The 72,089-nt window shown below is 40.2% G+C and overlaps 3 protein-coding genes across 4 annotated transcripts in view; all 3 read left to right on the top strand.

Annotated features, from left to right (window-relative positions):
- The window catches only part of LOC135482191 (uncharacterized), a 13,845-nt gene extending 7,464 nt beyond the window's left edge, over positions 1-6,381 (top strand). Inside the window, exons 6-7 of the mRNA XM_064762061.1 lie at positions 1-63; positions 1,072-6,381. The exon at positions 1-63 is cut by the window's left edge and continues 156 nt beyond it. Coding sequence (XP_064618131.1) covers positions 1-63; positions 1,072-1,262 — 254 coding nt within the window. The 3' untranslated portion in view covers positions 1,263-6,381. The remainder of the gene's footprint in view (positions 64-1,071) is intronic.
- Positions 6,382-17,088: 10,707 nt separating this feature from the next.
- On the top strand, positions 17,089-35,511 carry LOC135482198 (uncharacterized). Its single transcript, XM_064762070.1, has 6 exons — positions 17,089-17,242; positions 28,798-28,919; positions 30,465-30,521; positions 32,531-32,670; positions 33,208-33,370; positions 34,459-35,511. The coding sequence occupies exons 1-6, from the start codon at positions 17,179-17,181 to the stop codon at positions 34,651-34,653; spliced, it is 741 nt and encodes a 246-aa protein (XP_064618140.1). The 5' UTR covers positions 17,089-17,178; the 3' UTR covers positions 34,654-35,511.
- Positions 35,512-40,978: 5,467 nt separating this feature from the next.
- LOC135482200 (uncharacterized) lies at positions 40,979-57,575 on the top strand. Of its 2 annotated transcripts, none has more exons than XM_064762072.1 (6): positions 40,979-41,154; positions 49,112-49,212; positions 51,089-51,145; positions 53,229-53,383; positions 54,562-54,709; positions 55,861-57,575. In XM_064762072.1, the coding sequence occupies exons 1-6, from the start codon at positions 41,091-41,093 to the stop codon at positions 55,981-55,983; spliced, it is 648 nt and encodes a 215-aa protein (XP_064618142.1). In that variant the 5' UTR covers positions 40,979-41,090; the 3' UTR covers positions 55,984-57,575. The 2 variants fall into 2 exon arrangements, with proteins under 2 accessions (XP_064618142.1, XP_064618143.1); XM_064762073.1 differs by lacking the exon at positions 40,979-41,154 and adding an exon at positions 46,760-46,948.
- Positions 57,576-72,089: the final 14,514 nt, after the last annotated feature.

Below are 72,089 nucleotides of genomic sequence, written 5' to 3'. Positions count from 1 at the left end.
TGCTTGTCATCAAAAAAATTCAGGATTTAACTATGAAATCCGATCAATTTCATAAAAAACCAGGTAACTTCAGAGCGCTTAAACAAATCTACTCAGTGAAAAAAGTAATGCTGGCAAGACTTCTACACCCAAAGAAAGAGTTACCTGTAAGGTCATACACCACTGCGGCCCTATACACTCAAAAAATAATTTAGGACAACAACGAGCAGTATAGTGTGTACGTCTACACCAAAAAGTGGTCTAGGTCCTAACTGAAAAGCAGTATTTTTTTATCATCCGATAAGCCACATTCAGTGGTCAAATGAGGAAAATAAAGACAGTACAGCCAATTAAACCAAAGCAACAACAACAGTGTGGTAGTTGGCAATCGGTCACATTAAGATTAGTAAGTGATTTGGGTATGTTTGGGACATATCCTCAAGCCTACCCTGATTGGGTCTTTCGGCTGTTTTAGTTTAAACGTGGAGTATTGTTATATTTAATATCTAACAACAGTTTAGCGTTGACTTAAAGTCTACATCACTTCTCTAAACTACAGTGTGCTGAAGGAGTGCGCTTACAATACAGTTGGGTGTAGACCTTGCACTAAAGTTTTGGCTGTGAATGTGATGTTTAGACGGATAGTTTTCCTATTTTTCCTATTCTTTATGTTCTGCCCGTAAATTAAAATCTGACAATATTTTTTACGAAACTTCCGTCGTTTCAAGTTTATTTGGCATTTATTTTTTTCTTCACAAGCCGTTATAAATGAAAACCTTCTATCGCCATTTTAACTTGATATTTTCAGTTTCTTAATAATGAAATTATTTTATAGGAGTAAATCCAACTTTCATTTATTTCTGTTTGTTCACTATCTTGTTGACGATTATCAATAAATACAGGAGTACATGTAACACTGATCTGATCCCGTGGTGCTTTGTTGAACTGCCATGATGAACTAATTAAGTGAGTATCTGTAATGGTTTCAGCAAAAAATACCCTGTTTATCTGCCCTTATGGTGAGAATAGAGGAATTGTTGTCCACGGTATTTTCCCATTCCGATTATTCGTTTGTTATTTGTATGGTTTCAGAGATATATATCCTACAGCTGCTGAAAAAAGCAAACCGCCAAGACCTTTCCAAACAACTGACTGAAAGTTTGACCGAAGCTCGCATCGAAGGTCTCAACATACCCATGCCATTTTTTAAAGGTCCTTGGTCTCAAGGTGGAGTTGGAGAGTTACATCCGTATGGGGCTGGCCAGATGCCATTTTCACTGTAGACATCAACCACAAGTACAATTGACTGGATTGATAATTTATGGATGAAGTTACCAACTTCTCCCATGTTACTACTGACCAATCAGCTTCTCCGTATCAAATTTCTGCGCGGCTCATCACAGAAGCCGTGGCGTAGTTTATCCATTTCGTCTGACTTCAGACGATATAACAATTTGACAGTGACTGCTGGAAGTTTACGGATGCTTCATTACCATATTAACCATCATCAAATGCGGGGTGGTGACGTCATCAATCAAATGATCCAGGCTTGCATACAATGTATGCATGGTTCGGTTAAAGTGGTATCATTCCTCGAATAGGGAGTGTGAATTTGAGTTTACGATGATTAGCAAGATGGCCAGAGCGAAACCTTTATTCAATGTAGCCAATACATTCTCTCACCTGCCATTCCATGATGTTCCCATGAAACACCTACTTCATCATCAATTGCCTCGTCTCCCGTCCCAACTTATAATCTTGATATTATTTACCAGATGTGCTTCAGTCCAGTTGAACTGAATGACTATGATGCATCTAAAACACATATTGATGACAACAAACATGAAATTGCCTATTGGGGTAATTTAGACTCCCTGTCCAACTACTATAACCCCAAAAGTTTAACTCACACCTAGATTATGACAATCAAAATCAGTTTTCAACCTTTCATTTAAATACGCTTAGTTTAACTAACATTTTTGACGAAATTACATGCTTTATCCACAATCTCAATCTTAACTTTTAATTCCTTGGATTTGCGGAAAGTTGGCTTAGCCAATAACCGAATGCTTAGAGCCTATATTCCATGCTAGCCTACGCTTTATGTTTTGCTTCCCGGGATAAACGGAAGGGAGGCGGTGTTGCACTCGATGTTTATAGCTCTTTTGAGTCTTGATCTTTCTTTTTTCGAGGAAGATTGTGAATATGAGTCTTCATTTATTTGGGAGATCGCTGCTCCGTCAGATGTCTATGTTGTTGGAATTATTTATCGCCCTCCAGATAAGAACGTGTGTATTTTTAATGAAAAACGAAGCACAGCCCTTTGTAATGTACCTGCAAAAAATGTATCATCTTTGATATTCCATCAAAAGATTTTTTTTGAACTAATGAAGTGTCCTTACCTTTTCCCTTCCATTACAAAATCTACTCGAGTATACTCTCGCTCTGCTACCCCTATGGATATAGATAACATCTTTACAGACTTGCATGCTCAAAGCAATTTCTCCGGTACAGTTTCAACAGATATGTCTGACCACTTCCCTATATTCAATATCTTCTTGACTACTGCTTTTTCGAAAAAAACATCAACTTACTCTTTTCGAAAAGAGACTCCAGAACAAGTCAGTCTGTTTCGAGAAAATGTTCAAAATACAGAGTGGCATGACGTTCTATCATCAGATAGTGTTGATGATGCTTTATTCTGTTTTACTGGGAAATTATCCCTAACATACGACACATGCTTTCCTGTTGTGACCATAGACAGCCCATCAAAACATACTCGCAAACCTTGGGTGGCACGAAGTATTTTACAGTCTGTATTCGAGGAGAACAAACTTTATCGCAAATACTTGAAATCTACTGATATACCCACTCGCATCAAATATAGGAAGTACAGGAATAAAATGAACAACTTGATCCGTTTTTCGCAAAAGGATTACTTCGAAAAAAAATTTAACGATCAAAATCACAATATCAAAGGAACTTGGAAGGTATTGAATGATCTAATGGGGCGTGGTAAATGCAAGAACATGCCTAAATGTTTTAATATTGGGTTATCTTTTCATATATAAGTGTTATTTCCAAATAGATTTAATGACTTGTGTCGACTATTGCTTCCAGTCTTGATGCTAAGACACCCCCGAGCTCTAAACATTTTTCAGATGTTCTAGGTGAGCCTATAGAAAAAAACTTTCAATTTTCTCCTGTCTCGCCTAGTCTTGTTGAAGCCACTACACACGAGCTAAAGTAATCAGTTCCAGGCTTAGATGACATTTGCATGTCTGATCTCAAACTTGTTGCAAAAGATAGTTCAACTCCCCTTGCACATATGGCTAAATTGTCCCTTTTTTCGGGATGTATGTCGTCTTCGTTGAAACAATGGAAAAAAATAGTTATAAACATGATGAATGATTTTGTGACAGCCAATGACATCATTTTGCCCAACCAATTTGATTTTAGAACTGGGCACTCTACTACCCACGCGGCGTGCACTCTATACAACTATCTTGTAGCTGACAAAGACGCCAAACAACATTCTGTCGTGTCTTTCCTTGACCTGTCAAAAGCCTTTGAACAGCGCTCAGTGGTTCGAGAGCTATCTATCTGGACGATTCCAATCAATTCACTTTGAAGGAAATATGTCAAAAGACCGCAACGTAGGTTGTGGTGTTCCCCATGGCTCCATTCTCGGCCCTGTATTATTTTTATTGTACATTAATGATATTACAAAATCATCAGATATTCTGGATTTTAGTGTCCAGTGTCTGCACTTATGCGCATACAAGCTATATCGAGCATGTCTGTAGAGTTGCATAAAATATTCGATTGACTAGCAGCTAACCGCTTGTCCTTTAATATTAGTAAAACAAAATACATCCATATAAATCTAGCCAAAAATAAGGCACTTCCTCCACCGTTGTATTTGCATGGCGTTGAAATAGCCAGCCTGCAAAAATACAAGTTCTTGGGAGTTTATTTAAATTCAAGGCCGTCTTGGACATCACACATTCACTTTATAGTAAGAAAGTATACAGAAATATTGGCATCATCAAACATTCGAGCAAATGTGAACAAAAAAAACTGCTTTATTTTGTACTACTTTCTATTCCGTTATCTTTCCTATACAAATGTTTTATGGGGCAACGCATACACGAGTCATCTCCATCCCATAGTAATTCTTCAAAACGCATCAACCTCCTCATCACTTTCTTTCAACGACTTGACCATGCGGCTTCAGTATTTAAGAACCTCAAAATCTTCCCACTTGCACAAATACACAAATTTGTACAGCTGTTCATATGACAATCTGACATTCACAATTACCTAACCAGATCCAATTCTTTCAATCTCCATGTACCTTTTTTAACTTCAAATCTATCAACACATTTCATCAGGTCATCAACCCCAAGGAAGTGGAATAGACTTTCTCCAAACCTCAAAGTAATCAATATCACGCCTTTATTCAAATCCAGGCTAAAAGATTTTTTAAATTAACAATATTTGATCTACATCATTCATATAATCTACGAGACAGAAGGTGTTACACAAAAAATATTATTCACACTATTCTATACTTAACTTAACCTTTTCTATGTGAGTTTTTCTAAGTAACTTTGCTTTTGTCAGTACGACTAGTCTTTGATAATAACGAGCCAGGGATAGAACGTGTCCCTCGGACTTTATTCGCGCCATTTATGAGATATGTCATTATACATATATTTACGTATGGTGAATAAACATTCAATTCAATTCAATTCAATTCAATTCAATCTTAATTCTCGTGAGCCTAATATTGAGTTGTTAATGATAACGAACGATCAGGGAGAAAGCTGTTTGATATAAATTGTTTAGGTGGAACTATTAGAACACTTTTATTAAACATACTTCTGTTTTAAACTATTGATATAACAATTCAGTTATAATTAGACCGAAACCTGCAAAAACTTGCGCTACACTCTTATTACTATACAGTTGGCATCTGCTATATGCAGCGAAAACACAGCCTGGCAAAAGTACCACTGATGATGCAGAAAATGCGTTTGTATAAATGGCGAACAACATTCACTAAGAAGAGCTGTATTTGTTTAGATTTATGGGTACCGTCTATTTTTTATCCTTCATTTTGGCTACAATCCCAGTCATTATTAAGCAAGAAGTTATTTTGTATAAGCTGTATTACAGATAGGGGTCTCCGCGGCTCAGTTGGTTAGCGTGCTAGCGAAGAGTAATGACCCATGAGCCTCTCACCAATGCGGCCGCAGTGAGTTCAAGTCCAGCTCATGCTGGCTTCCTCACCGGCCGTAAGTGGGAAGATCTTCCAGCAACCAGCGGATGGTTGTGGGTTTCCCCCGGGATTGTCCGGTTTCCTCCCACCATAATGCGGGCCGCCGTCGTATAAGTGAAATGTATTTAAGTACGGCGTAAAACACCAATCAAATAAATAAATAAATCAAAATAAGACATGTATGGAAGTTTGCTAATGCTTCATGTTCACCGACAGAGTACAAACCTTCTGCTTCAGACAGTGTACGCGATGCACACCCACAGTAACTGTTGTTAACGTGACGTACAGCTCATACAGTTTCGAACGGTGCTGCCGACGGCCTGTTTGCACTGAGCCGTTGGATTGTTTGGAAACTAACTCCAGCATAGGGGGATCATAAAAATGGTATATCTGTGGGTAACAATGCGTGTAGTGGCAAGACAACATCAGGGTAAGGTGGGGCGTGATTGACGAAGTAACTTGCAAGCCCTAAAATGATGACAAAGCCCGTCTTTGGGTGCAGGTGCGTTTGAAATCTCACTCACCTTGTCATCAACAGCAATGCACCGTCAAGGCGCTCGATCACCGCACAAAGATGTGTATGGTGTTCCGCTTTTGATTTCAAAAGCTAACAGATCGTCCATACACGAAAGGACACATTTCCAACCCGACTTCATGCAATGAATAAAAATTATGCACAAATAACGGTTACAAGAAAACAATGATAGCTAATAAACTTTGGTGAGCTAGTCAACCTCGAAGATGTCAGTCACCGACAATGATCTAATTACTGAGTGCACCTTTTACAATTTCAACTTGTTAAGGACCGAATTTACATGTAATGACAAGTTCTCTGAAAACAGCAAAGTACTAGTCAGCAGTTTCAGAAACATTAACATGGGACTGTAAACGCCGGCGTAATGCTAACAAAGCAAGCGAGTGCTTTCTCTATCTGCATCTTGATTAACTGCTCAGTTTGAAAGCATGTCTCTGGAATTAATTCCCATCTGTAAACGAAAAAGTAATGCTGAAAAGCGTAGTAAAACTGAGAGGTTTTGACAGCGTTGTGTCTGTCATTCTTCTGTATTGTTGTATTCTTCTGGTTTCGTGAATTTGATAAACTGTAGAATGAGGCTTCAGTGACAATAAATTGTCGGTAATCTGTCGACCAATCAAGTCCACTTTACTGTTGAGCCAATCTCTCACCATAGTGATCTTTTTGTACTTAATTATTCTTGTCAACTGACACAAGTCACTGCACTCTGGTTACACACTAAGATTCGAATGCAGCCTCTGTAATGGGCGTTGGCCTCGTTGCTGTGATATCCGACTTCAGGGGCCGATTACACAAAAGCCATCTCTATCTTAAGTCAAAATTTAAAACCTCTTTACAATGCCTAGTTTTTGGTTCTGGAAGTAGACATTTAAAAACGTTTGTTTGAGGTAGACAAAATTTTAATTTCTAAAGCGGAAAAATAGGCTTCGTGATTTTAGAAATGGCTTGGTGGAATCAGCCTCAGCTCTCCAAGCGTGTGCTGGAGAAAGATTTTACGGCTACACTTTTTGTGGCAATTTGCAGAGACCATTATTACCAACGACTGCACACACCATTTAGTTTATCTTGCACTTTAATAACAGCCAAATTTAAGGAGCTCAGGAAAACCGCACGATATACAAACCAAATCTCAACAAAAATGACGCCTCCACAGTTGATCCAGAAAACACTGGTGCAAATCAGTGACGTCATTATGCCTTAGGGCTATTATGGTTGACACTGAAGCTAGTTGGGGGAAGGCAGCAATGCTGTGTATTGTAAAAACCACACATTAACTTAAAGGTCATCAAGCAGTGAATAGATGTAAAACCGATAGTAACATCCAAATCAAAAAGCTGATCAGTACAAGACCAATAAACAGCCCGCTGTGGTGACATCCACGGTGATAGCTGTGAAAACAACTTAATTTGTTGGAGGGAGAGCCCGAATTGGGAGTGCTGAGCTGGTTCCGCGTCCCAAGTATGTTCATCGATGACGTCATTTCCAAATATTTCCTACCATTGGCAGAAAATATGCATTAAGTAGAGGATTTAATAGGGAATACAAAATATACGTCGAAAAATGAAGTTCTCATTTTTGCAGGCATATCTTTGTATAATTTCGCCCAAACCATCCTCTTCCATCTTCTACACGATATAGCACTGGGTTTGAGAAGGAAGTCTTAGTATACCTATTCTCTAGGTATCATCTGCATGAACTGTAACACTAAGTCAGTTAGAGTGACCTCCCCCTGCACGTTCCTCATAAGGGGGACGAACAAATTCTGTACGGAAGATTTTTAATCCTCTCTACGCGCTGAGCCATAAATGCATGCTATAAATCAGTTATCTTAATACAAGTCACAGTGTTTTCTAGCTGTCCTAGAATTCACGGGATAACCGTCATTCCTCTATCACAGCTATATAGCATACGTAAAACCATGGTGTTTCTCAGTTGCCTTATTAGCCATGGAGATAACTGTGATTACTGTATAACACAACTACATGTAGTAGCTTAATACTAAGCTACAGTGTTTTCTAACCGTCATTCCTCTATCACAGCTAGTAACATAACGTAAAGCCATGGTGTTTCCCAGTTGCCTCATTACTCAAGGGGATAACTGTGATCACTGTATAACACAACTACAAGTAGTAACAGTATTATCGTTAATAGGGATTACACTTTCTGAATATAGCACAGATTCTAGTGCTGAAATTTGGCTGAGACCACTGCGAGTTTCGATCCAGCGACCTCAGAGTCAGGCACCTAACCGCCAGCAATACATGTCAACCGTCTAGACCACTCGGCCAACAGGCCTTCCACAAAAAATGGAAGGTAGTTGACCGGTAGACTTGACAGCGAACATGCATTACCCCTCTGATGATCACAAACGACGTCACTCCCTTGGGTGAATATATCAGATAGGTATAGATGTCATTTAGAAAGTGGATTAAGTAACAGTATTATCGTTAATAGGGATTACACTTTCTGAATATAGCACAGATTCTAGTGCTGAAATTTGGCTGAGACCACTGCGGGTTTCGATCCAGCGACCTCAGAGTCAGGCACCTAACCGCCAGCAATACATGTCAACCGTCTAGACCACTCGACCAACACGCCTTCCACAAAAAAATGGAAGGGGTAATGCATGTTCGCTGTAAAGTCTACCGGTCAACTACCTTCCATTTTTTGTGGAAGGCCTGTTGGTCGAGTGCTATATTCAGAAAGTGTAATCCCTATTAACGATAACACTGTTACTTAATCCACTTTCTAAATGACATCTATACCTATTTACATGTAGTAGCTTAATACAAGCCACGGTGTTTTTCCAGCTTTCCCAGAATTCACGACAATAACTGTCAGCACTGAGTCAAAACTAGGAGCATAACGTAAAGCCATGGTGTTTCCTAGCTGTCCCACAAGTCACAAAGGGTAACCGTTATCACTTGTAGCACACCTAGTAGTATAGCATACAGCCATGGTGTTCTCTAGCTGTCCCATAGTCAAGGTCATAGCTAAGAGTATAACATCAATCCATAGCGTTTTCTAGTTGTTCGTAAGTAAGTCACGAAGATAACCGTCTTGCTGTATCGGAGCTACTAGTATAGCATCAGTCCATGGTGTTTGCTAGGTGTCTCGTGAGTCACCGGGATAACCGTCAATACTGTATCAGAGCTACTAGTATATCATCAGTCCATGGTGTTTGCTAGGTGTCTCGTGAGTCACAGGGATAACGGTCAATACTGTATCAGAGCTACTAGTATAGCATCAACCCATGGTGTTTCCTAGGTGTCTCGTGAGTCTCAGGGATAACGGTCAATACTATATAATTGTTTCATTAACTCTGTTCTTTATACAGTAAGCACAATTAACAGTAACGACGGCCTGGCGAGGAGAGAACATATCTTTACGAAACATATAGAATGTCAGTGCATTTGAAATACCGTTTTGTAGACCATTACACCGCTTTCATAACATCAACAAGTCGACCACATGTTGTCTGTCATTGTCAAAGTTCACATCGCGCTGCAACACCTTCCTGGGTGATGTAAAACCATAAAAGCGAAACAACGGACTTTCATTGCACGCTATAATACATGAACACATTAACATACAATTCAGAGTAAAACAAAGGTTCTTTGGCCTTTACACACCGGCCCCCAGTTGTGTCAGTTTCGAGGAACAATTACACAGTCTTGTCATTAAAGGCCAATTAAACACAAAAATCCACAGAATGTCAGAATGTTAGTTCGAGGAAGTTTAGGTATCGTCCATCTCAAGAAGCAAGCACAACTTATCAACTGGACGTCGCAGAGTCCCTGCCTTGGTTCTGACTTCCACACTCCTTACGAAACCCCTTCTGATCCTGGACGACACTGAAAACACGTCAAAGATTCCACGAGTTCCTCGGTGAATCCTCGGCGTTGAGGACATGTTGACACGAACATTTCGCTGTGGCGCGTTCCACTTTTGTCTTTCCTGTAACAATGGTAAATATTCGTTCTCCCAGCGTTTCCAGAATACATCTGCACAGTACTGAACCTGACGCCACTTACGTCGAACAAAACCGTCTTTCTTGTCATAGATCCCTGGAGGTATCTGTTCTCACCAACACCAACAGGTGATTTGGTGTCAGAGCGTCAATGTCACTTGGATTACTAGTCACACTGATAGGTCAGCTGTTCAGGATTGCTTCGATCTCACAAAACAGGGTCTGAAGACCTTCGTCGTTCATCTTGATTTTCTGCTGATGCAGCAAAGAATAAAGAACTTTCCTTACACAACGGATAATTCTCTCCCAAACACCTCCGAAGTGGGAGCTTGCGGGAGGGTTGAATTCCCAGTGAATACCTTTCTGAGCCAAAGTTTTCCCAATTTTACTTTGGTTCCACTCGATGATTTCTTCTCGGAGTTCCCGTTCGGATCCTACGAGGTTACTGCCATTGTCAGATCCCATGAACTTAACGGGTCCTCTTCTTGACAGGAACCTCCGGACTGCATTAATACAGGAGTCTGTATCCAATGAATGAGCAACTTCCAGGTGGACTGCTCGCACTGTTCCTCCACGAACGGGTCCATCTTGTACGTGGCACTTGACTTCTTGATTATTGCATGACCTTTTTGTGGGTCAGCTTGTAGGGCTATTATTTCTTCGGAGAAACTCTGTCGCTGGACATACTTGATAATGGCGTTTTCTGCCTTTTGTAGAACATCTGATGAAAGGTTTTCTTTGATGCCGTCTTTGGAAGCTGACAATATGGCCATCTTTAAGGCATTCAACTCACCATCGATAAACTCCTGCCGTCTAACAGGATCGGTCTCTTTGAGGCGAGCTTCTTTCTCAATGTCCTTGCGCAATTGCACAATGCGTTGCAAGTTTTTGATAGCAACTAGAATCCAGCCCACTGTTGCTTTCAGTTTCGACCATGGGGAAAAATAACTCAGAAGTCTGTCCATCGCAACGCATTTATAATCAGACACTGTCGCCATCACGGGTTTCTTTACCTCTGGATCTGTGGATGAGAGGGTTAGCTGTAGTTCTTGACACTGAGGCCGTTCATGTTCTCCATTCCATAGGAATGTGGGTCCATTCAACCAGATTTCACTTTCAATGAACTTTGCCATGTTTGATCCTCTTGAAGCAGGGTATGCTGGATTGTTCTTGGAATCCACATAGCCCCACTGGCTTAAGTCGGACACTTCCCTAATGAGTGTCACTCTATTGGCCACAAAGGTATGAAAGCGACTTTTCTCGTTGGCGATGTAACGAAGTACAGACATGCTATCTGTCCAATAAAATACCTTGTTCACTGGATACTGCCGCTCTTTCAGGATCATGTGATTAACACGAACTGACAATGTGGCAGTAGTCAGTTCCATACGAGGAATTGTGACAGTCTCTAATGGAGCAACCCTTGATTTGCCCATCAACAGAGTGCAGTGCACCTTGCCCTCAACGTTCGTCAAGCGAAGATACGATGCCGTACCATATCCAATGTCACTGGCGTTGGAAAAGTTGTGGACTTGGCAGGAAGCCACTGGACCAAAGTTTTCCGGTTTGTAACATCTCGGCGTGTCAAACTTTCTAAGCTATACCCAGAGAATCGTAGACAGAACTCACTACAGACAACACCTGTCGTCTAGTAGGACAACGATTACCACTCACAATCCTGAATCAAAGATGGTCGGTCTTCATACACCAGAACACACCAAGAGCTCTTTCTGTTGGAAGGCTGTCCTTGTCTAAGTCCAGCAATTTTACTTCTTTAGCTCTGTCAGCAATGGGCACTGATTCCAGAACTTGTGGGCTGTTACTCACCCATTTAGTCAAGTTGAACCCTCCCTTAGAACATCTCACTTGTCTTGTTGATCAGGTGAATGGCTTTCTCTTCCGTCTCAACCGAAGTCAAACAGTCGTCCACAAAGAAACTGTTCATGACTGTTTCAGCAATTACTGCTTCCAATGTTGAGCCGTTGTCAATAGCTGTTTGTCGTAAGGCGGCATTAGCACAGCTTGGCGAAGATACTGCTCCAAATAAGTGGACAACCATCTGTGGTTGTAGAAATAAATCTCCATTCCGCCACCACAGAAATCTTTGAAGATCTTGATCTTCTTTAGGAACTTTAACCTGGTGGAACATGGCTTCGATATCGCCCATAATGGCGATGCATTCTTTGCGAAATCTTAGAAGAACACCAATCAGACTATTTGTCAAGTCTGGTCCCTGGAGTAGAAGGCTGTTCAATGAAACACCATCGAACACTGCGGAACAGTCAAACACCACCCTAATCTTGTCAGGCTTCTTCGGGTGATAAACACCGTGATGTGGCAGGTACCACACCCGGCCATCTTGACGATCAATCTCATTTTGTTCTACCTTTTGGGCATAGCCTTTATCAAGCATGGTTGTCATAAAGCTTTTGTAGTCTTCTTGAAACTTCTTGTTACGTTTCATCTTCTTGTCAAGATTGCTCAGCCGCTGTAGTGCTTGAAAATGATTATCTGGAAGTCGAACCTTGTCTTCTTTAAGAGGCAGACCTATTTGGTAATGTCCTTTATCCAAGTCATGGATTTTTCCACCCTTTGCAGAAACTGTCTTCCACTGAGTTTTCCTTCTTATCGTCTATCATCTTCTCAGGAAAGTCCCGGTTAATGGAATGTCTGATCAAATTGTCTAACTGCTTTAGCTGCTCGGATTCTCGAATAGCTATGATGGCAGCTCTGTTCACAGTCTGGATACAGTGATTCGTCGTGTTAGCGTTTTCTTGGTTGCTACAAATCTCATTCCACAGTATCCACCCAAGTCGTGATTTGGTGGCATGTGGACTGCCACTAGGGCCTGTCCTGACATCAAATGGAGTATATACGTCAGGTACATTATTACCAATGAGGAATCCCACATTAGCATTAATCTTTGGGATGGGCAGGTCTCTCAAGTGCGACCATGCAGATACGCCTTTGTGAGTAGGGATATGCTCTTTAGACACTGGCATCTTATCTTTGGTGTAAACCTTAGGAAGTTCGACTGCAGTGTTCAGCCGAAGGTCACATATCTGCACGCCACTTACTGCGTAAGTTCCCATGGAGTACCCATCGTGTCAAGAGTAATGTTCATTTTTCTCCCACTGCCGCCGATTTGTTGTATCAAACTTTCAGTGCAAAAGGAAACAAGAAACGCATACGTATTCACTGCCTTGGAGCCGTTCTTCATCTTGGCCTTAACTGGTATAATGGCCATTCTGCAAGAGCGATCACCGGCCCCCATATTCGTACCCAGACTTTCAGGAAGGGTTACAAATGCACTTGGACCTTTAACTTCCGGGGATGCTGCAGTGTCTGGTTTTGAACCTTTGTCCTCTACATGATATATGGTGGGATGCTGTCGTTGACATATCCCACAGGTAGCTTTGCGGCGACAGTTTTTCCTTTGATGTCCTTTAATTAAACATCCAAAGCACAAACCCTTAGTTTTCAGAAAATTAATTCTGTTTTGATATGAAAGTGCTTTTATCTTCTGGCAATTTTCCAAACAATGACTGTCATGACGACAATACAAACATGGCTTGGAAAGGGCGTTGCCGCTTGGTTGAGGTCTTTCTTCGTTTTTTGTGCCATGAGGTTGACAATACCCACTCTCCAGGCAAGCAGACGTCTTGTCTTGTTTGTCCTGGTCTTCATCTGTAATCTTGGTGTGGAATGTACCCCTAGGTCGGTTACTCTTTCCGGTTTGTGGTTTTCCGGTACACTTAATTTCGCATTTCACGGCTTCTCGGCCGTATGTTGGGTCATTAGCTTTTCTTGCTTCTTGTTTGGCAAACTGTACCAGCTGATCAAACTGTACCACTTGTTTTCTTGCCTTTGTTTGGTCGAACGATGTTTCGCCATTTGTCGTGGTAATATATGGGAAGCTTGGCCACCAACTATTTCAAGTTTGCCGAGTACTCAAGAGTTCTGACAGGTTCAATGCTCTTAACAGCGTTTTGGCATTCTGTCAGAAAAATGCAAAAGTCATCCAGAGCTATGGGATTATCAGGTTTGATGTGTGGCCAGTTTATCGCCTTGTTAATGTATGCATTTGCAATAACTTCTTGATCGTCATATCTTTCTTCAAGCTCTTGTACGGCTGCCTTGTACCCAATCTCGGCAGGTAAATGGCTGAAACCACTCACTACCCTGTTAGCTTCACCAGTGGTAAATTGCTCAAGATAACTCATACGTTCACGGTCATCTTCCGAGTGAATGATAACCTTGGTGGTGAACTGGCGAATGAATCGTCTATACTGTAGTGAGTCTCCATTTGAACTTTGAGATTTCTGCTGTAGGTTTCTTTACCTGACGAACCATTGACAGAACTAAATCTTGATTGGCTGGAAAGGCAGTGTTCTCCATTTGTCTGTCATATTGAGTTGATGTGACGGGAGTGTCAAATATGCCCATGTTGTCTTGTCTGTCTTGGAAATATCTGGTCTTTTTGCATATGCCATATTTCTTGGAATGTCTGGGATATATGGCAGTGCATCAGGGTTAAGTGTGTATTTTACTTCAGTTTCACCAGATAAACCTTGTTCACCTATAACGTTGGCTGGTTTTGCTTTGGCAGAAACAAAACTTTTCACTGGTAATGGTGAATCAAAATTCAACTCTTTTCTCAATTCTTTTCAGCGCCTTTGACTTGGCTTCATTAACAGGCATCTGTGTACTTCTAGGCAGAGCTGAATCCATAATTTATTTTAACGGCGATGCTCTAAATCGTGCGTGATCAAAGAGTGTCAATGATCAAAAACGTCAATGAATGTATATGTAACAGCTTAACGCCACGGTGATATTCTTGGAACAACGAATTGGCGTTAAGCTGTTACATACACTACCTATGTCTCATATCACCACAGTTGACGCTGTTAAAGTCAGTATCTTGTCGAACATTTCGGTTGTGAGGAACATCAGCTTTGTCCTTACTATACAACCAGCTGTCACCTCTTTCGACATGCTCAGAAAGAGACCAGACCGAGATTACCCACCTCCCCCACCCACCCCCGCAGAAATGTCTCGGGATGCGCAATGTGGAGAGCCCGTCCACCTCTTGATTTCAAATGTGACTATAATATTTATGACTTACTTCAAAAGAACGAGTTTCAAATTCCTGCTGATACCTGGACCTTGAGAAACAGTAATGAAAGCTTTGATGTATATAGATATTTTTATTCTTACAGAAAACTGAAACATGAAAGTCAAGAAGTAACGGCGAGGGAAAAGGTGTGCATTTTAAATCCGAACTGAACCTAGAATGTGGCGCTCTCTACGTTCGCTTAACATCATTGTCACCACTAGCAAAATTTGTAAACAAATGTCGATGAGGAAGGAAGTGGTGTCTTTTTCTAACCTTTGTTTCTAATAATACACATCCATTGTCTTCATCGAAAATGTGTGTAACATGACTCTAACAAAATGCGTCGCTCAGGCTCCAAAGATCAAGCGTTTCTAGTGCTGGCAGTGATGTAAAGCGAGCATCAAGAAAGCATGAGCTGTAAGGAGTATGCCACGGACGAAGCCACTAGCGCCACCTGACGTCAAAAGGAAGGAACCAGCAAGGGCAATGAGTGTGGAGAGTCATTTACTTGAGTGTTGAGAGTCATGTGGGATCAGATAGCTAACAGAGGTAAAATATATTTCATTTATTAAGGTTATATTATACTAAAATAATTAGAAACACGGCAGCATTAGGAATAGCATTTAGAGTAATGTCTATCACATTATAGGTAACTGGTGTCGCTCTCCCTCAAAAGACACTGGACTCATCATCCGGCATATGCCAGTTGTTTGTGAATAATTTGGGTCTCACCTAAATAAACTAATGAAGTTTAACATTATATGAATTATCAAAAGTATTATAACCGCATTTTCCTTGCAATAATGTGGACGACAAACATATCAGTGCGTAGAGCTTGAGTGAGTGAGTGAGTGCTTTGGTTTAACGTCGTACTCAACCATTTTTCAATCAAATGACGAGGAAGGAATCCTTAGGGTGTATGTAATGTGCCTCCTTGTCGCAGGACGGATTTCCACCCCTCTTTTATCTAGTGCTGCTTCACTGAGACGACTCACCGAAGGCAAGTAAGCCGCCCCGCCAGAGCCATTACACTGATACGGGTCAACCAGTCGTTGTACTATCCCCTTCATGCTGAAGGCCAAGCAAGGAAGTTACAACTTCCTCCTTTAAAGTCTCAGGTGTGACTCGAACCAGGATTGATCCTGAATCTACCGCTCCCGAGGCGGACGCTCTACCAACTGTGCTATCCGGGGCGGTCGTAGAGCTTGAGGTGTTACGTCCCATTGACTAAAGGCAATTTTAATAGTGACTATATTACATGAATGACTTTACAGAGAGGCGAATACAGACGACAAGTTTGAAGACCGTGAAAAAATTCTAACGGAAAAAGCCCCCCCCCCCTCCCCCTAGACAACTAATTAAAATGCAGATAATATAAAAGCTTTTTCGTTGGCTATGAACTCGAATTTCGTCCCTGAAAATAACTTGTCTCAAAAAAATATCCTTACCGAAAAGGCAAATAAGCCGCCCCGCCCGAGCCATTATACTGATATTATACCATTATACCAGTCGTTGCACTATCCCCTTCATGCTTAACGCCAAGCGAGGAAGTTACAACTTTTTCTTTTAAAGTCTTAGGTGTGACTCGACCCAGGATTGACCCTGGATCTACCGCTCCCGAAGATGACGCTTCCCCGCCCCGTTAAAATAATTTACACCGTGGACTTTTTCCTACCAGACAAAAATAGAAATAAAATAAGGAATTCCCGCTAAAACGGGAATATCGATATCCCGCATCCTAGTAGCCAATGAGGAGCCATTATTTCAAAAATCAGCATTTTGATTAGTTGAGAATGTTGGGAGAAATTAATTTCCTAGCATTTTCACAAAAGTGAAAAAAAAGGATAATAAAAGGGAAAAGAGCGAATTGTGTCCCTTCCGCGGTTCCGTAATTTTCACAAAAAACACTTCTACAACTTTATAAAATAGCATATAGGTGAAGCCAGTAGCCATATATTTATTTGTTTGTAAAGCTGAAAGGGAGCAGTTAACTTTTAACACAGCATTGTATTAACACTGAGGACGTGTAGGCCATTTGGGTTGTGGACTGAAAGTGTAGTTAAAAAGACCATACACACACATACATACACACACACACACACACACACACAAAGTATAAAAAGAGAGGAGCATACGAAAACTTCGTGGTCACGTGACGATACAGCCAATAGAATCTCTTAGCTGATGTTACGCCATCGACCGAAAGCCAGACGGAGCTGAGAGGCGCACACGAAGGCAAGCAAAGTTGTTGAGAAGATCTGATGTAAGTGACAGTGCTATAACCCAGCAAGACAATGAAGGCTACACGAGGACAGAGAAACGCAACTTTAGTGTTTTCAATCCTGAAGATACTTGTAGGTAAGCACTATGTGTCTTGACCACATTGCAGTCTGTGGAGTTGATAAATATGTTGTTTCTGACTCAGCAATACACAAAGCTCCTGCCTGACTTCAATCTAGGTCGCTGAGACGGACCTCTTTTTAGCCTCCCTGACTTGTGAACGCCCTGTCCGCACGCCTAAAATTTATCAGGCGCCCGTCAGTCGTCTTATAAAAGTATATCACGAAGAAAACATCGGAGGGAGAACATGTTTACAATAGAAAAACAGCTATGATATAGGCGGGGGAAAGTTTTTAATACAAGTACATTTACAGTGCGAAACACTACTACTGTAAATCTTCAACCTTTTCAACCGTTAAAGAATTTTTATCAGTGGAAGTTATACATACAATTATTATGAAAATGACGCTAAAAATGAGTTGTTTAGTTCATTAAAGATGCAAGCTTCATACTACTGTGCAAATTATTTCTTCACACCTCCTTGTTCTCTCAGAATACATGTATTTCAAATTATTGGTTGCAGTGGCGGTTGAAAAATTAGGGTATATATATATATATATATATATATGTATATATATATATATATATATATATATATATATATATATAGATGCCTCGGGCTGTGTGACATTTACTCAGGTAGGAAGTTCACAAGATGTACAATACTGAAAATATATACCGTGTATTGCTGCATAGAAACACTCCAGTGCACCCGCACAAGAACCTGGCTTTCGCAATATTATGGGGTTGAAGCAGTTTCCGAGCAGTGGCTGTTTCTAGGTCAGAAAGCTCCAAGCGTATGCTGCGCTTGTTGACAAGTTGTTTCCGGCTTCTAGCCTGACCTCTGCGATATACAATACACTAAATCCATTAACAGAAAGTAGACTTGTCTGTGAATGGACAGGTCCTTTCGGATAGACTCACTTGAATGTGTAACAAGTAGATTTGAGCGTTATTCCATCTGAAATTAACAGTTCTTGAGTCTGGCGTTTAACAATAATTAAATGCGTAAATGATTTAAAAATTGCCGTTAATTACAAATTAACGATTTAAGAAATGTGTAGTCACAGGATTGTCCTAATATTTCTCGAAAATGTTGGCGTTTTTTAAAGTTAAAAATTTTCTTGCAACGTGCATTAAAGTGCGTTTTATATAGTGAACCGCCTATACATGGTGGCCTAGGGTAGTGGTGTGTGACGTCGTCCTACATATAGGGTTGGTTCTTCTTAGTTGATTCCCTAGACGTGAACACAGGTGGCCATATATTCCTGTGACAATTTCCCCACTATGTTCTAACATAGGTCAGCAGTCACCAAACTGCTTAATAATTTATGGGTGTGAAAAGAGACAACACTGAACCAAATATATAAATCCATTGATAAATTATCCTATTTCACTATTAAAAAGCAAAGATTTCTATTTTTGTGATGTTAAATACAAAGACTTCGAAGTGGTACTTGTTGTCGCCACGCTTGACGCTCAGCGTAGAGTATGAAAAAATTGTTATCGAGAAACCGGCGTTAGTCACCCACCATTCCTCATGAGCTTGAATTATCGGTCAGCACTACACATATTACTCTGGGCACTGAAATAAATCCAACCTATGAATCACAGGTGTTCATTATCTTCAAATATTGACTTGAGAATTGATCTATACAAACAAGGTTTTGGTCTCACTTGCTTTGTCCTTTGTGTGTATCGTTTATGTATATGTAGCGTACATATATTTGAAGTTGTTTCTCCTTGATTGAAAAGATTCAGGTGTTAGATACAAGATGTCCGGTATCTGAGGTGTTCATTGCATCCTGTTAATGCCTGTGTTGTTAATTACATCCTGTAAAGTGTCTACGTGTCATGTTTATTGTTAACGCGAATATGTAAGGTACCAGCCCTCAACTGTCGACATCCGGGTTGTCCTTTTTTTTCTGAATGAAGTTCAAAGCTGTAGAACAAGCTATGTTGACACGAATGTTAAAGGTGAGCCATATTTTAGTGCGTGATCGAGGTTAAGGGGCTAAATCAGAGATTTTTTTAGAAAGAAAAATAATACATCGGCGCAATCCACTCGAATATTTTCTATTAGAACAGCCCAAATTATTTCGATTCATGAAATATCAGTCTTATTAATGCATATGTTTAAAAGGGATGTTATATGTTAATAATTTGCAACTAAAGAAAGGTAAAAGTAAATTATTGGTGTACATGTTTCATCTTATTTTGAGTTCTTTCTGTTTTGACAATTGTATTTGCCATTTTGAATCATCGCCGTGAAGGAAACTGTGTTGTGTATATATGGTCAGTGCAACGTTTATCACATTACCTAGATTTTTAAAGTATTACAATTGATTTTCCACCTGTTTACCGTCCTCAATTGCAAAACATAATAAAGGGGTAAACCTGACAGGGCTAGCCGAATTATATTGTACGCGGCATGACAAAACATGACATTATCACATTACCTAGATTTTTAAAGTATTACAATTGATTTTCCACCTGTTTACCGTCCTCAATTGCAAAACATAATAAAGGGGTAAACCTGACAGGGCTAGCCGAATTATATTGTATGACAAAACCTGTAAATGCGTTCACGTCGGCAACACAGCTGTGTGACAGACAACGACAACTTATGTGAAAGCCCCCCAGTGTGTACACCTGCCCTCACAGTTTGTAGGTCCGTCAGCTCGACTGGTCGTCAGGACATGACTGACACTGATGTCGGCAATTCAGCAGCGGGCGACGGTTCATGTAAAATCCGCCCAGTGTGTGCACTTAAGAAGCAACTTGGTAAAACCAGTTACCTAGACAAGTATTTTATGCGGACAGGCATTCCGTCATTTCATGCATGCGCACTCATGTATATCCTAGTTCAATTGTCTTCTTTATATACATATATAGGTAATGGCATATAACATTTGACAGCGTATGCGATCTACGTGCAGAGCACATTAACAGGGGTTTTGTGCACAATTGGCATTATATTGCCATACCGGTTTACATATCCTAACTAATAACGATAACATGAGTTTTAAGGCCGTTATATAGTACAGTGACAAAGACCGAAAAGTCCCTGTGTGACGGCTATACATAGTTTCCGTTTTCCACAAACTTTTCACGCTGTAGATACCCCTACCTACCCGTGTCTATATAGATTGGAGAACGACATACATGTATATACTACAGGGCATTAGCCAGGATCTGAAAATAGGGCGTCCAAAAGGTAGGGGGTTTGGGGGCCGCCACTTGAGGCCCCCGTAAATAAGCAGGGGGTCTGCCGCCGGAGACATTTTATCGCCACTGTATCATTGAAAATCAAGACCTTTTAATAGCTTTAATTGCCATTATATCACTGGAAATAATGTATTACTATTGGACCCAAGAAATTGACAGTTTTTAGGGGCACCCAATATATCACACTTTTCCCACCAATGACTGACACTGAGTGCGAATCACTAAAAAGAGTACATAAATTTTATATTAAACTATGTAAGGTTACAATCTGTTATGCTTTGGACAACCAAGTGTGAAACAGGAGGTAGAAAAACAAATTGAACTGTAAAATACACAATTCAATACAGATGCAAGGAAAACAATGGCAATTTGGCACAGCAGTTCTGACAGTTCAAGTGTGAATGCTGTGAATCAGGAGGTAGAAATAAATAAACTGTGAACAATAAAATACACAAAAATGCATATAAAAGGAAAACAATCAAAATGCATGGTAATTTGGCACAGCAGGTGCATGTCACTCACAGTTACACTACGTCACATTAAAATGCAACGGAACCAAATCAGAATACAGTATACATAGCTCTTACAACTGAGACTGAGAACAGGCAAAATTATCACCACTGAATCTGTGACTGTCACTCACTAAAAAGAGTAGTGTCACCAATCACCATACGATTTGAGCAGCTAAGTCACAGTAGGTAGAAATAAACTAATAGAAAAATATTCACAATCTAGTATACATACATATAATGTTAATACACTTTGAAACAGTGTACTGGGCTGTGGGCTGGGACTCGCCGTGCCTGTCGCGCGCTTAATGGGACTCCTGTCTCGTGGGTCGTCTACAATTTCTTCATCGCCGTCACTCTCGCTGCTGACATCGACATGGCTACTGCTGCTACTGGGATTTGCTATTTCTTTTGACCGAAAAAAGTCCGTAATTTTCCCTTCCGACATGCCTACAACTAGTAAAAACCGATCGCACAAACTGACAATTTAATGAGCACGTGTGAAAGAAAAAGTTCTCGGACGACGCAGTTGCAATCCCAATCGTCAATCTTCGGGTTTTCCCGATCCTTTCCGGTCGGCACTGTGTACAGAGCGCGAGTCTGAAGCCCTCCTCAAAATTAACCCGCGAACTTTACTATTATTGTACCTTAAAATATCGTATTTTGACGAAAGTAGTTCGGATCCATATCCTTACTTGGTCATTTGCAGATGATTTTGTCACTGATTACGAGCGCCAATGCAGACAACAACAACAACACAACCTCACGTATGTTTCGATGGAACGATCTTAAATATATTTATTTTGTTTTTAACCCCCCCAAAAAAATGTTGATTCAAAATTTTGCCCGTCCAAAATACCCCTTTTGGCTGGATTGCCCGTCCAGTTGGACGGGTGGACGGGTGTCTGGCTAGCATCATGATATACTATATATCGATATACTTCTTAAATGGTATAACCTTAAAAATATTTTCGATTTTGAATATTTGACCTGTAAACAAAACTAAGAAAACAGGAATATAGACCTTTTTATTTGTATTTTTGTACGTTGCAGGAAATATAACATATACAGTGAAAACAATCTGAGACAAAATGTAAGACAAGGACGAGCTTGCTCCAGAGCAAATCAGACGGTATCGGCTTATTACATGATTAGAGCCACCGTGTTGGGAGTATGGCGGGTGGAACGTTTTTATAGCATCCAGTCTTGATTGTCGCTTATCGGTGGCAGAAATTACGATATATAGAAAAAAATGTCCAACTTTCATGCAGAAATTTTACTTTGATATGAAAATCTGGCTCAAACGATAAGTTTTCATATACCGGTAAGTGAAACTATATAGTAACGCGTTATACTAATAAATAAATAAATAGATGGGTTCCTGCATTAAATGAGACGACAGGGCTCTAAACAAAGTAAATACGTGCACATATACATATATAAAGGTATAGTGATAACATATGTTACCCCATACGCCGGAGTTGGTATGCTATTATAGTACATAGGCCTATATTATTTTTCGCTGGGCAGCGGTGTTTGTTATACGTGCTTCTGTGTTTGATATAGGTGCTTCTGTGTTTGATATATACGTGCTGCCGTATATGTACATTTCACCTGCAATCACAGTAAAACTACAATACTAAGCGACAGCCTTCATCCCATTCATGAATATATAGAAATGTTCACATGAGCTACTTGTAGCCTACATGTTCGTCTGTAAAAAAGTAAGATGTAGGCCTATGTCCCGAGACAGTGTTGCTGGCCCCAGCATCGTGCTGATGCACATAGTAACCGATTGTGTTTTGTTAGACTCTTGTCTCGCTTTTCTGAGTTCGATCAAAACAAACCGTTTCCATGATGTTGGTTAGCCAAAATTAACTTACCCTTGGCAACGAAGGCCATCTTGAAAGACCTACGTACACTCTAAGTAATGTGACGTCACATGTATTTTTCATTGTACCACATTTAGCAAATGCAGACTACACAGAGACGTCGGCTGCACATATCGGACCATGTATACAGTGAATCTTTTCATGCGACCGAACACTGTTGTCGAAGAGTAACGTCATAGCATTCAGCAGGGGTATTCCAGCCGCAGAGAGGATGTGTTGGTACCACATACAGTTTAAACGTATGAAACAAACTATATGTAGGTCAAGATGTTCAACTTGAGGGCGGATTACTTACACTGGCTAACAGATCTATGTGCACTTAGCAACTACGAAGTATAAACAACGAAAAGCAACAGCAAAATTCTACGTACACATGTTAATTGATTTTAATTTTCCATCTAAATTTTGACGATCATGTCAAGTCAAAAACGTCAAATCTGTCGCCCAAATGAAACACCCTTTTTTCCCATATCTGGTGACGGTCAAGTAAGGGTCGGAATATCCAAGCCAGTGGCCTCCGTGGCTCAGTTAGTTAGTGCGCTAGCGCAGCGTAACGACCCAGGAGTCTCTCACCAATGCGGTCGCTGTGAGTTCAAGTCCAGCTCATGCTGGCTTCCTCTCCGGCCGTAAGTGGGAAGGTCTGACAGCAACCTGCGGATGGTCGTGGGTTTCCCCCGGGCTGTGCCCGGTTTCCACCCACCATAATGCCGTCGTATAAGTGGAATATTCTTGAGTACGGCTTAAAACACCAATCAAATAAATAAATAAATATCCAAGCCTGCAGGCCTTCATCCCGGGCCACATGTAGTCAGTGTACGTCACAAAGCAGTTCAGCTAGGTGCGAGTCCGCATCTGGTAACATCCTCCTACCGGTGTATGTGTAGACAGTTTACTGAGTCTACTCACTACTGCTGACTGCCTTAGCTTCTTGCGTAGCGCATGCCACCTTGTTAGGTAAATGTCCCGTTCATGATAGCCGTCTGTCGATCTCCTCTTAGTTTTATTTCCAAATCTCAACACTACCGAGCGAAATCACATCACATGCGAAATGCGATATTCTCCTTTGTTTTCGACATATGCACGATGTAGTTCTTTATAGAGAACTGTTCAATGGGGCGATCGATGGGTGAATGGGTATCAGTGTGAAAATCGAAAGGGAATAAAAACTGAAATTAGTGTAGACTACATGTGAAGGGTGTGCATGTTAGAATAGAAATAATGGCTTAGTTCACTGCCTATACGCTGGGAAAACTGCAGAGAAAAGGAAATGTTCATTGCTTTAGGACTCGGGCTGCGGCCTAAGCCAAAAACAGTGGACACTTTCTGCGGCCTTGTCCCAAAACAATGGACACTTCCTTTCTTACTGCAGTTATCACAGCGTATAGGCAGTGAATGAATCCATTTCTTAGGTACTATACGCCCTTTTCAAGTGATATGACGTCCCCGACGTCAAGCATCTTTTTCAATACTGCATTCCAAGTGATGTGACGTCACATATCTTTTTTCAGTGCTACACGAGCAGTACAAGCGCATGATACGACGTCGCATATTTTTTCAGTTCTACACGTGCATAGCAAGTGATGTGAGGTCGCATATTTTTTATCAGTTCTACACGAGCACTCCAAGTGTTGTGACGTCACATATCAGTTTAAGAACTACACATATACTTCAAGTAATGCAGTGTCACGTATATTCCGCTTTCAGTGCTACTCTTGCAATTTAAATGGTATGGCGTCACATATTATTTTTTCAGATGGATTTTTGACTATTTGTTTGCTACACACGTGTTGACTTCTAGTCGTCATATAGCTGAAAAGGGGGCCTCCGTGGCTCAGTCGGTTAGCGCGCTAACGCAGCGTAATGACCCAGGAGCCTCTCACCAATGTGGTCGCTGTGAGTTCAAGTCCAGCTCATGCTGGCTTCCTCTCCGGCCGTAAGTGGGAAGGTCTGACAGCAACCTGCGGATGGTCGTGGGTTTCCCCCGGGCTGTGCCCGGTTTCCACCCATCATAATGCTGACCGCCGTCGTATAAGTGAAATATTCTTGAGTACGGCTTAAAACACCAATCAAATAAATAAATAAATAAATATAACTGAAAAAGTGTGAACTACGATGTAAAACCTCCAGCATACATACATACATACATACTTACTATTTGCTTGCAGAAGAAAGTAAGAATGTTATCAAATGGTAGTTGTTGAAAATAAGATATGTCTTTTACAGCTAACTTCTTGTATACCATTGTTGAAAAATATGAAACTGAAGAAAATATTTTCATACATATTTTAAGTCTCGTAAATGTAAAAAAATATTTGAAGCTTTTTTTCCCTTACAAAAACACAAAGTAACACGTATAAAAACACTGAAATCATAACCGCCAGTGTAAGTTCACTATAGTCTGTTGATGTATTTTATTGTCATTTAAAGCAGTACTGTGGAATTATACGATGGCCGTCAGTTTTATGGGTTGAGGAAACCGGAGTGCCCGGGGTAAACCACCAGAATGTAGTCACCAGAGAACTTCTCTTTCCTTTCCTCCTCTGTGAATGTAGGGCAAGGCAAACAACGCCGAAAACTTTAAGTTTTTATTCCACGGCCGAGGAGCATGTACAGTGGAAGCTTTCATGGCTATAATAAATCTATTCTAAAGCGAGTAGGGATATATGGTGGCGGAAAGCGGATCTTTAGGCTGGTGTCTTTTATTTGCATGAGACTTGTTCGATAACAAAGAAAATCGGCCTAGACCTTCGTTGAGTACGAATATAGAACTGTTAGCGTCGAGACTCCAACACCCCCGGACCAATATAAGAAAAGGAGTTGGAGTCTCCCGGGGCTAAGTCTTTATATGAACATATAAGACCTGGGAAGTCGAGCAATTTATTGTATCAAGGGTACCTTCTCAAAGCCTCGGGTGACTTTAGAAATATTTAAAAAAATAGTGACATGCTGGATATAGGGCGGAGTTCAACATATTTTGACGGAGGGCGACACCAGTTACCTAAACTGCCGTCAACTGTAAGCAGTGTCACTGGCACTGCCATTTTTCAAATTGTTTACACTTTTTAGTATAATATAACCTTAGTAAATGAATTTTATTTTGTCTCTTAAAGTGTATGATTTCACGGCAGTATAGATTGACAGATGGATGTTAAGAAATTAAAGTGATGTGGTCCTTTCGCAGAGACCGTCGTGTAGGCTGTGTTACTGCGTGGAGTTTGTTCTAACCGCTAGTTGGTGCAGCCGTTGTAAACAAATTACTCTCCACGTCCATTGTCCAGCATGCAGCTCGCTTTTGAATAATTATGACGTCACCCGAGGCAATGAGTTCTTGGTGTGGAAACTAAGCTTTTGGAGTTTAACATTATGAATGAAAGAAATATTGTAACTGCATTTTCTGTGTAATAATGTGGACGTTCAACATATCAATGTATAGAGTTTGTGTTCTCACGTGTCACTGACTAAAAGCAATTTTGGTAGCGAGTATGTCTGCTTTTACTGACAGTTGAATACAGGCGACTGGCTAAACGAAATAGACTATAGTATCAAATAAAACTGGTTGCTGTTCGAGTACGGCATAAAAAACGCCATGAGCAAACACATCTAGACTGCAAGTCGAACAACATTTAGCCCAGGGATGCCTCATGCACCTCATAGCTTTTCTTAAACACTGCTTTCGAATTTCGATCAGCAAAGTCACCACCAGTATCTCATTAAATTTCTAACTTGAAAATAAACGACATATTATCCATTACAGATCGTATGTGTTTTTCACCCTCACATATGTAACTCACTCTGTGGCCATGGATGTAGTGTATAGCTTTAAAAATGCCATATTTAGGTGTATATAATGCACCCTCATTATTTAATATTGGACATTATTTACTTATTTATTTGATTTCCCATCATAATGCTGGCCGCCGTCGTATAAGTGAAATATTCTTGAGTACACCAATTAAAACACCAATCAAATAAAAAAATCTAATCAAATAAATAAATCAAAGAATAGTTCGCTTATACGATGGCGGCCAGCATTTCGGTGGGAAGAAATCGGGCAGAACCCATGGAAAACCCACAATCATCCGCAAGTTACATTGCAGACCTTCCCACTTACGACCGGAGAGGTAGCCAGCATGAGTTGGACACGTTGCAGATAAAGCTCCACCGAATATGACTTGTTATAATGTAAACAGTGTTACTAGTATCTTTTGAATAACATTATCGCGAGTGAACTGCAGACGAGTGGTCTCTGTACCTTGTTAAGAAGTGTCCATAACGTATGACATGAGAATATAGTTACTGCTGACTTTGAGTTTTGGATCTAACAATTAATCGGTCATTTCAGACGTGAAAAGGCCTTTTATCCAAACAATAATTGATTAGTTATAACGCATTTTTATATCCAATGAAATTTTTGATTTCCAAGTAGTTTAGCCTCTTTTACAGTATTTGTTAAATACTTTCTTTATTATCCTTAAGTCTTTGCAACCTGATGTATGTACATAAATAAAATTTACAAAAAAATATTCTAGAAGTCACTCCCGTGTAGAAAGTTGTCCTATCTACGTTTCACTCAGCTTAAATGCAGCCGTATCTGTCACTTAACCAGTGCAGCTGTTTGCGGCTTGAGACGATTTTTTTCAGTTGATATTTATTGCAGCTGGCTGGTATTATCAAATGCGCGTAGTACCCATAACCGTTAAAAGTCAGTTATTAAAGTAAGTTTTTTTAATTATTTTGATTGTTGCTTATAAATGTCTTCACTTATGGGCTCTATGATGGCGTTCAGTTTCATAGGTGGAGGAAAACCGGCATAAACAACCGGTCTGTGGCAGGCCACTGACAAACTTTCTCACAGGTGACGTACAGATATGCACATCATATTGGTGGAAGACAAGAGGTTTTCAGTGATCGTAAGGCTGTGAAACGGTCACACAATCGTCGTCGACCGCTTAGGGTCACCAAGAGCACGGAACCAATAAAAGCCGGGGAGTCTGCAAGCTAAGAGTCAAACTAAAAGCTGAATCAATGGCATGCATGCACGAAAGACACCGTACACTGCGGGGCGATTTTCATCCAAAACTGATCTGGGCACCTTAAAATGGAGACTCAAGAGTACCCTGTTAGTCAACCCACTTGAATCTCAGAAAGAAAAATTTTAAAATATGCATCAGGGTAGAAGTAAATTGCTTTATCCAACATTAGCTATTAATTAAGTGTGGACCACGACGTTGTACTATTCAGATTTTAAATGCAAACATGTTGCAAAATGTCTAACGGTCATAACGGTCATAACGAGGCCAGATACCAATTAGCGTATTCTGTCATTGCTGTTTGGTGTCTATATTCTTGTGTTCTTAGCGGACCCTGATGGCTCAGTTGGAAGAGCGCCCGGTCCGAGGGAGGTAGATCCAGGGTCAGGCGTGCATCGTATCACACCTAAGACCTTAAAAGAGGAAGTTGTTCCTCGATTGGCGTTCAGCATTAAGGATAGTGCAACGACTGGTTGACCAGTATCAGTATAATGGCTTTTGGTGGGGCGGCTTGCATGCCTTCGGTGAGTCGTCTCAGTGGAGCAGCACTAGATAAAGGAGCGGTGGAAATCCGTCCTGCAACGAGGAGGAACAATACACGTACATACACTATAAGGACTTCGTCGTCGTATGTTTAAAAAATTGTACGACGTTATATCCTAAGCACTCACTCACTCACTCTTATGTTCTTGTGCTCATAGGCCTACATGAGTTGTGATGTTCACCCAGACCAAGGCGCTGTTGGGTGTCTATACTTACCATTACAGGAGTTGTGGTGTTCCCCCTGGTCAGGGTGCTGTCTTTACTTACCGTTCCGTTCATGTGTATTTAGGCATACATGATCTGCGGTGTTAGCTCTGATCAAAGTGCTGTTTGATGTCTATACTCACCGTTCCGTTCTTGTGTATTTACAGGAGTTGTGGTGTTCGCGCTGAGCAAGGTGCTGTTCGATATCTACTACCAGCTGGCTCGCGAAAACCTGAACCAGCCGATTGAAGAGCCGAAATTAAACCACTGGTGGATTTACGCTCTCCCAGTAAGTCGACACAGCAATGACCTTACAGACTCAGTAGATCACTTCATTTCTATAGTATGTTATTATTCCAGCATGATGTTCTTTTTCCTCTAACCTTTTCTTTTTCCTCTAATCTTTTCTTTTTCCTCTAACCCGCTCATTCTCTCTAGCCTGTTCTTTGTCTTATAACATGTTCCAATAGGATGTTGCTGTTCCCCTGCAGCTCTCTCCTGTTCCTACATAAGCTGTCCCTGCTGCTGCGGCCTATCCCTTTGTTCGTGTTCCAGTATGATATTCCTGGTCATACAGCCTGTTTCTCTTCTTATGGACTATCACTGTTCCAAATAGACTGTCCCTGCTGCTTCGGCCTATCCCTTCGTTCATGTTCCAGTATGATATTTCTGGTCATACAGCCTGTTTCTCTTCTTATGGACTATCACTGTTCCAAATAGACTGTCCCTGCTGCTGCGGCCTATCCCTTTGTTCGTGTTCCAGTATGATATTCCTGGTCATACAGCCCTGTTTCTCTTCTTATGAACTGTCACTGTTCCAAATAGACTGTCCCTGCTGCTGCGGCCTATCCCTTTGTTCGTGTTCCAGTTTGATATTCCTGGTCATACAGCCTGTTTCTCTTCTTATGGACTATCACTGTTCCAAATAGACTGTCCCTGCTGCTGCGGCCTATCCCTTCGTTCGTGTTCCAGTATGATATTCCTGGTCATACAGCCTGTTTCTATTCTTATGGACTATCACTGTTCCAAATAGACTGTCCCTGCTGCTACGGCCTATCCCTTCGTTCATGTTCCAGTATGATATTTCTGGTCATACAGCCCTGTTTCTCTTCTTATGGACTATCACTGTTCCAAATAGACTGTCCCTGCTGCTGCGGCCTATCCCTTTGTTCTTGTTCCAGTATGATATTCCTGGTCATACAGCCTGTTTCTCTTCTTATGGACTATCACTGTTCCAAATAGACTGTCCCTATAGAAGGTGGCCTTATAAGCTGTTTCTCCTTTTATCTTTTTATCCTTCTCGAAGATAAATTTTAAATCTAGTATGTCCAATACCGTTGTACAGTATGGTGATATTTAAATAGACGCGGTTGACTTTTGAGTTGATTTAAAGAAATAAAGTAGTCAAACGTGCCTTTATTGTGTGACACCTGCCTCAGAAGGATATATATGTATTGAATTCAGTGTGTCACAAAGCTCCTGTAATATAAACACATCTGGAAATGAGATAATTGTCTTAAAAGTTACTCTTTGCTATATACATGTAATCTGTATTGTGATTTTCCTGTTCAGTGAGGATAACCCAGCCAGTAAGGGAGAATGAAATCCCTGACCTGTATCTATAAATTAAAAGCTTATAATTAAAGTGCGAACGGAGTAGATAGACTCGGTTGTGTAATATAGGATCTAAATAACATTTTCAGCCGATGGTTTGATTATTTATTGATTATTTAATTTCTAAAGTATATATATATATATATATATATATATATATATAGATATATATATATATATATATACATCTGTGACTAAGTATACGTCTTTCTCTTTGTAGTACGTCATCCCTGGGTGCATCGGTGTCATTGCTGGCGCTCAGCGCAATGCGGTTGCTGTGAGTGTGCAATTTTCTGTCACCTGTACATATGAACTCGATATTGCCAGGTTATTGTTTACCTCTACCGTACTAAATGCCAACATATATATAAGAAATAAGGAAACTTTTAAGGTTTAAAGAAGGATCCTGCGTTTAGATCATGTTACGGCAGATATTATGATGTGGTAAAGTCTCAGTTTGTCACCCTGATTATACCAGTCCATGACTGAATTATTTTAATTCACAAAAAATAAACTAGGGGATCTACATGAGTGGCTACGGCTAGCTTGAGCAACTTGTGCCTGAAAGCATAGGCATGTGTCCACGTTTCGTCAGTGTTTGTAAACATTTCACGCCAGTTATAACTAGAACCACAATTCTCACCAATTCATTTTCGCGAAATTTGGTGTGCTTTTGAAGGTATAGCGTAGCGAAAAGAATTGGATGACGGAGAATTCCATATTTTGCCGTCGTAAGACAGCTGCGATGTTCACAAGATTTCCTTGAACATTTTGCAATGATTGTTTCATAAAATGAGTAATTATCTTCAAATCTTGACTCTCAATTGAAATACAGTGACACTGGTCATCACCTCAGTAAAGTGATGAAAAAATATGGCGACACTATACTACAGGTATCCAAATGGATACGGGTGAAAACGCTTCACAGGTAGGCATGTCTCGATCTATCAAGATATCTCCAAAGAGCGCCCGTCACGTGTAAACGGAGTGACATTTCAAACGATTGGCCACCAAAAAAAGACAAAAAAACAAGTAATTAAATCAAATAAAATAAAAAAAAATTGGCATCTGCAAAAATACACACACAAAAAAAAAATTTCGGTCTTTTTGAAGGGTCGGTCGCGTAACATATATTTTAATTTGGGCCTTATTACCGCAGCGTTCCCTCAAATACAACTACGGTGTCAAACACGGACGAGTGTGCATTCCAACCTCTCAAATAGGGTCCTCTTTATTTTTACCCAAGTAATAAATACAATGATGGGAAACCAGGCCAGGTCAGACTTGACGTTTACTAATTAAGAATAATTGTGACAATATGTATTCACTGAGGGGACACAGACTGATACACCCAGGTTTCTGGGAAACTGGAAAAGGACACCATTCTGTTCACATCAGACTTTTTCTTAAATGTGGAGTGGGAATTTTTGCAGTCACGTGCAAACGGGGACAATCACGCGTCTGTCTAGCGACAGCGCCACCTGTTGGCCTCGTATGATAAGGTGCAGAACCATGCACAGGGCGTGGATGTATGAACAATAATTGCTTGTCGCGGTTGCTTTCACACTCGTCCAACGCTCAGAGATCTATTGTGGAAAGACTGGAGACGTAACTATTGTTTAGAATACTTTGCCTCACTAATTTTGAGACGACAGAATACTAAATCGCCCCATTCGTGTTCATACCACTATGGATGTGTTTAGTATGAGGATTTGTTTTCATCCATGTGTCTTCAAAATTGATAGAAAATACAAAGTCACACTGGAACAAATTCAGCTTCACTCCCCTCTCAACAGCTACAGGCTTTCATTTACAGGAACTAATGATGCGTGTTTTTGCAATATATATATATATATATATATATATATATATATATATATATATATATATATATGTCGGCTCTGTTCCTACTTCATTTATTAAACTCTACACTAAAGTAATTTTTTTCAAACATTTGAAAATTTCTATGAAAATACTGTAACCAATACCACATATTCTGCCCTGGACAGTTGGCTTTCTGTGAAGTGCTGACAAATTCAGTCACCAACATAATGCTCTATTCAATTCTTCATTTCAAGATACATCATAAGTCTGCTCGGAATGGACTATTTTAACACCTGATGCTTCTGTTATCGTGGGAAAACAGATTAAGATACAAAATGTTGATCACTTGAGCTTTGTTTAACGCCATACTCAAGCATTTTTCGCATATTTGCTGCAGGTGGGTTTTATGGGTGTTATTAGGCAAAAGTTATTGACTTTTCTGTTCTTTGAACGCTTTTTCAGTACGGGTTTTACATGGCCTCTTGCATCATCGCCTGTATCGTCTCGGGCATTTTCTTCCTGGTTGGTGTGGTGTTTCTAATAGCAATGGCGGATGTAGGAGGGATGGACTGCTACACGAGCAACGGCATGTGTGTCTGCAGGTGATTTTACAATTTACTTATTCATTTAGTGTTTTATGTCATAATCAACATTGTTACATTTTGAATAATGGTTATAAGGTTTTTAGGAGTTGAGCCCATCGTAAAAAAAAGCTTCAAAAAAGAATCCCTGAACCGTCTGCGGAGGTAAAATGGTAAGGCGTAGATGGCTGGCATGTTTTTTAAAAGCAATTGTTGCGTTTTGCCCGGCGCAATACAAATTATCACTTCCTGCCTTACTAAGAGGTATACCAATGCTTAAAATCCCAGACGAGTGATCTCCAAGTAAGTTCCTGGCATGTCGTAAGGTTGCATGGCGATTTTTTTATTTAGTGTATCCTGAAAAAATTACATGAAACATCCTTAAAAACAGATATGCCCTAAGTAATTCTATGCTTGTGATTATTGCATGGGTGATAATGGTCTTAAGACTGCATGAAGTAGATGAAGGATGTACTTGTATTTTCTTGATTACAAATGTATGCGCTTTCTCAGTGCTTTGAATCCAATATATTATTGTCATACTAAATTGTTTTCCAGCACCGGTATGAGTGACACCACGTCTCCGATAGGGATCCGGGATTGTAGTGACCTCAGCAAACTGGTGCACCTTGGATACGGTGTGAGCACGATGTTGGTGTTAGGCTGGATCCTCTGTCTGTGTGGCTCTATCATCAGTTGTGCGTCCTGCTGCTGTGGAGAGGTGAGTTGTCCCAAACCAAACTCCCACGTACAGACTCTCGTATGGCATACCTGGTTACATATTAATACACTTCTGCTGCTGTAGACAGCTGAGTTGTCCCCTAAACACCCATGCAACCTCCCACGTACAGACTCTCGTATGGCATACCTGGTTACATATTAATACGCACTTCTACTGCTGTGGACAACTGAGTTGCCCCCTAAACACCCGTGCAACCTCCCACGTACAGACTCTCGTATGGCATACCAGGTTACATATTAATACACACTTGTACTGCTGTGGACAGCTGAGTTGTCCCCTAAACACCCGTGCAACCTCCCACGTACAGACTCTCATAAGCCATACCTGGTTACATATTAATACACACTTCTACTGCTGTGGACAGCTGAGTTGTCCCCTAAACACCCGTGCAACCTCCCACGTACAGACTCTCATATGGCATACCAGGTTACATATTAATACACACTTCTACTGCTGTGGACAGCTGAGTTGTCCCCTAAACACCCGTGCAACCTCCCACGTACAGACTCTCGTATGGCATACCAGGTTACATATTAATACACACTTCTGCTGCTGTAGACAGCTGAGTTGTCCCCTAAACACCCGTGCAACCTCCCACGTACAGACTCTCATATGACATGCATAGTTACATATTAATATACTCTCCTATTGCAGTGAACAGGTGAGTTGTCCTCAAACACTTGTACCAACCTACCACGTACACTCTTGCATGCTATACATTGTTTCAATTTAAGATCCGGGCATATGTGGGAAGGTCTCTCAGCAACCTACGGATAGTCGTGGGTTTCCTCCCAACATAATGCTGTCCGCCGTCGTATAAGTGAAATATTCTTGAGTACGGCGTAAACACAAATCAATAAATGAACAACCCGATAACTCTCTGTAGAGATTCAGAGAGTTATCGGGTTGTTCATTTATTTGATTAGTGTTTTACGCCGTACTCTAGAATATTCCACTTATATGACGGCAGCCAGCATTATGGTGGGAGGAAACCGGACAGAGCCCGGAGGAAACCCACGACCATCCGCAGGTCGCTGACGGGTTTCTATTATTATTTTTTTTTTCAGCGGACACCTCAAGTTGTCATGATGACACAATACCCAGCAAGCCAGGTTACCGTGACTACGACTGGACATCAATACGCTGAAGGACCCCAGTACATAGCAGGGCCCCAATTCCCTCAGAATGCAGAGTATTTTCCACCTCCGGCGATGAATGAAGCCGAGGAAAAAAATCAGTACAAGTACAATCGGATGTACTAGTGTACTGAGATGTGTCCTGAGATTTGTAAACTTCAAAGAAACAACAGGATCTGAATTGGTCTGTTCATTGAGTACACAGAAAAAAACATACTTGTACACTATAAGAAATGTTTAATTGTTTTCTAGCTGCACTGTAACTCGAAGTATATGTGTTTGTCAAAGTATAGTTTTATGTTTTGCTTCTCTGCTTATGCATTTCAAAATGTAATTGCCAAGTTGAATTTTCATCAGACAAGAAGTGTGTCATTCATGGCACTTAATTCTTAGCTTCTAGTTCCAAAAATATCTATCGGGTTTAGGGAAAAATTGTTTTTATATTTGTTGGTGACCCTGTTTTTGCCCAGTGCAAGCCGGTTTTTACGAATTCGTATCTTTTACTCACGTAATAAATATTGTGTATTTGTTTTTTCAAGACTTCAAATGCTCATACATGTATAACCCGGTGTGGATTATAGTGGCCACAAGCACATACTTTTAGCCATATTCATTTGAAGTACAATTTTCCTAAAACATTTTAAAGGTTTTCCTAACGTCATAACCATTTGTGATGTCTCTTCATCACAAACCTAGTTTTTTAATTATTAAGTTTTCAACTTCAAATTAATTCAAAGGATTGCTATAATGTAACTATCTACATTAATTTCGACATCTTATTATGTACCCGGACAGGTATGTTTTGTGCAGGCCTTACCAAAACTTGATATGTCTCTTCCTTATCTCTTACTATATTTCATTTTTATACTTCACATTAATTCTATGCATATTTTCTAACTACTTATATTCAACTTATTAGACAATAATAACTTGTTTTGGAAAAAAATTCGGGTTATTAATAAAATGAACCATGCAGGACTTTCACTTGCGTGTTTTTTTCCCTTTGGTGCATATAGAAAATCCTACATCTGCTGTCCTAAACAAAAAGCAGACCGGTTTTCTTATGTATTTCTTTTGTACTTCTTCTGGAGATGGTTTCTAAACATACCATTACATTTACTTTTTTGGTTGTATGATGGCTATACTATTCTCAACAATCATGTTATTCCGGCAAATAGATGGTTCTCAAAAACTGGTGGAGGACACCAGGAAAGTGCTGATCTTCCGTCCGCATGATCAAAATCAAGCAGGCTCCTGAACAGCAATCGTATTAGGGAAGTGCATGAACACAAAGCGTACAAATATATGCCTTTACGTGCTTCTGAAAGTGCATTTTGACAGGTCATTAAACTTAAGGTGAAAAGCATCATGTTGACGTTTCTCATGCTGAAGGAATGAATTTGCCAATGTAGCTTTCAGGCAAATCTCCTTATCTAGGCCATGAAGGAGAAGGGTAACTCTCGTCACATTCGATCGGCCCTTGACCAGTGAAGTCACAGGCTCGAATCCAGCTCCAGCTTGTTTGGCTAAGGCCTTAAATCAGCTGATTTGTTTGCACCTTTTGGAGGGCGGCACTTTTCTACATTCTTAAACGTGATATAACGCAAAAACATGACCACGATCATTATCAAATCAAGTTCAGCGCGAGGCAGGCTGCATCAAAGTATCATGAATGTTGAACCTTTCCATCTTAAATAATGGTCATGGTCAGCATCAAATCATTGGGCAATGATCTTCGAGGCCGACAATCTCCTAAGGAATGAAAGTGAGGCCGCCGAAATTATAGCAAGCATATTTGTGTGGGTCTGTACTTTCGCAGAAGACATGAGTTGGCAGAAATCTGGCACCACTCTAAGAAAATCAAATGGAGCGTTGGGTAGCTCTACCCCCTAGTGTTAGCGAAGGTGGAGTGCTACGTGGTGCTAGTCTAGGAAAGAGGCATAGACGTATGGGCAGGCCAGTTCAGACACAATATTTTATTGTTAAAAAAGCTAAAAGATGGATTTTAGCAGGCAATCTGAGGCTGGTCAATCAGATGTATGCCCGCCCGTCACGTTAGATATACGACAGGAAATTCTGCTGGCCCTCTCCCATGCTTGTTCCTCGGCACAGGTTTTATTGTTTAGAATTGCATTTTTGTTAGCGTTTTTTTTGTTTTTTTTGTTTTTTACATTTTTCCTTTAGAGTAAATGAGTATGTGCCAGATGACAGAGTGCCCTCCTGTTAAATGAAATAGCTTTTCTAACTCACCACAGGGCAGGTGCCTGCTCATTTAGATGCGGTTCTCCAAAACAGATCGGTGCGATAATAATGCACAACTTGTTCTCCACCTATGAAATCCAAATAGATCTTTGTCTTTCTGTTTGTCCTGTCCAGCTAGGTAGTCTGAGCATTTGTCAGTTCGTCCACATGGAAACTCGCGCCTACTTTGTCATTTTGACAACAGCCCAGTCACTCAATACCAGTTCATCTGTTTTAAAGAAAGTACTGAGTTATTCTACTGGTGTTCTACCAAGGCATTGCACTTCTCGTTCCTTTTTGGATTGGAGCAATGACGGCTGTGTGGGGTCTGTCAAAACACAATATAAAGGCTTTCGGAAGATGGGAATCGTCAGCTGTATATACGCACACAGACATACGAGTAGCATAGGGTTAGCAAATGAATATTTCCTTAAACAAGTTAGGTAATTCAGTTTATTTTCAGGCAAGAGACAAGTAATCGCTCACGAACCATCCATATTTTTCGGGCAGGCATACGAGCGCAAAGCTAACCAGGGGTTGAAGCAACCATTTTTAAATGATGTGGAGCGGGTTAAAAAAGGGATTAAATGGTATGAGCTCCTCCCAGCTGTTAAACATGATCTCCAACACTACCCAAGAAGAGATATTACCAGTGTACACCTTAGTGGGATCACCTGTATATTCTCCCACACTGTTGGGTTTTAAAAAATGTGGGTTTTATGTGATTAGATAACATGGAATATATATATCTGAGCGTGTGGCCACACCAGATGTCTTTGGCTGTTTAGCTGTCAGAGAGGCGGAGAAAGCCCGATATGGCCTGAGAGAAATCGCTTTACCCCAGTTATAAGTGGGTATTTCTGGGCTGCCCCAGAGGAGGACGTATCCGGGTAACCAGGATACATGGTCTGGGAGAAATCTCTTTACCCCAGTTATTTGTGGGTACTTTTTTGGCTGTCCCAGAGGTGGACATAACCAAATTACTGCGTTATGGCCTGGAAGAAATACCTTTACTATTAAGGTTGCCGGCTCGGGTACCGGCATCATTGGTTATCTATGATTTGTCAGGACAGTTTGCGGCAACTCACTTACCATAAAGTGAGTATGTCGGTATGCCTTGTACATGGTTATCTCGTAATAGGGTATTCTAGTGGTACCCATAGACATGTTCACAGTTCCCACCCATGCACGTGTAAAGCACGTGGAATAAAAAGACTCTAAAACTCATTCGGACTGACGTACTTTTATATACTCATGGAGATTGTCACCGCATACAGGTGGTACAGAGAGACAGAAAGACCTTAGAAGACAAGCATATCAGAACAACACTTAGTACTTTAACAGTATTATTAAGTACAGTGGTGATATGTGCATTGCACATTGCTAGCTGTATGTGGTAGTGCTGTTACGCATGATTCATATACTTTTTACAGTGTATGATCATAAATCTCTGATGCTGGTTGTGTGTACTATCTGTGGGGGTAACCCTGTTCGTTATATCCTTAACTTAAAACAATAAACTTTCAAAAGAAACGAACTTGAAATCAATATACATGTAATATGAGTAAGGTGCTGCTATTAGTAATTCCACGTGAATAACATCAATTATTCTGAAACAAAACATCAGTTATTTTGAAACAATACTTTGCTCAATGTAACATGCTTATGTTACTAGAAGTATTTACATGAACGGCTATGCTGTCTTAGCTATATCACCATTATCTAATAGGGCGGCTCAGTACCGTGTTTTCATACATCATCATAACATGTGAATGACATGATATAAAAAACTAACAAGATAATAAAATCACAGCATGAAAATGTATGCACAAGGCTCTTTGAAAACACTGCGACACATGTACTACTACACACAGGTCCTAATAAACCTCGATGGTTCATGATTACAATCAGACATTGTGACCATCTTACCGCAAATGCTGCCTATAGTTGCTGACAAGGACTCTACTGGGATGTCTCCTAAGGTTGTCCCCATAGCATAGCCTGCTATAGGTGTCATATGAAAGAAAGTCAAACATCATGTTATATTCATTATTTATCAAAGTGCATACGTCTGCATTACACTGACAGTAATCAGTATTAATGGCCAACACACCAAACCATAGTAAATTACAGTTTTCTTATTTTACATTATACGTGTAATGATATGACCAAACTGGTACATCATTGTGAAAAATTGAATTTCAAGCCAAGGGAGGTAAGTTATACAGCGCAAACAGGTTAGACATGAAGTTGCCATGGTTACAAACCCTGTTGAGACTGTACAGTCTACTCAGTACAGTATTTAACTTCATAAGAACTGTTAACACTGTTTCGCTATCTTACAACTTATGTATAGGATGGGACAGTGTTATGCATCCAATTGGAGGTACAATATGAGGTATTACTTACTGAGAGCGAACCATTACAGCTAGACCGCAGCCATGTGCGTTCCTGCACAATCGATCAGCTGTTCGAGTACACGTAAACATTACACAACTGCTCAGATTACACACGCTAAAACTATCATTGTTCATGCCACCAAGTTTGGTGAAAACTTATGACATGATTCAAACTTACACACCTGTTAATCTTTGTATGAACATTTGACACTGACATAATTTGTCACGGGATCTTGCTTTGTCAAGCTGATGAAAAATGGCGGACACTGAGCAATTGAATCATGGGTACATATCAACCAAGTTATCTTATAGACAGTAAACCACAAAGAAGTTGTTAAAAAGTTGACTATCTTCCATTAATCACATGAACACAGATTTCCTTCAAGTGAAGAACTCTATTTGCACCTCATATGCGGAATTAAAAAAAATTACAACTTAAAAAAAAATCAATAAACTGGACTTAACTAAGTTGGACATGAAGGACTGGTGTCACAAATATTATGAACATATTCACCTAAACGTTACATCATCTCTTACACACGGATGTAAACGGGTAGGAATAAACCCTGCGGCCGATCTCCATGTACCCTTGAAGGTGTTTTGAAGGCGTTTTATAATATGTTTTTATTAATGAACATGTTTATGCGTAGGTATTAAAAATATCTCGAGATAAGTGTCATTTAAGTGAACATATTAATTAATTTATTTATTTGATTGGTGTTTTATTTATTTATTTATTTGATTTGTGTTTTACGCCGTACTCAAGAATATTTCACTTATACGATGGCGGCCAGCATTATGGTTGGAGGAAACCGGACATAGCCCGGGGGAAACCCATGACCACTCGCAGGCTGCTGACACCTTCCCACGACCGGATAGGAAAGCTAACATGAGTTGGACTTGAACTGACAGCGACAGCATTGGTGAGAGGCTTCTGGGTCATTATGCTGCTCTAGCGTGCCAACCAACTAAGCCACGGAGGCCCCAGAGAGAACATAAAGCCAGCCACTAAAGCTGAATTAATTAATAAAGTAGTACTCCAGAAATGTTCTATAAATATTTTTTAAAAATTCTACACCGCTTATCAACAAAGTAAATAGCAAACAATCGTCATTACCTAGCCACTCATTTGGTAACGCCAATTTTGTCATGTTATAGCTCTATCTAGAGTGACGTCACAAAACTTAGGAGCTCTCCCGTACCATCGGTATTGAAAAATATGTAAACAAAAACGCCTGATACCCAACCAAAGAGTTTCAGCTCTGTTCCGTGTTTAAAGGGCCGATGTTTCTTTTACTTTGGCGCTCAGTCAGGGAGATGTTCACGTTTTGACCCCTTTATCTAAGATAACTCATACGAGGTAGTCCAATTTTTAATTCCTAGCACCTGAAAATTAGCTCTAAAATCAGTTTTGAATGAAGTCAGAAATGGCTTTGTTGGATCGGTCACTGTTCCACTGGCATATACATGTATACATATATCTCTCGTTCATTATCTAATGACCATGCAGAGACAGATATATGTCATATATCTGACATATATCTTCATGAACACCTTTGAGTATCTGAACGCATACACCTCTCCCCAAATGCCTTCCGGTTGGTTTCATTTTCTTGTTTATACCGGAGACTGTATTACATTTTCCAGCTTGTAAGCTAACATAGGCCATCCCACACCCAATCCCTTCACAGTCCCCACAACACTATAAAAGGTAATGAAATCATGGTGGGTGCGGTGGAGTATACAAGTAGATTAAACAATATGTTGGTGCAAAGAGTGTAAGGTGCAGGTAGGCGTTGTTCACATGACCCACATACAGATTGAGCTAGACTAGGTGTAGTATGACAGGCCAGTCAGATCTGTTGACGTAAAGAAAATAGATAAGTTCTTTGTGGACGAAAACATTGACAAATCTTTGACAAAATGGTGGCCACTAAAGGACAAGCCATTGGTCTGGGAGTTGTTTCTATTCTTACCCTGGGGGCAGGTAAGATAGTTTTCTTTCACCAATTGTTCTTTTTTTTAACATTTGTCACAGAAGGGTGTCTAGGATGAAAAGAATAGAGCCTCAGCCGACTATAGGCGTGAAAGGCGACTAACAATGAGCCCTGTGAACAGACTAGGTTCGGGGCGTCCAAAACAGCACAAAATTATTCTCTACTGGGCTATATGCTGCCGAATGTGACATCACAGCTTTAATGAGCGATGCTGTAGTTAAGCATTTAAAATATACATTTAAGATTACTGTGTAAGAATATTTAATGGGATTTTCGAATTTTAAGGTTATTTTTTTTCTTCTATTGTTACTTTATCAGGCTTAGAAAGCGTATGATTCCCGTTTGTTCGGATTTTTGTCCCCTAGTTCTGGTTTAGTTCTGGTACAGTTCTCGCTATGTTATGGCTCAAATACCGCCAATGTGGCATTAAACCATAACCATTCATTCATTCAACCATTTTCCATGCCTGGTCTTAGTTATGCGGTGTGACTGAGGTTTTTGGTTGATAGAGACACACAACACACCTCATATGGGCTTAAGATTTTCCACTCACTGCAATAAAATATATATATATATATGTAATTATGAATGTATTAATTTGTGAGAGTTTTCTCGTGTTTGTCATGAGTTTTCTATATTTATGACAGTCTCTCTGATGTATTGGAACCTATCATACATTCCCTACACAAAACGATCGCGATCGATGATATGTTACCGTATCGAAAACGTACATAGGTTTTTGCCAAATTCATGAAAATTTCTGTACTCGGAACGGAAGTGTACGGTAGCTAAGGGAGGTAACTTTTTACGCTAAAAGCATTTGGGAGGGGCGCTGCCTTGTTTATCGTTTGCTCTCCTCGTTTCTGTAAACATTGACGAGGAAATGTGGACAGGGAAATAAATCTCATTATTTGTTGATTTCCAAATTCCGCAAAATACGAAAGCGAAGATCACAAGAGACTAAGGCATATACAAGCGCTGGATACAGAGTGCATTACTAGCTGAGAACAGGGAGATCGAAAGAACTTCCTCCAGGCCCTCTGAATCTGTACGTGTCTACCTTCGATCTTATTTTTTCACGAAGTTTAAGTCGTCGGACAGGTTCAGCTATATAATATTTAGGTCATTGTGGAGTGTTTGTGCATTATAGAGGGATATTGATAATCTGTATTGAACGAGAGCGGTGTCAAGTCCAGTGCGGATTTCCAACATAACATGGACGACTGCGGCGACGAGTCCAATGCGGATTTCCAACATAACATGGACTCCATAATGTACAGAACATTCCCCAATAACCTAAAAATATCAAAGTCAATAATTGGGTGAAAGTGAAATTGCAAGTTTGCAGGCCTATTATACCGGGTGTGCCCACCTTGCGCGCGGATATGCGAGGACGATCCCTGATGTCCTGAAATTTTCTCTAAGGGCGTCCAAGTGCATGCCGTAATCGTGTTTCGGTGACAACGCACGCGCCCCAACTCTCTGTTCCTTAATCCTGCATGCGGCAAGCATCCTAACGGCTTGATTACCATCATCTGATCTGGTGTGTCACGACGTCGTGTTTTCATTTTTACTGTCAAACGTTTACAACGACTTGAATAAATCTTTCTAACGAAACATAAAAATCGCGAATCACAGTAACAGTACCCTTCGTGTATATACAACGTGACTTTTTAAGTCACCGCGTATCTTTACCTTAAGGGGATTCACCTGTATAATCTTCTTCGTTCGTATCGTTTTAAAACCAGGATGTTTCAATGCACTGCTCCTTTCTTAAGCTAGTATACATGTTGTTAAAATGATGGGCACACATCAAATTATATTTGCTCATTGCCATCGATACCCCTGGCAAGGTCATTTTTCTTTTGACACATCAGGTAATTCAGAGAGTTTCCAAACCGCTTACAACGTTATACGTTGAGACAGCGAATCTAACGTTTTGAAAGTTCACTTGTGACAATGAATAAACAGATTTCATTCAAATTTTTGCTTCAAGACTTAAGTTTTTTTTAATGAATTATCTGTATACTAGACATGGGGCACCTTTTTGTGAAACACTTCCCAGTAGTTTCAACATGTCTAAAGTTATAATGAGTCATCATCATCATCATGTACATAGTATTTCTATATGACCGAAATGGTGACCAAGGTAACAAGTAAAACATTTATCCTCATAGAGAACACTTAGGTAGTCAGTATTACGTATGCACAGCTTCATTGATACTGAGGGCCAAGGTTGTCAGCATTCAGTAAAACCCATAATTATGATAAGGTAACAATAAGGTCATCAGTACTGAGTAAAACACTGGCTCTTAAGTAGAACACTGGTACCGGTATTTGCCATATATCTGTCTGTCTACGGCACCCGGGTACAAGCCAGCACTAGTTTGAACTCCCTTACCTTGTTTCCGCCCTATCCAGGGGAACCCCTTAACTATATAATTTGGGAAGTGCAACGCGGACAAACACACGAGAAATAAAAGGTCACCGACTATCATGCGAATTCTTTCCAAGATGAAATTTCAGCGTTGTTAAGAATCGCTATAATCGTATTTTTTGCCCAAGATAGTTCAGACATATTCCAGTTTGACAATGAATCTGTTTGCATTGGTGATGTGAGATCACACATTTAGTGACATTTCGACGTAACCTCCACGGTGACATCAGCAGTGTTTCTGGGGATACCGGGTGGCGTAGTGTTGATATATCATCACTGTGGTAATCTCTTTAGAACAATGTGATCACAAGTATTATGGAAGCTCTGGTCCTAATATAACAAAAAGATAGCCGGGATTAAGTAAAACACTTGTCATGATACAGAAAATAAGATCGACTGTTCCTGGTATTTAATTAATTTATTTATTTGATTGGAGTTTTACGCCGTACTCAAGAATATTTCACTTATATGACGGCGGCCAGCATTATGGTTGGAGGAAACCGAGCAGAGCCCAGTGAAAACCCACGATCATCCGCAGGTTGAGGTAAGACCTTCCCACATACGGCCTGAGAGGAAGCCAGCAGGAGCTGGACTTGAGCTCACAGCGGCCTCATTGGTGAGAAGATCCTGGGTCATTACGCTGCGCTAGTGTCCTAACCAACTGAGTCACGGAGCCCCCCCCCACCCCCCACCCCCGTTTCCCCGGTATAGAGCATTACAATTGTCAGTGCTAAGGAAAACACTGGCCATGATATAGAACATTACAGTTGTCAGCATTAAGGAAAACACTGGCCATAATATAGAGCATTACAACTGTCAGCATTAAGTAAAACACTGGCCATGATATAGAACATTACAATTGTCAGTGTTAAGGAAAACACCGGCCATAATATAGAACATTACAACTGTCAGCATTGAGGAAAACACTGGCCATGGTATAGAACATTACAACTGTCAGTGTTAAGGAAAACACTGGCCATGATACAGAAAATTACAATTCGTAGTATTAAGGGAAACACTGGCCATGATACAGAACATTACAATTGTCCGTATTAAGAAAAACCATGGCCATGATATAGAATAGTACAATTGTCAGTATTAAGGAAAACACTGGCCATGATATAAAACATTACAGTTGGCAGTATTAAGGAAAACACTGGCCATGATATAGAACATTACAATTGTCAGTATTAAGGAAAACACTGGTCAAGATATAGAACATTACAATTGTCAGTATTAAGGAAAACACTGGCCATGATACAAAGCACTACAATTGCCAGTATTAAGGAAAACACTGGTCATGATACAGAGCACTACAATTGCCAGTATTAAGGAAAACACTGGTCATGATACAGAGCACTACAATTGCCAGTATTAAGGAAAACACTGGCCATGATACAGAGCACTACAATTGCCAGTATTAAGGCAAACCATGGCAATGATATAGAGGGATACGATCGTCAGTATTAAGTAAAATATTGGTCTTTATATAGAGCCATAAGAACATTAGTATTAAGTATAGAACAATAGGGACATCAGTATTAAATAAAACACTGGTCTTGATTCAGAACCATAAGCCAGTCAATATTGTGTAAAAACTATGGTCATGATATAGAATACTAAGAACATCAGTATTAAGTAAAACACTGACCGTGATACAGAACAGTGAGGGTGTCAGTATTAAACAAAACATTCATCGTGAGCAAATCGCAGGAACTTGCAGATGCATGATGGTCAATCGATGATTACCCTTGACCATGTAGATATAGGGTACTTTAGAAGATATACAGCAACAGATTGCAGAAAACATGTTAAGGGTCGACATGTGATTTATGATTTAGTAAAGAAGTGCCAATCAAAGGATATTGCGCGGCGTAAATTGTTCCGAGAGAAACACGAAAACGTTTGAAACGTAAAAAAAATGTTATATGTCCTCTATAGGCTACCTTAGTTGGTTGTCATAATTACCGAAGGCGTCATAATGAAGTGTTTACGGGAAATGTGGTTACGTGCAAGTTTTCTGTGGTGCATGGAGTTTCGTTCAAATCATATGTCTATTCGTAAACCTGAGGTGAGAGTTCACTTTCATACAGATTTTTCTTATGTATGAACGGCTGGTGAAAGGGCCCCATTTATTTGTCATTATTTATGAAAAATACACCGCCTGGTTCTAGCTGAAATGCAATAAATCTATGCCGTGCAAAAGGCATTCTTATTCATTACCCAACGTAGCGCATACCGCTGTTCGCCGAGAAAGACATGTTTCAGTTGGAAAAAATACCTAACATAAGTCAACAACAATAAATGTTATGCATACAATAGGTACACCTGTGTTGGACTAAAACAAGTATTCCAATAGAAAACACCAATCAAATAAATAAATAAAATAAATATTCTACTAGAAAAGAAAGACATCCATAGTTTTCACAACGATGAAGTCGGTCTCAGTGTAAGCTGTCACTCTAAAGGATACATGAAACGTATGGTGATTGATCTTAATGTGAAGTTTAGGATGTGTTCTAACATATAAATGTACATCACAGAACTCTAGCCCAGCCTTGATTAGGGACGGAGGTGGGGGTGGTGGGGGGTGGTGAATAAGGATTTAAAGTACACAGACTTCCTGAGGCCCGAACGGTCAGTCCGGAAATTACATTAGTGCAGTAGTGATGTCGAGATTTTCTTAATGGCTTGAAACGAAAGATTTCATATGAATCATATATCGACATGATATTTGGAATGCAAGAATGTTCTATGTTGGATGATAGTATTTGCTTTAGTGACTTTCGAACTGTACAATACAGGCGTACCGCGCCCGACCGTGGAAAGCCTTAAGACCCAAATCTGGCAAAATTGTATTGTTGTCAAATGTCGTTGATGAGCCCAGCTTAAAATGACACCTCAATCGACCATACACTCTACTGGTGTAACCTTGACTACCCATGACACCCCATCTCCCACATTCTCTGCTTGATGACACTACAGCTGTTGAAAACGAGGATGTCAGACACAAATCCCGTATATGGGTATTTGTGTAACAAGGCGTGGCAGTTCCACCCTCGTTTTTAAAGTGAGTGGGCCGATGTCTCATGCGTAGCCCAAGTGTGGAGAAGTAATTTCATAGCGATCGTCAGCTTGTTTGCATCGTTGGACTGACCTACTTTGTACCTGTCCAACAAACACACAACAAAGGGCAGCATGCCCATAGAAAATTCCTGACGAGAACATACATACGCTGACCTTGTACAGTACATTTAGTATATCCATATCTAGCTGTGGCAAGATGGTGGCCACGAAAGGACAATCCATTGCTTTGGGGGTTGTGTCTATCCTTGTTCTTGGCGCAGGTAGGTTTGATAATGTGATAACAGGTCAGTTCTGTAATAGGCCATTTCCAGAGTTCGTAAAATCCAGAATTTTTTAAATTAGTGATGCACCGACATCGGACTGTATATAAACCAGCATGTCGCGGTGAAGTTAAAAAAATGAGTCTGGGTGCTATTTAATGTGACTGACCTAAAATTTCGCCACAAATGTGAATTTCTAGAGGCAAAAGAAGAATGTTAAAATATTATTTTAGGTACTGAAATTTATACATTTCACAATTCCCTACCTACCAAACAAACCTCAAAACAGTTTTCTAAGGTCGATGGAACTCTCGGAATAGGGCAAGAGGTGTAAATTAGTCTTGGGTCAAACCATAAGGAATTAAATTTATTACAACAGAATCTTGCCTGTCTGAGTTAGGGTCTAGAATCGAATTACAGTCAGAACGCCCGGTTAGCCAGAGCGCCCTCTACCTAAACGCCCTCTCTATATAATGCATATTCAAGCTAACGGCATAGGCTTCGATGTATGTCTGCGATGATATTGTGTTCTATGTACATATGACCTTTAAATTGTTAATCCATGGTATGAACAAAGAAATCATGGCGTTGATGAATTAAGAACAGTTAAATTAATACACCTGGCACTCGATGTATAATTCTGAACACCATTATACTGGTGAATACCAGTCTGCAGCATATGTTTGATATTTGGCATATTGATCTGGCTCACGTGTCTACAGTTTGCGCAGGAGTTAGCAGCAGGATTTCTTTTGTTGGCATGTGTATTAAACACTGTCCCCTGGGCGAACTTGGGGGCCTCCGTGGCTCAGTTGCTTAGCGCGCTAGCACAGCGTAATGACCCAGGAGCCTCTCACCAATGCGGTGGCTGTGAGTTCAAGTCCAGCTCATGCTGGCTTCCTCTCTATACATTCCTCCTTTGAAGAGGGGGAAACAAAATACCGAACATCGTGATGGGAATTATTTTTTTTATCGATTTCATGTTGTACTGTACACACGACGTGTCAATAACAGTAATCGAGATATGATCCTAGTTATCGCCAGTGGAACAAAACTCAGACAACAAATATTTCAGAAAATCGGATGTTTGTCTTGTCTATTCACAATTCCCTGGACATCTGTCAGAATTAAACTTTACACAAACTTGATAATAAGTACTGGTGCAGTTTACGCCATATCACAATCTCGGGCATAGGGTTATCTTGTATATTCTCATCCCTCTGCATGACGTACGATATATTGGTGAAACGGCGTATAGGCCTTGACTCTACATGGCGACATGTCGATAAGAGAAAATCAGTTTTCCTGATGTTTCATTGTTTTTACAGCTTATCAAACTTTCAATTCTACTGATCACACCGGAAAACTATCCACATATTATTAGCCTCCTTGCACGAAATAGTACACATGTAACTTGATGAAATGGCCAGTTTGCTTATTCACTGTATCGTATTGTCTGCACTTATGAAGGCAGTCAGATTTATGAAGTCTATAATACGAACAAAAATTGAGTTAAAGTTTGTGGTCATGCAGTGGAATTGCAGGAAAATATAAAGGGAAAATTGCCAAGAGATATATGGAATTGTTGTTTCACGATCATTGTAGAGTTTCATTCACCCGTAAACCTCTCAAGTGTTTCACGTAAAATCACGCGATCTTACATGTGATCTTATATGTTAGATATAAGAATCATTATTACATGTCTACACCTGGAGCCTCGCTGAGACAGATAATTACAGCGCTGGCTTGTTGCGATCATTAGACCCTTGATCAAGGAGGCCGCGTGTTCGAATCCAGCTCTACCTAATTTGACTGCGGGATTGCGCCATGAGGTTTGTTAGGTATCTGGCAAGGCCGGTGGTTTGCTTCGGTTTCATTCACCCATAAACCTCTTAAATGAGCACTGTGTTGAGCAAATAAATAAATAAATGAACAAATCAATCAGTCAATCAGTTTACCTAAATACATTTACCTGTTTGCAAAGACGGAGAAAAACACCAAGAAAAAATGAACACCAAGGCGGTTATTCGAAATGTCGGGATTTGATAAATCTGTTTCATATCCGTCATACACCAGAAAAAGACGATATCACAGATGGATACTTGAAACGCTCTCATTTAAATAAGAGACGGAAAATTGAGTAGTTTTCTGTTTGGCTTGCAGGAATTGCTGTGATGGTCCTGTTTCACTCGCTCTTCGTGCAGCTGGGAGTAAGTGGGGGTTCATTACCAGCCTTGTCATTATTCTGGCCCTATGGCGTGCCGGTAAGTCAATGGACGCATTTAAACGAGAATATATACAGACATAAAAGAGAATCAAGTTAAAGAGAAGAGAAGAAGCAAAACTGAAGTAGCTACTCCATCCAGAAATTATCTGATATACACTATTAGTTTTAATGGTGCTGATAGGGTGTAAATTTACTAAAGGCACCTTTTTTATCCATAAATACGCCGTTTAAAGCTATTCAGTGCGTTAAAAGGGTGTATGTTACGAAGATGAGATGGAGAGTGAATAAGCCCTGTTTAAATCCTCTAGGGTGGACATTTTTAAAACGGATATTAGAAAGGTGTGAAGTTAGCTATGGTTGCTCTATACTGAATTCAGATTTTTTGCTCATAGCTTGAATACATGAATGCTTTCTTTTAGAATATTTGTTTGTGGAATATATCGTTCTCTCTCATATCACTGTCATCTACTTTCGTTTACTATTGTACACCTTATAAAAGAGCACCTGACCTTATATCGCTAGAGTTTCGGCGCCCTACATCTACAGTGTTATAAATATGTCACCTTGGAGATGAAACGTATTTCCACCTTATTGCACATTAGAAAAAACGGAGAACGTCGCTGTACTTAAAGGCATAAAGGTATAGACCTGGGCGTTAAGCCCTGAAGCACAATGTCCACAACTTCAATATTCAGTAAGGTGCAAATCGGACACATGTACCAAACATGGGTGGTTTGAAGGAAGATAGGACATTGTAATACTCATTGAGTTTATATTTCATTGAGAACATCTTGTCCATTCATCGAGGGATAAGACGGGATGATACAATTTTAAAGACCTATAATCATTATTATGTACTTTCTTTTCGTACCGGTAAACATCATTTTGGTGTACATGTACCTGTAATCCTGTATTTGAATGTCATCCATGAATTTGTGATATCTGGGTTACCTCTCCACCCTGGGCAGTGCTCAGTTTCAACGTCATCATTGAACAAGAAAGGAAATGCAGTGGATATAAAACACCATCAATTAAAAAAAAACACACAAAAAAACCAATAACAACAACAACAAAAAACACGATTTTATTCTTCACTGACACTAATCTGTTAACAATTCTGAAAGGTATACATGCACATGTACCATTTAAAATCTGGTATCTATATCATTTTTGTAAGGCATTATTTAATATACACCTTTTCTCTCATGAGTTTATTGAGCCGTATTTATAAAATGGTAAATTCACACAATTTTAAGTTGGAGTGAACGTTGACCGTTCCTTAAAGGGGTTAATACACACGTTTTCCTGGGTGTGTTAATGTAATACACTCTTTCCCAAAAAAATAAATACACCTTTTGGAAACGGTGTTAATTAATACCTTTTGTAAAAGGTCGAAAAGGTGTGAATTTACTCCTTTTTGAAAAGTGGGAATCCACACTTTTCCTGAAAGATGTGAATTCACACCTTTTGGGAAGGGTGTACATTTCTTTTTTGGTGTCTATTCACATTCATTCTAAAAGGTGTTAATCCGCAGCGTTTAAAAGGTGTAAACTTACACCTAATAGGGTGTGCGTCTTGGAACACGCCATTTACACCCATAGTGAGTGTTTACTAACACCATTTTAGCTAAGAGTGTAGGTGTAATCAGTGCATCAGTTATAGTAGATTAAGTAATTTATCCATCGATCGATTAGTCGAGTTTTCATCTTAACCCTGGTGTTTCCTCTTTTTCTAACATGGCTTGTCCCATGGCATCATAAGAGTTCCACATTAAAAGTGGATTTACAGTAACCAAGCACATCAGAACAAAATGGCTGTGCCTGTTTAGGTTTGTTTCTACCCTCTTCCCAAGTAGCTATGTAAGGTTGAATTATTTGCTGTCTTTTCTTTTAATTCTGTTCATTGGTTTTCAGGTACTTATTACCGGTGTCCTTGGTATAGTAGCCGCGGCTGTGAGGAACAACGTTGCCGTAAGTCACTTAGCAAGAATGAATGAGCGAATGAGTAAATGAGTGAGTCAGAACGCCTGTGGTTGTTAAAAATCCGAGAGATAGCACGACATTTTTTTTCATTTTCTTTTATAGTTAGATTATTCCATTACTCGTCCAACAAAAACAACAAAACAATTGTAGGATCTGTTTATTAAATGCTTTTCTTCGTCCAACATTTTTATAGCACATAGGCCTAAGAAGTAAAATTTCTAACCTATGATTCTTTAATTACTTGCTTGCACAGCGATCAGCATCAGGAGTTTAGCCAGGTGTCAGATGTACTGTAAATGGATGCATTGATTGACACCCTTGTATTTTCACGGTTTTCAAGAAAGCTATCCAGTGATTGAACTTTACAAGTCTAGTCGGCATAGAACATATATATCTTCACAATATAGCCAGTTATAATAGTGAAAAGCAGAAATGATCAAGCTAGTGTTAACACTTGCTAGGGAGAGTCAGGAAACAGAATAATTTGACTTTTGGAATGTCGACTTTTGTTTTTAAATTTTTCCTTCGTCGTTACAAATAAGGCAAATTATTGTACCGGATGGTGCAGGGAAGTGTCAATGGACGTGTCAGTATCCAGTTAGACTTCTATTCAAGCTAGGAAGAACTGATGCAATGTACATGTTTATGTGTATGCCTGCATTTCATTGTACCATTTTGTCAGGAGGATTTTAAAATTGACCGTTTTAAGGCCAGGATGATGTCTTAAGTCTTGACATATCTTGACATAAACCTGTAAACGTCTTGGCAAGATGATGCATCCTTGTGTAGACTGGATCGAGTGTATACAAGGTATACATACATTCTGATGTGCCTGGTTATACCTTCTTGTATAATTTCTAGTATCTGAAGTCTTGGGTATATGTTGTAGCTGGGTTAGACTTTTTTTGTGTGTGTGGTCGGTTTTATGCTGACTTTCTGAAAATATAAAGATAAAAGTTTGGACTTCTATTCAACTCTTACTACAGATAGTGTTCACCAGATTGTTCTGAACCTTTGTCTTGGACATGGTGCGCAGATGTGCATCTGCTTTTGGGGTAATATTTCTGGACTTATTTTCCAAAATCTCGCTATTGAAGATGGTTTCTGGACTCACAAAAATGACACTGTAGGCTGAAAAGAGCAGATTTTTTCTATCTGGTGGTGCCTGCTGCATAATTTTGCTATTTTGCCTGAAAACGGCAAAGCTAACATAAATGGCTGAGTCCTTCGCGACCTCCATCTTTAACCCTGTAATTTATGCTGGGGATGTGTTGTTTTCCGGTTTTCCCAACATTCCGGTTTCCAGATCGTCAAGCGGAAAACGAACTGTACTGTTCTCTACCTTCTGGAAAGAAGAGTTCTACCGGAAAAGTACGAACTGCACTTCGGCGGTTTCCAACGGCAATTCTCCTCCTAACACAGAAGACTTCAGGACTAGTTCTTAGGCAAAATGGAGTCGCCCACAGCGGATTTTGGTGCTGACTTCATTTATAATTTATCAACTTGAGGTACATTTTAGAATTTTTTATGGCATGCACCTGCGAGGAAATGCATAATCTTTTCAATGGTATTTGTTTGATATTTAAATTTTCTTCTCCTTTAACTTTCAACAGTTTCTGATGTCTTGCAGATGTATTGGGCATGATGTGGTGATATTCTTGTGCTTTTTGGTAACATATCTTCTGTCATTTTTCAAGTTCTCGCCGATTGAAAATGTCATCCGAGGGCTTATTAACAGGTCACATGATACCTTCATAGGTGTTATAGTAACCATCTCAAGGCGTGCAAGTGGTCGGCCCTAGGCTGCAGTGCATCATTTGTTTTCAAAGTTCCAGATTCAGCGAACTCATTTAGACGAGGGCAGGTGGATATGCCATCTTCTGATGTCAGTTGTTTGTTTCGCAGATGCAATATAATTTTCTCACAACTCTAACCGGCGAGCTATGCTGAGTTTATAAACTATTTATTTTCATTTTAAGATTGAAGTTATTCCTGGTGAATGTAGCATTACGTATAGGTGTGCGAAATGCCAGCGGCATTACCTGTACTGTTTGATATTTGTTCTTTTAAGGTTGGGATATATATGGGGATCTGCATCGTTGCGTTGTTGGTGGAAGCCGGTTTGATCGTGGTAATGGCATTTGTGCTGTTCGCCTATTTGACTGTGGACCCAGAAAGTTTTGCCAGAGACTGCTACCAGGTTAACGGTTCATGTCTTTGCAACGAGTAAGTGTACCGAGCTTATGTGTCAGATGTATTGTCCTGTCCACATGTATATACACCTCGTGTATATTTACTAAATTGAGAACAATGGATTAGTTGTTAGAGAACATGCTTGATAAATTGCTAATGGTGCAGTTGTACAGGTATCATCCTCATACGTATAATTATACTTCATAAGAGGAGATTCTTGGTTTCCATTGGTCAGTGCACAAGTATACTAGATTCAGTAAAACCTGATGTGCAAACATAAATGGCCGAAGCAAAGCAAAGTTCCGCTCACAAAGAGGTATCGCACGTTTGCAAAGCAATGACCAACGATCTCGCGCGATATAATAGCCAACAATCTTGTGCAGGTAATGTAATACAGTCACACCCGCCCCCTCCCCCTCTTGTCTGCTATCTGTCGTCTGCCTATTTGTAATGTATATGGCATGCCCAGCAAACGAAGTAAAAGTTAGGCGCGTGAAAGTATAAACACAACAAAGGTAGAAGGTTTTTTGAATATAATAAAACATATACTGCATGCTGTTGAACAAAATATCAGGAATTGCCAGCTGTGTAATCTTTTAAATATGACCAATACCGGTCAATGGATAGTAACACATCAGGCTAAATAATGAAAGAAATATAACGCTGAGTTATAAACCAGTATAATGCCGTTGAGTATAGCCTACCTGTCATACTGTGCATAAGTCTATATGTAACGTGCATAATGAACGGAACCTTACAATGACACGATAAATTAGTGAACTATATAAGCACAGAAAAAGATAATACCATGGAAGCCGTTTGGGTGTTATATTTCGTGCAAACATCAAATTGGGATATATTTTCTGTATTGTGTACTGTGGACCCGGAATAACATATTGCAAGTTATGGGATCAATCAACCTAGCTATATTGGCTATGTAGCAGTCGCTGCTGCAAGTAAGGCGGCAAGTTCAGATCCAGATGTTTCTAGTTCAGTTGAGTTTTCATGTCGTCAGTTTATACTCGTTACACTTTGGCTTGCCCAAATAATAAACTTTTGATGCTTCACTTTTGAAAAAAGTAAAATAACCCTTAAGATATCATAACCGAGTAACACAAATTGCGCTATCTGAAAACGAAGGTAGGGTTCACATATTTAGGATTATGCAAATTTGCTTTGTGTACTGTAGAAAACACTTTTTCTTACTTCAGCTCTTTTCGTATCGGGTACTCTACTTGCCAAGACCCTGTCATTGGTATCATCCACTTAACTCGGGCCGCGGCTGCCCTGATCATTGTCAGTTGGCTACTCATGTTGACGGGATCTATATTAAGTTGTACTGCATGCTGCTGTGGAAAGGTAAGAAATATGTACATGAACAATAAACATGAACGACATTTTTATGATCCATTTTTTTCATAGAAAATAAAAAGAACATCATTTCTGCCAACCGTTTATCTGTTTACTCCGAAAAAAAAAGAAAATAGTCAGTTTTAGACTAGAGTATTAATGCGCCCTAAAGTTCTTATCATTCTTAGTCATGTGTTTTGCATTATTTAAAGAATATTTGAAAATGTGCTATAAAACAGTAGAGTATGGTTAAGTTCTTCTTTTTGAGGCAAAGTTTATATTTTTTCATAGTCCTTCTACTTTATGCATATTTTTCATCAGAGGTCAGAAATATTCGAAAATGACGTCATCGATGAATATCCTGGGAGCGCGGAAAAAACCTTAGCGCTCCCAGGTCGCTTAATTCGTTGACGTTTCCACAGCAGGCTACTTAATTTCTAGACTGACCACTAAGGCTTTTGGAAAACTGTAGTTTATAGACATATCATATATATACTCTGTATTAACAAATAAAAACCAAGTGTTTCATGTATCCTTTAAGGCTATGGCAGTTTGTATATATTACGGGCCAATAGGCCTGCCCTGAATTACCGCCCTTCTTTTAACAGTAACGTTAACGCAAGATTAGTTTTTGAGGCGGGAAACTGCGAGAAGTGAGTCATCGCCTATTAAAAGATGCAGTATGGTTATATCACGACAACGACAAATACTTTCCAGGCAACAGTACTAAAAAACATATATCGGTCTTTGAGACTCGCAGAAATGTCGAGATATCTTAAATGATGTTTTTCAGCTCATTAGAGTTTACCGAAGCTGTCTATTGCATTTAACTGGGGCTAAGATTTTAAAATCACCTCCGAATGGATTAAAAAGTACATAATGTTTATCCTGAGCTTGCTAAACGAGTTTACAAAATCAAAATCTGTCCAAAAACTAGATCTTCAACTAGCTTATGCCCCCTAACTCCAAATTTTGCAATTTTCTGGAATCCTAGTTAACCATAGGTTAATCCTAAAAACACACCTTTTAAACTTGTGTATGACCACAAGAGAGTTAACAACCAGGCCCTGTTTTTGGCACTCATTACATTTGTAATTTGATGAGGATGTTATTCTCATTTATCGTTCTTTTTGTTTTGTTCTTTTTTTGTCCTGATGTAGCGTACCGACACTCCCGGTGCAATTATCGTTCAAGGAGGTGGGCAAGCCATCCAGATGGGTTACCCAGGAGGTGGTGGGTATCAACACCCCACGGGCTATGGTGAACAATACCAAATCAAATAAACCAACAGGTGCTCCCATCATTGCACCAGCCTGTCTGGCATGGCAGATTTAATCCTATATTGTCCATTTTGTATGTTTTCCACTACAATGTATAGTATATTATTTAACCGTGGGAAGGGGTGGGAGGAGCTATCCATGTCATCACCATGATTGCCCATCTGCAGAGCAATTTCCACTAAACAAACGACACCAAGTCTATAGTGAAATGTAGGTTATACCTAGTACAATGCAATGAACGATTCGTCAAGTTCAACGATGTACGATACAAAACCCTACCAAATACCCTCTTCACGGTCACGCCGTGTTGAATTGAAACGAGACTTGCTCAAATTGCACCCTAACTCACGTAGACACTAGAAATAGGCACAAATTTGCAACACACTGTCTTTACCAAGTTTAGTTTAGTATCTCAGGCACTAAAACCAGCCGACAGCCGCCATTGTGTGAGTCTGCACATCAAGCCTCGTTTTCGGTTGAATATGGTGCGAAAGTGTACAGAACCTATTCGTCTTACGTTTTATTGCTATATATTAAATGGGAAGTAATGTATGAAAATGTAAAAAGCTTTGTAGTAGTGAATTGCAACGGCTTGTGTACTTTAGACCCCAGATTCCTGTTCACCCCTACTGTTTATTTTCGTATTGACCGAAATCCTTTTAAAATTTTTCTTCGCACCCCTTGCATATTGTCAGTTTGTCTTCTTTGTCACCTGTTGTGTTTTCTTTCAATTTTTAAGGTGTTTTAAGTCTCAATATTGTTATTTTCCGCTCAAGTTTTTTGTGTTTGTGCGAATCTTTATGCTTCAGTGCTGATGGATCAAGTGTTAAAATGCTTCTGGTAACACCGAAAAGAGAGTACTTCTAATGACAAAACACAGAAGCTAGTATCGTATGTACAAGGGATTTTGCATGAGCCTTTTGCCTATGGACTCGACGGCGTCTCACATTCCAACCTTCACCGTATAGCAAAATAAGTTTTGATTGTCTCTGCAACCGTGGCTGTTCTCTCAAGATGAGGCGTCGACGTTCATACTCAGTTAAGCCTGAAACGAAACATGAAACGAGAGATTGTAATTAACGGTTTGATAGATTCGAGGAACACGATGTCGAGCTATTGCGGCCGAGCTAGACCAAGGACATGATACTGATCAACCATTTTTTCAACTGTTTTTTTTTAACTTGAGCGTTTCTGATTATCGTATACTACTTACCTTCGTAACACAACGCCTATAACCTGATTAGACATCTTTCCCTGCTGAAAATATTTTACGAGGCATAATTTTATTTTTGGTGATGAAGGCAATCGGTGCATGAGGTTGAAGTTTCTTTTAGCAGATATTCCATAATTAACATATTAAAATGTGAACTGTTACCCATTTTTTACTTTTATGTCTTTACTAGATTAACTATTGGAATATACTGGCCCAAGATTTTGTATGGGTTTTGCTTGGTTACGTTTACAGACAATTTTGGGGTTACATAACGAGAGGCAATTCTTCAACCTAATATGTATGTGTACGGCATCTGGAGCCTATCATTGTCTTTCCATGCAGACAATATTTTTGCTTAATAAATATATTTTTTATAACCGTGGCTTTTGGTATATTCAAAGTTCTGATTTTGTGTATTATTGTAGTTTCAAGTGATATCAGGAGTCTTCCTATGATATATATGTATTACAGATACTTTGGAGAGCAACTCATTATGTAATACTGACTTGGGCGGCTTCTGTATAGGGCATGTACATATCTCACCTTGTAGCATTTGTTACATCATGTTATGTGACGATTTCAACCAACGTCACAAGTTATTACGGCAAAAACTGGTGCCAAGGTTATTCCACCAAACGCCTTATTATGAGTATAAGCCTCTTGTAAGTAAAATGTCACTGAGTATAATGTCACTGACTTGGGTGTCATGTCTGATGTCTTCGGCATGATGGTTCAGTGGCGATAGCACTTTGGCGGCATGGACACGCCCTGCCGCAAGAAAACACAATATATGTACACACACCTAATGACTCCTCTTCGTCGGCATATGACCGGAAAATTGTTAGACACGACGTTAAAGTACCACGCACACGCACATACACATACATACATGCTTATGGGACATGAACAGAAGTTGAATGAAACTATCCAGAAATTGAAAAGAATGACTTTCTATGGTGTTTGCTGCAGAACGTTTCACTCGTGTGTATATGGTCGACTATTTGTTTGAGAATGACCACATGCCATTAAAATTTTGTTCACCAAACCTCTAGGGTGTGAATTTGCTGGAACAGAGCGTCTGGTGACACGCTTAGATTTGTAAATGAACGTACTGAAGGGAAGCAACTCTTCACAGCTTGATTGGCCGCATAGTCAGACTGAAAATAGCATGCATTGAGCACTACAGTATGGTGTTCTTATGCTACAGTTATCAATTTCAATTATCTCAGAGATGCTAAAAATAATTTTTTTTCAGAATTGAAGGAAAATCGTTCAGGTTGAGCTAACGATAATTAGGGTACTGACAAATGTTTCACTAGGGTTAAATCGTGCATGTTTTAGATTGCTATGGTAATTAATAATAATATCTTTATTACTGACAAAAACAAACAGTCAGTAGTTATAAATATGACAAAGAATGAAAAAAGGTGGAAGAGCATACATCAGGATATGACGGGCACGTGACTTTGTACATAGGTTGAAGAGAAAAACTACATCGGAACAAGCAGCTGTAGCGTGTCAAACCATTTGGCTTCAGGTTTAGAGAGACACATAAATCTGTATTAATTCAGTATCATAGCCATGAATTAAGACATTTTGCGAACTAAACAAGCGATGCCTGAATCTCAGCGTTGATTTAAACACAAGTTCACTGAATGATGAAATCCTATTAATACAAAACATGTAACCAACACTTCAATCCTTTCTGTAATTAAGTAGCCAGCTTAGTAAGTTGTTTTATGTCACACACAGGGCATTGGCTGTTTTCTTATTATACCAACACCACCAATAATTACAATATACGTTACAGCTGTAAGATCGAAAGACACTTTTTTACAAGCTCAGTGCAAACACGGAATTACCTAAGACGAACATTCGCTCTGAAGCATAATTTTCTCTTCTGACTTTCTATATCCTTATCATCAGGTCATCAGAAATCATATGACTTAAATACGAGTATGTGTCAACATAGACAAGGCGTATAGCACATAATCGCAGTGAAGGAGGAGCAAAATTCTTATAGGCCTTCGGTTTGGCGCAGAGGCATACGGTCTTTTTGTTATTAAAGATAGCATCATGAAAAACATTTTTTTACACATTTACAAGAAGGATTGGAGGGGTTTAGCCGAGGTGCAAATAATACACAAGTCATCTGCGTATAAGAGATAATTAATAAAAACACCTCCGATGTTAAATCCTATTTTAACTTCAGTGAGAGATGTGTCCAATGCATGCATGTAAACAGAAAACAGGAAAAGTGCTTGGGAAAGTATCCCACCCTGTCTAACACCATTACCAGTACCAAAAACCTCAGAAAAAATTGAACTCCATTTAACATCAAAAACTTGAGTATAAAACAAGACAAGGAGTAATTTCACAATATGCATAGGCACACCCCGCTTAATTAACTCTCCTTCAGAAGAGCCCAGTGATTGACACGATCAAATGCCTAGTAGGCATTTAAAAACATACGAAATACTGGACTGCCTTGAGAACAATAAAAAATCATTACTTCTTTCATGACATAGATACACTGGTCAGTAGACCAAAGCCTGACTTGAAGCGAAACTGGTAATCATATGTATGAAGGGCATATTGACACTTACTTAAAATAATTTGCTCAATCACCTTAGAATTCACCATGGCAACAGCTATAGGTCTATAACTATCAGAAGTCGTTGTGTCGCCACATTTATTTTTAACAACTGGTGTAATAAGAACAGACATAAGCTCAGGTGGCAGATAACAGTAGTTAAATAACGCATTTATACACATTGCCAGATGATATATTACTACTGGCGATGCATACTGTAAATGTTCAGCGTGAAGACAATCAAGGCCGGGCGATTTGCCTTGTTTATATTGCATACAAAAGCTTTGACTAATTAAAACGTAACAGCGTGTGGCATCTCAGGTCTAGGTACAGAAAAAGATTCAAACATGTATGCCTTACTCTCAGTGGTGTTGACAAAGTTCAGAAGTTTATCGAACATACTACGCCATGGTAACGCAATATCCTCCTCTCCGACAGCGTCGCCAATTTTACACGGTAAAGACATGTAGTACTTAGAATTGGAAGTTTGAATTTCTTTATTGAAAACTTATTTAAAAAGTTATTATAATTGTTATCACAGTTACACAGTCGAAATAATATCATAGAATTTACTGAGAAAATCATAATGTTTCGTATACTCAGTGTGTAATTGTTGACATAACTTTCGGTAATATTATTCCAGTTTAAAAGGGAATTACTTTCCGACATGAGTGAATCTTTCTTAAACCTAGGTAAGGATTGCCACTTAAGTGATACAGCGATGGGAAGATGATCGGACGTAATAGAATCATAGTAAACCTTGATGTTAGTGACAGACTTGCAGACATTTTCGGAGCACGCACAATGATCTAAGCAGGAAGTGTGCGTCACTGACATAAGTATACTGGCTGGAAGGTGGTCACTCAATATCAACACTTCTTGACCAAACACAGAGGTTCGATGAGCGTTCCAATCAACTATAAGCATAACGTCTGGAGTATCCGATTCTATTCTGGCTTTGAGTTTGCTTTGAGTTTGACCTGATCTTCAAGAAAGGATTCCCATAATATAGGGACAGTCCGCAGGCAAGTACAAACATAAAATCATTATATTCGAGCATTCTACAGAATCTACACCAGTATCCAGTATTCTGCTGTCATTATATTCAATCACCTTGGCATAATTTCAAAAAGGTTCCCTCCATAGTATAGGAAGGCCGCCATATGGGCGGCCAGTCGTTAGAATACAACCATAAATACAGGAAACACCTCGACCACAAAACTCAGGATGAACGATGTTAAGAATAGCATTTTCGGATGCACGGAGCCAAGACTCTTACAAGACACAAACATCATTTAGCTCCCACAGCGCTCTAATTTCAGGTAGATGGCTTAAGAGATCGACAATTAAAGGAGGAAATACGGAGGGCCATGATTTAAAAAGAGTGAAGAGATACAGGACTATGTAAGTCAATTATTCTCGTAGTTCTCGTCACCGCTGTCGCTGATCTTGCTAACTGTAGTCGTGTGTCACCGGATTTTCATGGCGTCTGGACTCGTTCACAGGCTCAATGAACTCATCTTCGTTAACTTGTTGTCAGTAAAATTCAACAGTACGCATCAGTGTACCTCCACACTGGGACCGCTCCACGCTGAGACTGTTGCATGTTGGGACTGGCTGTCGCCAACATCAAACCAAAATACGCTGATCGGTATATATATATGAAATATATACCGTTAGAAAGTAAATCGTTAATATCTAACTGTACCAAATCTCTCAAAATAGTTGCAAGCCTGGTCATTCTCATAGCCCATACATACATCTGAGCTATCTCCCAGCTTGGGCTGGTCGTTCTTATAGCCTATCTAGATGCTACAGAATCACCTCCACGTGGTGAAAAATTATTACGTACATACTACTTAATCACCAACGCTGGGACTGATCGTTTTTATAGGCTATGTAGATAGTATGGAACCACCTTCGCATGAGGACTGGTGACTAATACCTTATGTAAATTTAAGAGAATCACCTCCTCGCTGGGGTAGATCATTCTTCGAGATCTAGCCAATATACGTACTATAAAACCACCTCCACGCGAGAACTGGTCATTCTAATTTTTTATGTAAATACTATGTATAGAATCCCCTTCACACTGGGATTGGTAATTTTATAGCCTATACAGGCACTATGTAGAACCAACTCCATATGTGGGCTGGTCATTCTACTTTCTTACGTAAATACCACAGAATCACTTCCACGCTAGGGCTGGTCATACTTATAGCACAAAGAAATCCTACAGAACTCCTCCACATGGGGACTGGTCATTCTCATTTCTCCTGTAAAACCTGTAACACACTAACGGATGTAGGTTAACATTCATCAGCTATATTATTGCACTGACATGGTGCAAATTTACAGTTGCACGTGGCACAGAAACATTTAGAGTATGAAATGCGGTATAACATACAATTAATTTCATTGTATAACTACACAGAATAATTATACAGTGGATTCATTTGTAAATTCACGTGACAGATTACTCTGTGTGAAATTACATCTAATGTGTTGATTAACATGTATAGGCCCGCACGTTTAATAAAGTAAAAACAACAAAAATAGGCCGACCGGTAGGCTATAAAGGACGTTAAATGACAAAATCAGCCAACATTCTTTATGGCTACAGATATTTTGGAGCAGACCTCTAATATTTGTATCGGAACTTTGTAAATGCGATTCTGTATACAATGTGGCCTCATACATGCAAACTCATTAACGTTTGGGATTAATATACATCTCTTAATCCCAGGTATAATTCGATATCAAGAATAGTGCCCGTGACAAGCAGAGCTCTTTCCCGTCGAAGGTAAATTTAGCATCATCCAATTCGGAATGGTAGGGCCAGAATTTGACAGTTCACGACCAAAAATGCCAAATTTCTTTTGCTGTGTTCCGGTGTGTAACGCTGCAGTTAAAAAGTAAAACAAAGGCAGCAAGTATCCAAGTATTCCATCCATTTCCTACTCTGTTGCTCTTTAAAAATTGGAGTTAGCGCCCTTGAATGCCAATTAGTTTTGCCACCTGGAGGCGAATTTTAGCGTTTCTTCCAATCGCATTGTTCCTTTCATGGGAGACCATGGAGCCACCGCAAACTTGGTGGGCGTTGTGGTGGTGACAGACATTTTTAGCGCGAGTATTTCACTTTTTGGGAAGTCATGTTTTACTGTGATCTTTGTAGTTTCAGCTGTACATCTGTGTCAGTGTACCGGAATCACTCTAAACGGACGATTTGCTTGTGGAATCAGGGATTGGAGCTCGTCATTTTCATCCCTTCGATCTTTGAAACTACATGTTAGGTGTTACCACCGGCCAGCTAACAATAGTAATGGAACCAACGGTACGGCGGTATGCTTGAAGGCCTTTGCGCCTGGTGATTCTGATGCAGTTCTTTTAGCAGATTTTAAGTGTGTTTTTGAGGGATGTGATAATCAAGTGGTCACTGATAGTGTGAAATCATTGGTGTCACACTTAAAAATTCGTATGAAACAAGGTCAAGTCATACAGTGCCCATTTACCGCCTGTTCGAGTTCAACGAAAAATTTCAGTAAGACTGGGACATTTGCTTCTCACGTCTTATGTTGATATCGATTCTAAATACCACCATCAGAACTGTGACGATCTTTCCCCAGCAGGTCGTTTCAATGGCACCACTAAAACTGAATGTTCATCAGAAATAGCCACTGGTCATGATGATGTCAGTGACAATTCTGGGGCACTGGATCTTATTGGGTTAACCGAAAGAAATATTGCAATGCTGTATTTGAAACTACAAAACAAAACACCGTGTAACAAATACAGTTATACAGACCATGGTTGAGGAACATTCTAGCGTATGTAGCATGCAAAAAGACATCCTGATCTCTACCCTCAGAACAAATTTATTAAAGAGAGGGTTATCAGATGAAGATGTAAAACATGTTCTTGTGAAACGTTGAGTTATGAAGTTCTAGGTGCTTGTCATTCTTCTCATTCACGCAATTTGAGTAGTCATTTGAAAGGAGAAATATTTACAAAGCAAATCCTCTTTTCAAGGAAAAGCCATTTTCTTTAAAGCTTTAAATACTTTAACAGGATTCTTTTGAGGTTGTCAGTCCCCTTGGAAGTGCAAGAAAGAAGCACTTGTACTCAGTGTTTACTATACATTAGGTAACCACCATTCATACTGTAGGCCTAAAATTGACCCTATGCGGCTTGTTTTATTGTATAAAGAGACTGATGCCAAGTACTTTGGACTAGACAAAGTATTTCTCAGCCTGATCAGAGACCTTAAGATATTGGAGACAGAGTATATTGAATTGCCTGAACCTGGCTTACAGTGGAAAATCTTAGGAACAATTGTGTTCATTGCAGTTGACAATTTAGGAAGCCATTGTTTGGGTGGGTTTGTTCAAAACTTTAGTAATGCAAGTTACAGGTACTACAAAACCACTTCCACTTGTAAGTACTACAGAACCACTTCCACTTGTAGGTACTACAGAACCACTTCCACTCGTAGGTACTACAGAACCACTTCCACTTGTACGTACTCCAGAACCACTCCACTTGTAGGTCCTATAGAACAACTTCCACTTGTAGGTCCTACAGAACCACTCCACTTGTAAGTACTACAGAACTACTTCCACTTGTAGGTACTACAGAACCACTTCCACTTGTAGGTACTACTGAACCACTCCACTTGTAGGTACTACAGAACCACTCAACTTGTAAGTACTACGGAACCACTCCACTTGTAGGTACTACAGAACCACTTTCACTTGTAAGTACTACAGAACTACTTCCACTTGTAGGTCCTACAGAACCACTCCACTTGTAAGTACTACAGAACCACTTCCACTTGTAGGTCCTACAGAACCACTTCCACTTGTAGGTACTACTGAACCACTCCACTTGTAAGTACTACAGAACCACTCCACTTGTAAGTACTACGGAATCACTCCACTTGTAGGTACTACAGAACCACTTTCACTTGTAAGTACTACAGAACTACTTCCACTTGTAGGTCCTACAGAACCACTTCCACTTGTAGGTACTACAGAACTACTTCCACTTGTAAGTACTACGGAACCACTTCCACTTGTAGGTAGTACTGAACCACTTCCACTTGTAGGTACTACGGAACCACTCCACTTGTAAGTACTACAGAACCACTTCCACTTGTAGGTACTACAGAATCACTTCCACTTGTAGGTGCTATAGAACCACTCCACTTGTAGGTACTGCAGAACCACTTCCACTTGTAGGTACTACAGAACTACTTCCACTTGTAAGTACTACAGAACCACTTCCACTTGTAGGTACTGCAGAACCACTTCCACTTGTAGGTACTACATAACAACTTCCACTTGTAAGTACTACAGAACCACTTCCACTCATAGGTACTACAGAAGCACTCCACTTGTAGGTACTACAGAACCACTTTCACTTGTAGGTACTGCAGAGCCACTCCACTTGTAGGTACTTCAGAGCCACTCCACTTGTAAGTACTACAGAACAACTTCCACTTGTAGGTACTGCAGAACCACTTTCACTTGTAAGTACTACAGAACAACTTCCACTTGTAGGTACTACAGAACCACTTCCACTTGTAGGTACTGCAGAACCACTTCCACTTGTACGTACTACAGAACCACTTCCACTTGTAGGTACTGCAGAACCACTTCCACATGTAAGTACTACAGAACCACTCCACTTGTAAGTACTACAGAACCACTTCCACTTGTAGGTACTACAGAATCACTTCCACTTGTAGGTAATATAGAACCACTCCACTTGTAGGTACTACATAACAACTTCCACTTGTAAGTACTACAGAACCACTTCCACTTGTAGGTACTACAGAACCACTCCACTTGTAGGTACTACAGAACCACTTTCACTTGTAGGTACTGCAGAGCCACTCCACTTGTAGGTACTTCAGAGCCACTCCACTTGTAAGTACTACAGAACTACTTCCACTTGTAGGTACTGCAGAACCACTTCCATTTGTAGGTACTGCAGAACCACTTCCACTTGTAGGTACTACATAACAACTTCCACTTGTAAGTACTACAGAACCACTTCCACTTGTAGGTACTACATAACAACTTCCACTTGTAAGTACTACAGAACCACTTCCACTTGTAGGTACTACAGAACCACTTCCACTTGTAAGTAGTGCAGAACCACTTCCACTTGTAGGTACTACAGAACCACTCCACTTGTAAGTACTACAGAACTACTTCCACTTGTAGGTACTGCAGAACCACTTCCACTTGTAGGTACTGCAGAGCCACTTCCACTTGTAGGTACTGCAGAACCACTTTCACTTGTAGGTACTGCAGAACCACTTCCACTTGTAGGTACTACAGAACCACTCCACTTGTAAGTACTACAGAACCACTTCCACTTGTAGGTACTACAGAATCACTTCCACTTGTAGGTACTACATAACAACTTCCACTTGTAAGTACTACAGAACCACTTCCACTTGTAGGTACTACATAACAACTTCCACTTGTAAGTACTACAGAACCACTTCCACTTGTAGGTACTATAGAACCACTCCACTTGTAGGTACTGCAGAACCACTTCCACTTGTAGGTACTACAGAACCACTTCCACTTGTAAGTACTACAGAACCATTTCCACTTGTAGGTACTGCAGAGCCACTCCACTTGTAGGTACTGCAGAGCCACTCCACTTGTAGGTACTTCAGAGCCACTCCACTTGTAAGTACTACAGAACTTCTTCCACTTGTAGGTACTGCAGAACCACTTCCACTTGTAGGTACTGCAGAACCACTTCCACTTGTAGGTACTACATAACAACTTCCACTTGTAAGTACTACAGAACCACTTCCACTTGTAGGTACTACATAACAACTTCCACTTGTAAGTACTACAGAACCACTTCCACTTATAGGTAGTACAGAACCACTTCCACTTGTAAGTACTACGGAACCACTCCACTTGTAACTACTACAGAACTACTTCCACTTGTAGGTACTACAGAACCACTTCCACTTGTAGGTACTGCAGAACCACTTCCACTTGTAGGTACTACCGAACCACTTCCACTTGTAGGTCCTATAGAACAACTTCCACTTGTAGGTACTACTGAACCACTCCACTTGTAGGTACTACAGAACCACTCCACTTGTAAGTACTACAGAACCACTCCACTTGTAGGTACTACAGAACCACTTCCACTTGTAGGTACTGCAGAGTCACTTCCACTTGTAGGTACTGCAGAACCACTCCACTTGTAAGTACTACAGAACCACTCCACTTGTAAGTACTACAGAACCACTTCCACTTGTAGGTACTACAGAACCACTTCCACTTGTAGGTACTACAGAGCCACTTCCACTTGTAGGCCCTATAGAACAACTTCCACTTGTAGGTACTACAGAACCACTTCCACATGTAAGTACTACAGAACAACTTCCACTTGTATGTACTACCGAACCACTCCACTTGTAGGTACTGCAGAACCCCTTCCACTTGTAGGTCCTATAGAACAACTTCCACTTGTAGGTACTGCAGAGTCACTTCCACTTGTAGGTACTGCAGAACCACTCCACTTGTAAGTACTACAGAACCACTCCACTTGTAGGTCCTATAGAACAACTTCCACTTGTAAGTACTACCGAACCACTTCCACTTGTAGGTACTACAGAGCCACTTCCACTTGTAGGTCCTATAGAACAACTTCCACTTGTAGGTACTACAGAACCACTTCCACATGTAAGTACTACAGAACAACTTCCACTTGTATGTACTACCGAACCACTCCACTTGTAGGTACTGCAGAACCCCTTCCACTTGTAGGTCCTATAGAACAACTTCCACTTGTAGGTACTACCGAACCACTTCCAATTGTAGGTACTACAGAACCACTTCCACTTGTAGGTCCTATAGAACAACTTCCACTTGTAGGTACTACAGAACCACTTTCACTTGTAGGTACTACAGAACAACTTCCACTTGTAGGCAGTACAGAACCACTTTCACTTGTAGGTACTGGAGAACCACTTCCACTTGTAGGTCCTATAGAACAACTTCCACTTGTAGGTACTACAGAACCACTTCCACTTGTAAGTAGTACAGAACAACTTCCACTTGTAGGTACTGCAGAACCACTTCCACTTGTAGGTCCTATAGAACAACTTCCACTTGTAGGTACTACAGAACCACTTCCACTTGTAAGTACTACAGAACAACTTCCACTTGTAGGTACTACAGAACCACTTCCACTTGTAAGTACTACAGAACCACTTCCACTTGTAAGTACTACAGAACTACTTTCACTTGTAGGTGCTGCAGAACCACTTCCACTTGTAGGTACTACAGAACCACTTCCACTTGTAGGTCCTATAGAACAACTTCCACTTGTAGGTACTACGAAACCACTCCACTTGTAGGTACTACAGAACCACTTTCACTTGTAGGTACTACAGAACAACTTCCACTTGTAGGTAGTACAGAACCACTTTCACTTTTAGGTACTGGAGAACCACTTCCACTTGTAGGTCCTATAGAACAACTTCCACTTGTAGGTACTACAGAACCACTTCCACTTGTAAGTACTACAGAACAACTTTCACTTGTAGGTACTACAGAACAACTTCCACTTGTAGGTAGTACAGAACCACTTCCACTTTTAGGTACTGGAGAACCACTTGTAAGTACTACAGAACCACTCCACTTGTAAGTACTACAGAACCACTTCCACTTGTAGGTACTACAGAACCACTTCCACTTGTAGGTACTACAGAGCCACTTCCACTTGTAGGTCCTATAGAACAACTTCCACTTGTAGGTACTACAGAATCACTTCCACATGTAAGTACTACAGAACAACTTCCACTTGTATGTACTACCGAACCATCCCACTTGTAGGTACTGCAGAACCCCTTCCACTTGTAGGTCCTATAGAACAACTTCCACTTGTAGGTACTGCAGAGTCACTTCCACTTGTAGTACTGCAGAAGCACTCCACTTGTAAGTACTACAGAACCACTCCACTTGTAGGTCCTATAGAACAACTTCCACTTGTAAGTACTACCGAACCACTTCCACTTGTAGGTACTACAGAGCCACTTCCACTTGTAGGTCCTATAGAACAACTTCCACTTGTAGGTACTACGGAACCACTTCCACTTGTAGGTACTACAGAACCACTTTCATTTGTAGGTACTACAGAACAACTTCCACTTGTAGGTACTACAGAACCACTTTCACTTGTAGGTACTGGAGAAACCACTTCCACTTGTAGGTCCTATAGAACAACTTCCACTTGTAGGTACTACAGACCACTTCCACTTGTAAGTAGTACAGAACAACTTCCACTTGTAGGTACTGCAGAACCACTTCCACTTGTAGGTCCTATAAAACAACTTCCACTTGTAGGTACTACAGAACCACTTCCACTTGTAAGTACTACAGAACAACTTCCACTTGTAGGTACTACAAAACCACTTCCACTTGTAAGTACTACAGAAACCACTTCCACTTGTAGGTACTACAGAACTACTTTCACTTGTAGGTGCTGCAGAACCACTTCCACTTGTAGGTACTACAGAACCACTTTCACTTGTAGGTCCTATAGAACAACTTCCACTTGTAGGTACTACGAAACCACTCCACTTGTAGGTACTACAGAACCACTTTCACTTGTAGGTACTACAGAACAACTTCCACTTGTAGGTAGTACAGAACCACTTCCACTTTTAGGTACTGGAGAACCACTTCCACTTGTAGGTCCTATAGAACAACTTCCACTTGTAGGTACTACAGAACCACTTCCACTTGTAAGTACTACAGAACAACTTCCACTTGTAGGTACTACTGAACCACTTCCACTTGTAGGTACTACTGAACCACTCCACTTGTAAGTACTACAGAACCACTCCACTTGTAAGTACTACGGAATCACTCCACTTGTAGGTACTACAGAACCACTTTCACTTGTAAGTACTACAGAACTACTTCCACTTGTAGGTCCTACAGAACCACTTCCACTTGTAGGTACTACAGAACTACTTCCACTTGTAAGTACTACGGAACCACTTCCACTTGTAGGTAGTACTGAACCACTTCCACTTGTAGGTACTACAGAACCACTCCACTTGTAAGTACTACAGAACCACTTCCACTTGTAGGTACTACAGAATCACTTCCACTTGTAGGTGCTATAGAACCACTCCACTTGTAGGTACTGCAGAACCACTTCCACTTGTAGGTACTACAGAACTACTTCCACTTGTAAGTACTACAGAACCACTTCCACTTGTAGGTACTGCAGAACCACTTCCACTTGTAGGTACTACATAACAACTTCCACTTGTAAGTACTACAGAACCACTTCCACTCATAGGTACTACAGAAGCACTCCACTTGTAGGTACTACAGAACCACTTTCACTTGTAGGTACTGCAGAGCCACTCCACTTGTAGGTACTTCAGAGCCACTCCACTTGTAAGTACTACAGAACAACTTCCACTTGTAGGTACTGCAGAACCACTTTCACTTGTAAGTACTACAGAACAACTTCCACTTGTAGGTACTACAGAACCACTCCACTTGTAAGTACTACAGAACCACTTCCACTTGTAGGTACTACAGAATCACTTCCACTTGTAGGTACTACATAACAACTTCCACTTGTAAGTACTACAGAACCACTTCCACTTGTAGGTACTACATAACAACTTCCACTTGTAAGTACTACAGAACCACTTCCACTTGTAGGTACTATAGAACCACTCCACTTGTAGGTACTGCAGAACCACTTCCACTTGTAGGTACTACAGAACCACTTCCACTTGTAAGTACTACAGAACCATTTCCACTTGTAGGTACTGCAGAGCCACTCCACTTGTAGGTACTGCAGAGCCACTCCACTTGTAGGTACTTCAGAGCCACTCCACTTGTAAGTACTACAGAACTTCTTCCACTTGTAGGTACTGCAGAACCACTTCCACTTGTAGGTACTGCAGAACCACTTCCACTTGTAGGTACTACATAACAACTTCCACTTGTAAGTACTACAGAACCACTTCCACTTGTAGGTACTACATAACAACTTCCACTTGTAAGTACTACAGAACCACTTCCACTTATAGGTAGTACAGAACCACTTCCACTTGTAAGTACTACGGAACCACTCCACTTGTAACTACTACAGAACTACTTCCACTTGTAGGTACTACAGAACCACTTCCACTTGTAGGTACTGCAGAACCACTTCCACTTGTAGGTACTACCGAACCACTTCCACTTGTAGGTCCTATAGAACAACTTCCACTTGTAGGTACTACTGAACCACTCCACTTGTAGGTACTACAGAACCACTCCACTTGTAAGTACTACAGAACCACTCCACTTGTAGGTACTACAGAACCACTTCCACTTGTAGGTACTGCAGAGTCACTTCCACTTGTAGGTACTGCAGAACCACTCCACTTGTAAGTACTACAGAACCACTCCACTTGTAAGTACTACAGAACCACTTCCACTTGTAGGTACTACAGAACCACTTCCACTTGTAGGTACTACAGAGCCACTTCCACTTGTAGGTCCTATAGAACAACTTCCACTTGTAGGTACTACAGAACCACTTCCACATGTAAGTACTACAGAACAACTTCCACTTGTATGTACTACCGAACCACTCCACTTGTAGGTACTGCAGAACCCCTTCCACTTGTAGGTCCTATAGAACAACTTCCACTTGTAGGTACTGCAGAGTCACTTCCACTTGTAGGTACTGCAGAACCACTCCACTTGTAAGTACTACAGAACCACTCCACTTGTAGGTCCTATAGAACAACTTCCACTTGTAAGTACTACCGAACCACTTCCACTTGTAGGTACTACAGAGCCACTTCCACTTGTAGGTCCTATAGAACAACTTCCACTTGTAGGTACTACAGAACCACTTCCACATGTAAGTACTACAGAACAACTTCCACTTGTATGTACTACCGAACCACTCCACTTGTAGGTACTGCAGAACCCCTTCCACTTGTAGGTCCTATAGAACAACTTCCACTTGTAGGTACTACCGAACCACTTCCAATTGTAGGTACTACAGAACCACTTCCACTTGTAGGTCCTATAGAACAACTTCCACTTGTAGGTACTACAGAACCACTTTCACTTGTAGGTACTACAGAACAACTTCCACTTGTAGGCAGTACAGAACCACTTTCACTTGTAGGTACTGGAGAACCACTTCCACTTGTAGGTCCTATAGAACAACTTCCACTTGTAGGTACTACAGAACCACTTCCACTTGTAAGTAGTACAGAACAACTTCCACTTG

Source organism: Liolophura sinensis, chromosome 1 (genome assembly GCF_032854445.1).
Source record: "Liolophura sinensis isolate JHLJ2023 chromosome 1, CUHK_Ljap_v2, whole genome shotgun sequence".
Taxonomy (NCBI): domain Eukaryota; kingdom Metazoa; phylum Mollusca; class Polyplacophora; order Chitonida; family Chitonidae; genus Liolophura; species Liolophura sinensis.
This window is presented reverse-complemented; position numbering and strand designations above follow the sequence as displayed.

Excerpts from the sequence above, each read along its gene's own strand:
- LOC135482198 (XM_064762070.1), top strand. The coding sequence starts at position 17,179 with ATGAAGGCTACACGAGGACAGAGAAACGCAACTTTAGTGTTTTCAATC. Across the intron at positions 28,920-30,464 it reads GGTGGATTTACGCTCTCCCA|TACGTCATCCCTGGGTGCAT; the intron begins GTAAGTCGACAC and ends TTCTCTTTGTAG. Across the intron at positions 30,522-32,530 it reads CTCAGCGCAATGCGGTTGCT|TACGGGTTTTACATGGCCTC; the intron begins GTGAGTGTGCAA and ends ACGCTTTTTCAG.
- LOC135482200 (XM_064762072.1), top strand. The coding sequence starts at position 41,091 with ATGGTGGCCACTAAAGGACAAGCCATTGGTCTGGGAGTTGTTTCTATT. Across the intron at positions 41,155-49,111 it reads TATTCTTACCCTGGGGGCAG|GAATTGCTGTGATGGTCCTG; the intron begins GTAAGATAGTTT and ends TTTGGCTTGCAG. Across the intron at positions 51,146-53,228 it reads CTGTGAGGAACAACGTTGCC|GTTGGGATATATATGGGGAT; the intron begins GTAAGTCACTTA and ends TGTTCTTTTAAG.